Source organism: Vidua macroura, chromosome 2, assembly GCF_024509145.1.
Source record: "Vidua macroura isolate BioBank_ID:100142 chromosome 2, ASM2450914v1, whole genome shotgun sequence".
Lineage (NCBI taxonomy): Eukaryota > Metazoa > Chordata > Aves > Passeriformes > Viduidae > Vidua > Vidua macroura.
The window spans coordinates 24,221,758-24,293,846 of record NC_071572.1 but is presented as its reverse complement, the minus strand read 5'-3'; the positions used below and the strand labels follow the sequence as shown (position 1 = coordinate 24,293,846).

At 40.8% G+C, this 72,089-nt stretch overlaps 1 protein-coding gene across 3 annotated transcripts; it reads left to right on the top strand.

Moving 5' to 3' along the window:
• The first annotated feature begins 21,555 nt into the window (after positions 1-21,555).
• IRS2 (insulin receptor substrate 2) lies at positions 21,556-50,213 on the top strand. Of its 3 annotated transcripts, none has more exons than XM_053970650.1 (2): positions 21,556-25,185; positions 47,804-50,213. In XM_053970650.1, the coding sequence occupies exons 1-2, from the start codon at positions 21,681-21,683 to the stop codon at positions 47,806-47,808; spliced, it is 3,510 nt and encodes a 1,169-aa protein (XP_053826625.1). In that variant the 5' UTR covers positions 21,556-21,680; the 3' UTR covers positions 47,809-50,213. The 3 variants fall into 3 exon arrangements, with proteins under 3 accessions (XP_053826625.1, XP_053826623.1, XP_053826624.1); XM_053970648.1 differs by lacking the exon at positions 47,804-50,213 and adding an exon at positions 27,125-27,900; XM_053970649.1 differs by lacking the exon at positions 47,804-50,213 and adding an exon at positions 26,397-27,099.
• The last annotated feature ends 21,876 nt before the right edge of the window (positions 50,214-72,089 follow it).

Here is a 72,089-nt window from a genome sequence, read left to right as displayed (position 1 = left end):
CTCTTTCCCCCTCTTTTAATCTTTCTTGGGTAAAATTGGCTCAGTTACGATAACACAACAACGATGGTCGTGTTAGCCATCTACTGATAGTAGTAATTTTGGATACCATGGGCAACCCTTGAAGAAGATGAATGTCCACAAGCTAATGTCTTAAAATGGTCACTTAAATGTGACCAACATTTAAGAGCATTTCCCAGGTGCAGTTCTCCACCCCCACCTTTACTGCAAGGTGACTAAGTCATGAATGACGCTGCTAATGGCAATGAATTAAAGAAGCACATATCAGTGCTAGTTTATTTTGACAAGCCTAAAATCTTTGGGTTTATGGCTGCTTCCCAAAGAACCTAGCCCATCTTTCAGTAGAGCAAGTAAACTCAAAAAGAGGGAAGAAAGCTAGACCAAAATAGATTACTATGAGCAGGAAATATTACAGCCACACAAGCATAAGCCATTCTAGCTCCTGAGTCAGAGTCCGGTGTGAGCATGAGTCAAGTTCCTTAATTGTATCAGCACAACCACAAGAAATTTCTAGCTATGGCACCATGCTTTAGTGAGGAAAAGTATCACAAAACATTTGTTTAAAACCAGTCAGTTTCCTGTATGCAACCTTTTTTCACTTTCCCATACTTCGTGCTGCTGGAAAGTTCCTAAAGTTCCTGCTTGTCCCTCAGTAATAGTACTAATTTCAGACATACACAGTGCACACAGTGAATTGCATACATCAAATCTACTCAGTACTCAAACTAATATGATGAGCAGAAAACAAAAAAAAAATGGTGGGGAAAAAAAAAAGGGATGGAAGAATTGTAGAAAATTTAGTAGGCATACACTGACTGTATTTTCTGTAAAATATCAGGGACAAACACCCAGGGTTTTTTTTTTTTTGTGGCTGTGGGTCACCCAAACCTGATTGAGTTTTACATATTCTTGTGATTGTCTTTTCCATATGCAAACCCAACAGTTCTTAAAACATATGTAAATAAGTGTTATTTACAAAGGCACTCTGGCCACAGATGTAAAGAATCCAAATAGATTTCCCCTTAACTCGGTTCAGTGTTATTTTCCAAGCTCCTCTCTTCACACATGCAAGAGTCTTGCATTTAGAACAGGCTGCCTGAGGTCACAGACAGGATTTAACAAGTGCAAGCCTGCTTAAGGAGGCCGATTTGAACTGAGTGGATACGGAGCCTTATTTATGACACAATCATAATCTGAATGAAATTGGTTTATGTATTGCTCGTGTTTAAGAGTATGTGCTACCCTTATGCAATATTTGCATTGGAAAATAAGAGATTTGCATGGGAGTGAATAACTAACATTATTCACAAGGCATTATAGGATTTTACAGTGGATCTGTAAGAAGGAAATCAGGATGATACAGTGGCATTGATTTAAAAATAAAATCTGGATGCTATGTGTGAAATTCTGTTGATTTCTTTTAGTAAAAAAGACTGTCTCACCATCACTCCAAATTTAAAATGCAAAATTTCTTACCTTTTAAATGATACCTTTTGCTCCACAACACTTGCAACCTATCTATCTGCATCATGGTGTTAGTGCAGGCATGTTAAACATGGAGAAGTGACTGAGTCAGAATGAGAAAGCCCTGTTTAGAGCACATAAGGTCATCTCTTGAATAGGAGGATTTTCTGCTAGCAGCTGCCACTGCTGAATCTGACCAGCGACGGGAAGGCATCATACCAGAAGCTAGGACATAAAAAGATCTTCAGGCTGGGAAGCACAAAATTGAAATGGAGAGGAGCTGATCAGCTCTTTTTTTCTAGTTTTAAAGATAAGTCAGGAAGGTGAGTGAGGCAATGACTGATGGAGTTGGCACCTGTGCGTTTGTCTATGGGGGAAAGATACACTACAGTAAATTTAATTAGCTTTGAAGCCAGCATAGTTACTGCAGTACCTGTCCCTGATATGCAACTTCTTGGTATAGGAGGGCATTTTTCATTTTCAAATGAAAAATGTCATTAATGGATTCAAAGTAAATAGGAAAAATCATGCTTACTCTGTCATAAGAATGTACACATGGAAGTTTGCTGTGATAAAAAAAGTAGAGACAAATCTATGTCAGGAAAGATTTGTCAGAATAGCCTTCCCAGAAAGCTCTCTTAAGACAGGGGCATCCTGTAGGGGCAACAAAAGGCTTTACCTGTGTAACATGCACAAAAACAGGTGCAAAAGGTCCAAATCAGCTGTACCACTTCTGTGCAACAATAAGTGGGTTTCACCTTGGGGTGTTACCAGTATAAAAAGGATGCAAGACAAAGCACCTCGCTGGCCATTTGTATGGCCACCAAGGTTACTTGTTATATCAACCTCTTTGTCTGTTTAAACTCACATCTATCGTATTTTATACAACATTTTATATCATTTTTAAGACTAGTCTGGTGATGCATAAAGACACCAGCAGACAGACTATTGTTCTATCCTTACCATGGTTGCTAATCAAGTTCTAATGCAATAGTGAGCACATTGAAGAACATGTTTAACACCTGATAACATATAACACCCAGGTAACACATTGGTTTTGCAGAGACACACATTGAAGATGACTCTATTGATTTGGACTTTACTGCTGCTAATTTTTTTTTTTAACCTTAGAGAAACCAACATGTGTCAGCTCTCCTGTCATAAGAACACAGTCAAGATAAGGTGTTTTAATTTTGGACTGAGGGGAATTTTCCAAGGTCAGACCCAGCCTAAGAAGACAGGGCAGATCTTGCTACAGTAACCTTATGGTAAAGTATCCAGCACTCGGCTGTGTTTCCAGTTTGGCATATCATATATATCCAAGTGATTTTAGTGGAAAAACATTGGGGTTTTTTTAGCAGCAAATAACTACTCTTTATAATCTGTTGTCATGTTACTTCAAAAGCCTTTTAGCAGTTCTCTCCACATAGCACAAAGCTTATAAAAGAGACCTAAATTCTATATGCAACTGAAAGTTGCTGTGGACACCTATGTGTCTATGAGAAGTCTCTGAAACAGGGAGCACTATGTTCAGCGTGTTTCATTGTCCTTGGTGATGCAATTTGTTTTTGGAATAATCATGTCTACACACATGGAATTGCTATGCCTACACAGTTGTTACAACATTGCTGCTTTGCATTCTTGGGAGATTCCATGGTTTATTGCCTTACCCTTCTGTTTTTTTTCATGCTTGCTCACTGTGAATACTCCAGTACAGAAAGTAGTGGAGTATTTTCTACAATTTTTCTCATTTCATCACAACTTTGGAAATAAGCTCTGTTTTTAAAGGACTATTGATCATCAGACAAGAAGCACTGAAGACAATTGAGAGGTTCCTGGGGCTACTTGCATACCTTTAGGGACAGGTGCACAGTTGAAGCTGAGAAGGGAACTGACTAAGAACTAATTCATGAAATGGTGAGGTTCAGTAGTGATGACATTTCTAAAGCTTTAGGAATATTAACCTTCAAGAGACTTCAATGGAGAAATTGCCCCACAACTGTAAGAAAGGAACATTTCATAAGGGTTTATCTTGGCTTATCATCCATTTTCATCTGTAGAGTCCCCATTCTCATTTGGTAAGCATTTCTGCAGACAGAAATCCACAGAAAAAATGGTCAGGTTTATTGTGAATGGGTTGTATGCAGGAACTAAAATCCTGGTTGGCATATATGAGTTGGCAACAGACAAGAATTTCTTGATGAGACTAAATATTTGAAATTAGTTAATTTTGTTTAGGTCATTAGGTACTTCTATGATTCTACCATTAATGTGACAGATAAGGTTATTCTCACTTCAGGTTGTATCTCACAGAAGGTGGCATTTTCCTATGATATAGCAGATGATCAGTATGGGAAACTTACTAATACTAGAATGACATGATGAGTAAGTCCAAGAAAGTTACATTTTTAGAAATACTAGACTATTTAATGCTAATTTTTTTCATTAAGGGCAAATATAGAAACCAATAATGCTATGATTGTTTTTGTCTGTTCAAAAGACTGAGCATAACCACATATCAATGCTTCCCCTGTTTTTGGAAACTTTCAAAGGATGCTTTATTCTCAACCAAGTGGGGTGATTTTAGATTGTGCATTAATAATACTCAAAAACTGTATGCTTGATTGGAGAAATCTGTCTCATGAAAATTACTTTATCTGCAGAAAGAAATGCTGTAGATTCTTTCACAGCAAAATTTCACACAGAAAATTTAAGAATAAAATACTGATAGTAAGCTCCTCCATCTGATCAAAAAGACTAGAGTCAGTGATGCCCCACAATAAAGTTGTGAAATGAGTGCACATTTGTGAACAAAATGCCTGCCCTCTTGGGGCAGAAGTAGGGAAATTTTTATATATGAAGTTTTTTTAATATATCACACAACAGGGATTTTATTGAATTCTGTAAAGCTTTTAATATAATCAAGCAAGGTTAGGAAAATAATTTCAGAAAGTATAAGTTAGTTAGGGCAAGAGAGCAGCAGAAAATATTCTTTGGAACTTCAGAAACGCACTACCCCTTTGGGCAGATGAATAAGTTATGGGGTCCCACACAATCACATTTTATTTGTTACTTTGCAATGTGGAATGTAGAAGAACAAACCTGTACCTGCAAACTGCTACCTCAGTAGACACACTATTAGTGAACAAGTTTTATCTCTGAAAAAATAACATATTTAGATTTATCTGCTGTCTGTCTCCTGCAAAAGCTGTTTTTAAAGGATCACAACCATTCTCCTCTACTCTCTCTCCTCTTAATCATGCTAAATTTAACTTTTTTTCCATTTCTCCATAATTTTATCATTTTGTTGTGTACAGAGAGTCAGTAAATATGCTACACCTTGATTTCCTTTCCTTTTTGTGTAGATTGGACAGGTGTTCATTCAGTGTAGGCACCTGTGGCTGTGGTTGCTGCAATGTAGCATGGATGAGAAAGATAGAAAGGAACACGTAGTCATTACCAAAGAAATGGCCTCTGTGCCAAAAATAATAAAATATAGCTCTTTCCTTAATTGCACAATATCCTTGCCAACATAGGGAACAATGTTTGCCTAAAGATTTCTTTTTTAATACCTGTGGGTCAGTATAAAGTAATCTGTTAAATTACTATGATTCTGTTGTCACTAAACATATACAACACTGAGAATCTCTGTAGTTATTAAAATATTTTTGTAGTCAGAGTTGGGTGATTTGTAGCAACTCAGTCCAAAGCTGAAGGTATAATAAAAATAAGTCAGAATATTTATTCTATCCTTTTCAGTTTTTTCTGTTGTTATCCTTTTATTTCTGCTCTTACAATTAACATACCTTCTACTTGTTAGGCCACACAATGTTGCCCTGTTACATATGCATGTCTCTGATGGAAATGGTAGAATGGGAGAGAAGAGTAACCAGGATGAAAGGCTGTTCAGCAGACTTAATCTAAAAGTTGTTTTACATAAGTGGGACTGAGGTCTTGTACCCTGAGGCACTTCAGTGTTCAACTCCAAAGCTGGTATAGAAAATTAATGGTTTAAAATAATTTTTGTATCTTGGAGATCCTGAGGCTCAGTTGCTTCTTTTCCTCATGATTATATAGCAAACTTTTTTTTTTTTAATTTTTTTTTTTTTTATCTCAGTGAGAAAAGAAAAAATGCTGTGTGGATGTCCAGATGTAGAAGTCTGCTCTGTAAAAAGAACTGAATCAGGACTAACTACCACTGGCTCCTTTTATTGTCTGTGGGGGGAAAAATGGAGAAAGAAAAAACACTTTAAGGCATGATTCATACCATCCTAGTGTAGGCATCTGAAATAGGTCAGGTTCATTGAGCTCTAAAATGTCTGTTTTTCTCTGTGGACAGTGGCATGGTCACCCTGGGGAATCACTAGCTTAGATGTGGATATCTGTGTTATCAAGTAAGGTGAGATGATTTCTACCCCATGTTAACTTTTGTGACCAAGAATAAATATCTATAAAGAAAGAAACATTGCCTCTATAAAAAAGGGCTTCTAATAGAATGATATGTGCTAAAGCTCTTGTTCCACATTCCCTACAATGACCTAGATCCTATAAAACTTAAAGACTGAAATCTCATCCCAGAGAAAAGCACGTTATAATACTGCATTATCCTTCATTCTGACTTGTGAAAGTGATTTCTCACTCAACTTAAAACACATGGCAAGAAGTACACAGAAATGATCTAATTAAAGATGTGCACACAGAATTCAGAGCTGATTATTATGTGTACTATAATTACTGCATACAGCAGTACATCAATACATTAGAGTATATACACACATATGTGTGAATATACATGCTAATAGACAATTATAGATAATGGTTGTAATTTCATACATTAATAAATGCACTACGTTGGTATACAAACTAAATAGATCTATGAAAATGTAGGGATAAAGACAACAAGAATATGCCCTTATTTTATTCTGAAGTTCTGAAAGACTATTTAGCACAATAGAAATCTTAGTGCTGACATAGTTCCATCACTAATTGGGGAAAAGAAAAGCATTCATTGAATATTTCTGTTTTGCATTTAGAAAGAAAAGCAATTTCTGCATTGCCAAACTATCATCTCTTCTGACATTTTCCAAAGCAGATGGGAAAGAACATCTATTAATTTTTTGAAATTGGCAGGTCCACATAACTTGATTGAAAGATTTTAAAACAATTTGTACTGCTCTGCATTGGCAAAAAGCTTTGGCATACTGGAGAAGTCCAAGAGGCCTGGAAAAATCTAATGCCGTGTTGATATTTCAACAACGTAAACAGGATGACCACAGTAACTCTAGATGAGTTAACGTGACCTTGGTTCCGTGTGAAAGAATGGAACAGCTGATATGGGACTCTGTCCATCAGGAAATAGAAAATGGTAACATAATTACTGCCAGTCAACAGGACTTTATGCAAAACAGTTTAAGTTAAACAAACTGCATAGTACTTTTATGAGATAAGAATTTTGATTATTTGATTTGTTTAAGAAAGGTAACTATGTTGACAAAACAATGCCTTTCAGACTTCTGTTAAGCATTGATACCACGTGACGCTCTGATTAAATGTTACACCAGAACAAAACCAAGACAACATATAATAAATGAAACTAAACCATAGAAATCAGAATTTTAATGGGGAACTGTTAACTAAAATTTACCAAGTATCACCAGTGTGCTGCTACAAAGATTCTTCCATGCCTTAGACAGTTATCCAATCCATTTACCTATGGGGTGACAAAAAAAAAAGGGCACAAATGGTAATAATATCTCCAAATTCTGCAAATGGCAAGAGGAGAGAAATTATGAGGACAGATTACAAACAGGAAGTGATTTAGACAACTGTAACTAAGTAGAAATTATATGGGTATAAATATTACCAATTAAAAGCTGCTTTGGGAGGAGAACATAGAGATTGCACTTGCAGGACTGAGTATAGTGGGTCTAAAAAAATTGGTAGGCGATGGTTGATGGTTAATTTTTTAATGCAAAACAGCACTGAGTTGGTTAATGTGATCCATGGTTTTATACTGGAAGGAGTGAGAAATGGTCTTATGGCTGTTGTAGTCAGACCAAATTAAGCTCTCCATAGAGAAAGACAGAAGCAATGAAAGCTACCACCCTGCAGAGACATATTACTCTATTTTAGACTATACAAACCAAGCAGTTTCCCTGGGATATATTGCAAACACAGCAGATGAAGAAATAGTTAGCAGGGGTTATGTACATCTGCATAAATAAGGCACAAGAAGAACAGCAGGGAGTTTTTCCTTGTTGTGTTTGGGGAAACTAGACTTTGGCTACATTATTTGTAAATAAAGTTGCACAACTTTGCTAGCCCTTGTTGTGTTTGTGTTTTTGTTTTGGGTTTTTTTGGTTTCAGTGAGTACAAAACAAGTCTCAGAGTGAATCAAGAAGCTTGAGGCTGTGATGAAATTTTCAAGATTTTTACTGGGAAACCTATCCTGACTGTGTCCTGCTTATTTCCCTGTATTCTGGTCCCCAGGGATTTGCTGTGCAAGAGTTGGAATTCTTTGCTGGTTCCTCCCTGGGCAGTCATCACTGGCATGGAGGGACAGAGCTGTCTGTGGCACACACATACACACACACCATCCACAGCTCTTCTGCTTCCTCCAGTCTCTTCCAGGAACACCAGAGAAAGACACTAATTTTCCACTCTTTGTTTTCCTTCCTGGCATGTTTTTAAAGGGAAAGATGATAAAGACAGACTCTGCAGGTCTCACCTCACTCTTGCAGTTTGGAAAGGAGAGAGCATGTATAAAAGAAGTTTGATGGGGATTTGAGAAGCTATATGAGATTGCATGCAGCCAGCCGAGGGACCCTGATCTCTTAGTCCTCTCCAGTCTCCAGGGCCAGGGTTTTGGATGGAAACCATGGAGCAGGAAAAGGGGACATTCAATATTTATGTTCCAACTTCTGTATGGAGTCAAACCTGAAGTTTGAAGAAACTGCTTGGGATTCGGTAACCTGGTAGAGCTCAGTAGGCTGCTGAAGGGAAGCAGAGGTGAAGCTGCAGAGAAAAAAAGTGGGGAGAGGTGAAGCTGAGGAGAAAAAAAATTGGGGAGATGCATATCTCTTGGTATTAGTCAGTGTCTGTGGATAAGACAGAAATAATGGCTGATAATGTGATGGGGAATCAGACTGGTGCATCAGGCCATGTGAGGGAGCAGCCCTCACGCTGCCCTGAAGCACAGGCATATATCCCACATGCCCCAGGGTGCAAAGTACCTCTGGTGACTCACTACCTTACAGTCCTGCAGCCTTTTCTCTCTGACCTGACACATAACCCTCTAATACATCAGTTCATGGAATAGAAGAGCCTGCAGCAAAAATAAGTACAAAGTGGGACAAATGGAGAGAAGTCAGGCAGGAGCAAGTGTACAAATGTCATTGTTAATGCATGAGATTCAACAGATTGGGAACTGAGAGGCAAATGGGGGGGCAGGATATTTGTGCTGGGAGAGTGCAGGAGTCAAAAAAATCACCTAACCTAATCTAATCATTGCTGATATTCATATGGAATGTGAAGATCAATAAGGATGAAAAGGGATAAAATGGATAGGTTATAAATAAAGCACTGATGAACAACACCCCTGCCCCTAAGCATCTTCACCATCAATGATATTGTGGGCTTCTGTCTTTAATCCCTCTTCTAAATAGCCTGTAATTCTACCCTTTCTAAAACAATGACCCAACAGCTGGTGTCTTCCTTCTTTCTCTACCATCATCAACAAACCATCTGTGAGAAGAGAGAGGGAAAAAAATGAAATGTCTATATTTTGCTCTCACCGGCTTTCCTTGCTGGCTAAGCATCTGTCCCACAGCTGCCACACAGCACTTGGAGAGCAATGAGTAACCTTAAAGTCCAAATGTCTTCCCATTTCCTGGTTTTCAGGAAAATCATCTGTGTTGTGCTCCATAATGCCTAAAATGTTTCCTGAAAATTTCCAATAAATTTCCAAAGTGGTCACATTGTATCCAGGCAGGCAAGCAATCAAATATATTCATTTTGGCCTTGTAAAAGAGAGGGGGCAAGTGTTAGCTAGTTCTCTAGAGTCCCTTTGCAGCAAATGGAGGAAAGTTATTCTGTAAAGGAAATGTCACACCTTTTTTAATGCATTGTTTTGTGACTTCTGACACCAAAACTGTATACAACCAAATATACGAATCTTTCAAATTAAGCTGAATGCTTTTGTTAAGTGAGCACAGCACATAATGTTGAGTCCATCAGGGTTTTATGCTACAGAAGCTCTAAAAATGCCCAAACTGGCAAGAAGATGAATGTGGCATGGTGAGAGGGGAATGATATCTGTCTGCACATAAACTCCCTGGTACAAAGTTAATGCCTTAATTCTTTGTAAAAAAATTGAATTAGTAGTTGCAATTGTAGGAATCTACATAATGTGGCTACACATTATCTCCTCCATTATTAAAATACACATTAACCAGATTGACTATGCTTAATGCTAAACTTCAGAACTAGAATCCTTTCAGAAGAAAGGATTAATAACCCTCCCTTCATTACTTTGAAGGAACTCTAGAGGCTAAAATGCATTAGTCATCGAACTCTTAGATAGCTGTGGGTAGCTGAGATGAAACCACCTCACCAAACATGCAGGGACAGCCAATCCAGCCAAATTTACAGCATGTCTTCACTTACCCCATCACTTATGGATATAACCTAATGGCCCCTCAAGGCCTGTACAGGAAGACTTAAATATCATAATCGAGTGTGATCACAAGTTGTTTGTGTTGCAGAGGACATGAGATCTGAAACCTCAATAGCTGGCTTTAAAATTCATGCTGCTATAATAAATACAACTTAAATTGTGAATACGTATTCTTAAGTGACTTGTTAAACCCCCACAAAAAAGTATAAAATTTATCCAAGAAAAACAATAAAGGAGAATGAGGTTGTTGAGAGAAAATACATCTTGTGGATTGTGATGGTTTTCTTCAGATATAACATCTATTCTGGAAATGCAGAATGCAGCTGCTGCATTTCTGTAACATACCCCGGTCTACTGTGGTGGTTTAAAACCAGGTGGGACTTAAACCCCAAATAATCTGCTCCCCTTCCCTCTGCCTCTGCTCCAATGAGAGAGGAACAAAGGAAGAGACTATGTGTTGAGATAATAATTTATCAAAACCAAACAGCCATGGAATAAGAAATGCACAATAATAACAGTGGCATTAACAACAAAAGTGTACAAAGGAGAAGGTGCTTTACACACAGAGGTGTTCACCACCTCAACTCAGTTCTGCATGGCTGACGAGACAAAGACAAGCACTCTCCACAGTTGGCATTCCCTGTCCTGGAGCCCAGGACAAGGAAAACCAGTGATGGACAAACACCCAAAGAGCTGGACGGTCTGCACTGTGCCACCCACTTCCCGGGCTGCTGGCCCGGTTGCAGTCAGCAGTCTTCAGCTCAGCTGCTCTGCACTTGTCTTGGGACCGGATGGGAGCTCAAGCCCAGCCCAGGCTCAGCTCAGGCATAGCTCAGGCTCAGCTCAGGCATAGCTCAGGCTCAGCTCACCTCTGCTGCTCCGTTCCTGCAGCTGATTCCCACAGCAGCACCACAGCCTGTGCGCTCTGCTGGGCTCAGCTCTGTTTGCCACCTGGAGTTGCATTCTTCCCGAGGGATGGGAAGGGATGGGCAGCAACGAGAGAGGGACAAAGTCTGCAGGGCTGGTCCTGGCAACTTCCCCAGGAAGAAACCAAACAAAATGGCCCCACTTCCAAGGTGTGTTCCTCTTTTCTTCCCCCTCAAACCACTCTCCTCAGAGAGGATGTGCATGGTATAGAATAGCAGCCTAGCTCCACCCCTTTATCAGCACATGCAAGAAAAACTAGGACGTCTATTCAGCAGCTAAAGTTTACAATGAGGGACAGGAATTAATTTACTGAAACTAATGAACTTGAGACAAAATATTGTCAGTTCTGTGAGGTCATTTTCAAATAGAAGGGAGCCTTGTCAACTGATGTGCACTCCTCAGTTTCGCTGAAACAATTCAGAGGGAACTGAAACACAATTATCCTGAAGCATAGGAAGTTCCACATGAAGACAGGCAAGAACTTCTTTACTGTGCAGGTGACAAAGTACTGGAACGGGCTGCCCAGAGAGATTGTGGAGTCTCCTTTCCAGCAGATATTCTTGAGACATCTGGACACAATCTTGAGCAGCATTCTCTAGGGTACCCTATTTGTATGGGGAGATTGGTCTAGATAACCTCAAGTGATCCCTTCCAACCTTACTCACATTGTGATTCTGTGAGTCAGTGACTGGTTTATAAGATTTTTGGGTTTTTCTGAATATTAAAATCCAAGTGGAGGAAATGTTTAAAGTAGTGTATCAATTTGATTTGTGTGTGCAGTGTGGTTACAAAGTTGAACCTGCACTTAGAAAAAGAAAATAAAAATTAATTAATTACAGAGAGCCTTCAAAAGTGAGAAACATGAAAACTTGCTATTTTTTTTCAATCTGAAAGTAAAAAAAAAACCACAAAAACAACAAAATAATACATTCGTTAGTCTTTAAATGGTGTAGTAAAATTATTTCAGTATTACCTGACTAAAGGATTGGTAATGTAAGGATGTCTCCAAGTGTGAATGTTTTGGGGACTGTGATTTTTACCTTGTAAGTATTTCTTTAAATATAGAAAACAAATGCTGTTTTTAAACCTGATTATCCTGCAAGAAAAACAAGATCACTTCCCCATAGACATTTTTCAGCAAATGTTCAATTAACAACTTTACAGCCCACTACTGACTTTAGGACTATTTGATTTTTCCACTATCTATAAATTGTATCATCTGTTTAACTTATAACAGTGTGATAACTACATTTTTAGAATGCTGGTTGTGTTTATCCATTACTAAACAAAGCAAAAAAACCACCATTTTATTACAAAGAAGGACACCTCAGGAAATAGTTGCAGAGGAGACTTCTGTAAATAAATGCTGGCAAGGGTAACCCAAAGGCCAAAGTGCAGCACAGCCCAGGGATCTCTCACTAGATTCAGTTTAGTTGGGATAGAGGTCTTTGTTAGCAAACAATCTCAGAACACCTTGTACCAGAAATGCAAGGTCCTCTCACCTCACTGGAGGGTATAAGAAAAAGAGACCCCGAGGAGGCTTCATTTCTAAGACATCTTTCAGGTCCTTACACAACACCTTACTACAAGCTGAAGAAAGGGTTTACTTTGGTTTGGTCACTGCAAGGTAGTGAACTGAATCTCAGCTCACTGATCCACTTCCTTACCAGCTGCATTCAAGAGGCGACAGCAGCTCTTGCAATGTCTGCATTTGGAGTTATTCATCTTTAAAAAATCTACTTCTGTAACCTTGGAAGTTTTTACAAGTCAGTAAAGAGTCTCTCAAAAAAGAAGTGTGTAGGAATGAAGCGAGGCACCCAGAAGCATTCCCTTATTGTTTGATTAAATGCAACAGATGAAATTAAAAACATGTTCATGTACCACGATTACCTCATTCTCTTCTGTTACATATGCTGTTCCTTTGCTTAATCAGCAGTTTAACTGAAAGCACACTCTTCACTTGTATTTCATTTTGTGGTCTCACACTTTAGTAATGAACATGTCACGTTCACATGAATATTTAAAAAAACATTAAGTGACCATTTCATTTTGCGTCCATGAGCAGTTGGCAGAACAGGCAAAAATCTTTTTCTTTTTTGTGGAATTTACTTGACAGCAACTTTTAAATCAAGTTATTATTATTAGACATGCAGATTGCCTCCAACCATGGTAGTACTTGATACAACAAGTATCTTGGACATGCCGCCTCCTCCTTCTTATGCCCCACAATCCCAGCATGCGTGGGGTGTTTGAGCCCTTATGCCCAAGAACTGGGAGGAGGTTTTATTCAACCTCACTCACAGGCACATGAAACTGTATGCATTTCTGGTGCCAAGAGTTTTGTACTCTTCTTGTTGTGATGCTTAACATTCCTGAAATTAATAGATGCACTTAATCTGCATACCTGAAAAAACATGTTTCCAAAAATATATTTTAAAAAGATCCTCCACCTCTTCCCTCAGGACATGTGTTGCCTTTGTGCTTCACCCATGCATATAAGCCCATCAAAATATGGAAGGCTGACACTTTTTAGTTCTTTACATGCTGAGCGTGTCTGCAGTGTCCATTAGTTAGGAAATGGGTGAGCTGAAGCTGCTGCTTGTCAGCCACAGCATTCATGGGCTGCAGAGTTGCTTTTGCCTCCCCACATTGGCAATATTCCTCAAGTCATTGCATATGTACAATATATACATTAAACAAAACAGAAGGAGGCCCACCATTAATTACTCATCTACACAGTGTCTAACACAATGGAAGCCTGAGGCTCCAGTGAGTTTCCCAGACACTGCTTAAATAATGCAGATAGATGCTAATTTTCCTTGAAAGCAGTCAGCCGACTTTGAGGGTAAGCCTTCCTCACCTTATTCACATAAAACTTCCACTGAAGGGGTACACTGAGAAAAGCAGGCAAGATTTTCCTCTGCAGTGTGTCTATTTCTCCAAATGTCTCTCCACATTCCCTGTGCTCTTGTGCATGCACAAATGAAATCAGCAAATGTCCTGCATGAGTAAGAATTACACCAAAAGTGTATCCCAAACACTAAGAGTAAGCAATGATTCATAATCATAGTTTTACACTCTTTATTTTGCACAGTCAAATTAGCAGACAGAAAAAGAAAAGAAAAAAAATAATAGAGAAAGTGAAGATTGTTCTTTTCTCTTTCAACAGCAATAATCCTGAAGCTATTTATAGATATATGTATATATGACAGAAATCCAACAAAATAGGACTGGAAGTAAACATGAGATCATCTAGACTATCACACTGCCCTGAGTCAGGACAACTATGCTTGTGTCATTCCCGAGCAATATTTGCGCAGCTTAAAATGCTCTAGTGACAGGGACTCTACAAAAATCCCTTGACAGTTTACTCCAGAATTGCATTACCCCAGCTGTTAGCAAAATTATCCTGATGTCAAGATAAAAGATGGAGGAAGTTAGGCTACCTTCTCACTTTGGTTGTTTTTTATTTAAGGCTAGAGGGGAAAAAAGCCACTACCTAAAGCAGACGCAAAGCCCACGTGAAACAAAGGCAAATAGCCAAATGAATAGTAAGGCAGAGAGGAAAGCTGAATGACTGGAATGATTTTGCTGGGGAATGGCCTTCAAAAGCATTCAGAAAAGAAGAGAAAAAGTGGCTAGAGTAACCTGCCTAGGGAAAAAAATGTAAACAAACATATTTTCAAATAGAATGCTACCTAGTAAGAAACAGAATTGAAAAAGCAGAAAATAGACAAACAAGCCCTCTTCTGTTCAAGTCCTATGGTGTTTGGGCAAATGAGGCTTTGCAAATTTTCTGTAAATATTGCATCAAAGAAATATTGAATTCTATCATCCATTCTCTTCTTGGAGAGAAAAATAGCCTAAAGGACCGTAGATCTTGGCTATCCATACAGGTCATAAAAGTACATTACAAAACCTCTTTAAAAACAAAGCAAAAAGGGCTGCATGTTCTCAAAGGCAAGAGGGGTATTGACTTAAATTATTGCTTGAAAATATTTGTCTTTGTTGCTTCACAAACACTATTTTTTCCCCCTAGGGCAGAACTGTTTATATTCGATCAGTTTTTTTTTCTTTAAATAACAATATTTTTTAAATCAGTGATCAATACAGTAGGAATGAAAGACAGCATTTTCCCCCGGGGGAAAAAAATAAAAAAATAATCCAAACGAACAGAAACCAACAAACCAACAACAACAACAGAACGCGTTTGGGAGCCCGTGCGTTGCCGCTGCAGAAACGCGCCCGCGGTGCCCCCGCGGTGCCGCCAGGGGGGGCAGCCCCAGCGCGGCGGGGGCGGCGCGGGCGCGTCCCGAGGCTGCTCCGCGGCCCTGCGGCTCCGCCATCGCCGCCCGCCACGCACGTACATAAAAAAAAAGAAAGAAAAAAAAAAAAAAAAAACCACAAAAAAAACCGCAAACCAAACCCGAACCAAAATAAAATCCGCAAGCAACAAAAATAGATGTTCCAGGAAGAAAATCCTGGTGACTGCGAAGCGCTGACGCATATCAGCCCCCAGCGCGTAATTTTCGCACCGGCAGCGGAGGGGCGGGAGCGGGGCAGGAGCTGATCCACACCCCCCGCACGCCCCCAGCCCTTCCGCGGGCTCGCCCCGGGAGATTTACCAAAAGCGGCGATTTCCGCGGGAGGCGCCGGACGCGCGCAGCCCCGCAGCGGGCGGCGGTACCGGTGGAGCCCCGCGGCGGGAGGGGCCGGGGGCTGGCCCCAGGAGCCCCCGCCGGGCCCAGGCTGGCTGCTCGAGCACCGCCCGGCCCGGGGACATGCTGCTGCAGCAAGAACTGGTCCCGAACCGGCCTTTTGGGGGTTCACCTGTCACAGGAAGATTAACTGTTCAGACCCCAGGAACTTGCGCAGGGCTTTCCCCAAACACCACCAGCGTATATCGGCTGGCCTGGGGACTCCGGGGTTCTGAATCTGCCGCTTGAGATACAAATTTTGAGGAAGAAATGATCCAAATGCAGAAAAATATCCAAGTCTTAGTAAAAAAAAGTAAATAAGGCGTGCTCCAGATTTTCCTCAGCTTAATCCCCCCTCCTATGAAGGAATGTACAAAGTAGTGACATCAACATTATTTCTGTATATATTTCAAATAATTAATAAAAGTATTATTTGCTTCAAGAATTACTGAATATGCACAAAGTTGCATAACTGTAACCCCCATTTATTTAACCTGGAATTCTCTGGAAAACTGGGTGCAATATTCACTGAAGCAAGTAACCTTTACTTAAGAAAGAAGTATTTTTAGAGTCTGTGATTTCTGAGTATCTTTCCCTCTTGTACAAAGCCACCCATAGCTGTTTACACAGGACCAGGAGGGAAGAAATTGACAGCCCCTATTTAAGGGTGAGGGCAACTGTATCATTTAGCATTAGTCTTGCTATAAAGGAATAAAACCTGCTGTTAGCAGTTACTAAATGAGTAGTATCAACAAAGTCTTTTGTAAAACTATCTGGAAAGATGACCTGTCCTTCCTCCCAAATAACACAGGCTTCTCAACTGGATAGTAGCACAGTCATGGTACATTAGCGCTCAAAGGAGTTGAGAAAGGTTAGAGAGAAAGAAGTTCATTGGAGTTCATGTCCTCTTACACTCAGGTTATGAAATGTATAACCAGAATGACACTGTATCAGGAATATGCAAATAAATGTACCAGGGAATAAACTGACTTCACCTGTTTATGTAGAAGTTCAAGGACATCAAAACATAAATCACTCTGTTTTGTTGGAACAGATAGCTGTACTCTTGATAGTATAAGAAAATGTTGCTGACGCACATAATCTTTCTCTGCACCTTTTTCCCATGGCTTCACCACCATCAGCTCTGTGAACCTGGCAACAGGTAGGAGGCAACAGCCAAACCAAACATCAGACACATCCCTTTCAACTGTTACTCCTTATCCTGATAGTGAAAGATATTTCAAAATTATGTTTAGAATAGGAACAAAGGAAAAACTTATTTTTAAAGGATGTCACAAATTTTAAAATTCAAGCTACTCATGCATCCAGTCTTTCAGAAAGTGTCTTTTGAGTAACTGGCTGTGACTTTGGGCAGTATTTAAATATAGCTATATATTCATAGGGTCTCATGCTTCAATCCCCCTAATGGAGGTGGAGGGCAGAGGGACTAGGAACAAACAAAAAACCCCAACCGGACCCTGAATGTGCTGGGCTTGTAGAATCAAGTTTCCAGATGTAACTAAAACCAGTTGCATGTCCCTAGAAGTAATAAATTCAATCACTTAACTATTATTCATACAAACAGCCTTCCCAAGCAAAATGCATTGATGGCTTGAGAAGTTCATTGCTTGTAAAACAGTGCTGTGTTTAGCATCCATCCATATAGCTCAGTAATGAAAATATGAAGTTTAAATAAACTTATACATAAATGAAATTATCACAACTTTTTTTTTTTTTTTTTTTTTTTTTTTTTTTTAATACAGCTAAGGAACCCCTACTACTTGAAGCATGGAAATGTGCAATCAGTAAGGCTCTGTGCCGACAAAACTGTATTTGCTATATCTAAACTTCATTGCCAAAAGCAAGGTCTATAATTTTCTAGGCATGCCTCTGTCATTTTAGGATGGACAGAGGTAACATTTTATGACTGACATAACTGATGGCAAATGCCCCTCACATAGATAGTATATTTTGATAAATCTGACCATTACCCAACACAGTTTATTTTTCTTGGAGGAAAAAGGAGATGGCTGAAGCCTGGTATGCTGGCAGAAGCATAGTTTAGCAGGCAGGAAAGATGCTAATATTAGAACTATTTGGTCCGTGTACTTAAATATTAGCAAAGCATTCCCAGTCAAGATCTCAAACTGGAAGGTGATGTGGCGAAATAGAGTTGGGGTAGGGTAATATGATAGAAGAAAAGGAATAGGAGAGTAAAACAGGATAATTTTTTTCTTTCAGAATGATGAATTTCTTGTATAGAGATGACTTAAGCAAACATCCTCTGACAAATCTGTTGCATTACTAAAGATTCTTTCACCGCTATGTTGTGCCTCAATTCTTTGGTGGAAAAAGGGTGCATGTGTTGTGCTTAACCATCCCAATTCACAGCCCTCTGTATCTCTGAAACCCCACTTATTTCAGAAATTAGCTCAAACATTGCTATACAATGCACAGGAATAGCTAAATCATAAGACATGTCAGCCTGTAGGAACAGTGAATTTCAGCTGAAAGGCGGGGTGGACGAGTGGTATTAGTGCATTTATTGTAACTACATGTCCCGTAATTACATGGAAATGGCTGTGAAAATTTTTCAGAAGAGACACAGTGTTGAACAACAATTCAGAGGAGTTTAGAGAAAACTTTGAATAAGACAGATCATCTATGTAAACTAGGATCATTCATTCCAGAGTGTCGGTCATGAAATAATTTACTTTTTAACCTGAATTTTACACATGCCTGAGTCCCACTTCTTGTGTTCAGTACCCCAGTTATGCATTAAAAACAAAACCCCAAACATAACTATGAAAAATAATGTTTGTTATGAATCAACCACTGCTAAAAATGAGCTGCTAAATATGTATCAATGCCAATATAGAAATAAAAACTTTAAACTGCAAACTTGGATTCTAGTCTATCCTAATATCTTTGTCACAGAAATTGCTTGCAAACAAAGCTGTGCTGCTATAGCCAGTATATTGAATCTGTATTACCCACATGGTCAAAAATAACATATATGACAATGTTGAGTAGATGGAATATTATTTATTTACCTTTTTGACATTTCAGACCTAAGAATGCTTGCTCAAGGTCACCAATATATTTCATCTAAGGAAAATATTTTCAAATTCCTAAGGGGTTTGCAGAAAAAAGTTTGTGTTTATAGGCCCAAAACACCCAGTGGCAAGAAACTTTTAGTTAGATAACTAACTCCCTTATGTCTTTGGTAGTGTGGATATAGGAGATATTTTGGCCCGCTACAGTCATAGCTAGAAAATCAACTGCTCCTGAGTTTTCATATGAAGCTGTCCTCACTGAGATTTCTTATGCAATCATTACATATAATCTAAGTTTACAATTACCAATTCTATGCATTTTTCCAGATACAGAGATCAAACCACATTGCCAGGACAGTAGAGATTATCAGCATCATTTTCTGTGAAGAATCACACGGGTACAGAGAAGTCCCAGGTACCTTGCCTAAGGTTACACTCTTTTCTTGCTTCTGCAGAGAGGTTGGTGCCTATGATCTCAAATTACTTCTCTAACTCCGTTGACCCCCCCTTAAATTTAATAAACCCCCGTAAGTACTCCCTAATGTTAATGCTATTATTTTTCCCATAACATGATGGGAGAGGTCTTCTTTCATAAGATGCTTTACTGCAGCATACCGGTATTTACAGTGAAATCGTCTTTTCCAATCACACTCCTCTCCCCCCTGTTACAGCTGTTAATTTCTAAATGAGTTATTATGACCCAAACCGCGGAGAATTTCGTCCAGGAGGGAGCTGACCTGCAAGAGCAGTATATGCGGGCTGCGGGCGGCCCGCCGCCTTCCCCGTCGGGAACACGGGGAGAGCTCGGCCACGGCCCCACACGGCGGCAGCTGGAAGCGCCGCATCACTTTCGTGGTTTTTTTTTTTTTTTTTTTTTTTTTTTTTTTTTTTTTTTTTTTTCCCTTGCTTGTTTGTTTGTGGTGTTGTTTTTGTGTTTTTTTCACCCTCGTCTTTACTATTCTTTACCGTTTCAGCTTCGGCGCAGGCCGACAAATGAAAGCGTGTCCGAAGGCACTCCAGGGAGAGACGGGAAAACACGGATGGATGTTTGCGTGACCCCAGCCTCACTTTTCTTCCCGGGCATGTGCAAAGGGAGGCTTCCCCAGCCGCTCCCGAGGCGGGCGGAGATGCGGCTGCGGTTAGGAACAGGCTGGACGGTGTCAGTACAGCCTCTTCCCTTCATCCCTTGACTTTTACTATCGCTGTCCTCCCCGCACCACTGCGCGCTTGGTGACGCGCCGCGACCTCCCTCATCGCGGGGCGAGAGCCCGGCATCCGCGCCCCGCAGCCCCCGCCTGGGCCCCTGCACTCCCCTTTCCTTTCCCCCGCTCCCGCCTCACACAGGAAAATGCGGGCCGGACAGACCCCCTCCCCTCCTGCCGCCCACCCCGCCCGGGGCCCCTCCGCCCCCCCTCGCCGTTCACCTCCCTCCGGTGGAGGGGAGAGAAAGGCGCTCATTGATGCCGGGCGCGGCCCGCCTGGTGACGAGCGTGCGGGTCCCCTGTAAACAAGAGCGACACCTGGCACGCCCCCCGCCCCCGCCGTTTCCCGCCCCGCGGAGCCCCCGTGAGGGAACGGGAGCGGCGGGGAGCCCTGGGGAGGCGGGGGGTCCTGGGGCTGCTTTGCCCCCGCCGCCACTTGTTCCGTAATCACCGCGCCGCGATCCCCCAGCGGAGCCGGGATTGTTTCCAGAGGAAAAGCGGACGCTGCCCTTATTCTCCACTAAAGCGAAGCGCTCGGATAAATGAGTGCTGTTTAATGAATGCGGACTAACAGCGGCCGCCCCTGCCCCCCGGCCCTGCCTGGGTGGCGTTTCCCCGCCGCGCGGGGCGGGAGCAGCGCGGCCCCGCGGGGAGCGGGCGCTGCGGGCGGGGGCGCGGGGGCGGCCGCGCGCGGCGTGGGCGCTGTGACACACCGGGCGGAGGAGCGCGCGGAGCCGCCGCGCGTGTGCGGGCAGGGCTGACGCAGACGCGCGTGTGTGCGGGGGCGTGCGGGGGGCGCCCGGCGCTCACGCACGGCCGGAAACTCCGCCCGGCGGGTCCGCAGCACCTGATATGGCCTCGGCGAGCTCCGCCGGCGCCCCGCCGCGTCCCGAGAGATGGCGAGGGCCGGCACCGGGGCTCGCCGGATGTGCCGGATCTCCTCGCCGTGCCCGCGCCCCCAACACGTCCCGCGCTGTGTGCGGGGAGGGCAGCGGCGACAGCGACGGGTTGCGCTGCGCCCGAGGGGGGCCGGCGGCGGTGGGCGGGAACGCGGAGGGGCGGGAAGGGGGCGGGGGGGCGAGGTTCCCGCCGTCCAACGGCGTCGCGCCGCCTCGCTGCCGAGAGCCCGCCCCGCCGCCCCATTGAGGGCCGCAGCCGTCCTTCGCGCTGCCCGGCGGCCAATGCGGGGCGGTGCCGGCGGCGGCGGCGCTCCGCCCCGTCTCGGTGTGTGAGCGCCTCGGTGAGGCGGCGGTCACGTGTTGTTTTGCTCTTTAGTTGGGGCACTCGGTGCGCGATGTGTTACTTACGGCGAAACTCCCGCCGGCAGCACCAGCGGCAGCAGCAGCGGTCGGGGAGCCTTAGCGGCGTCGCCGGTACTCGAGCCGGGGAGGACGCCGGGCGGCCGTCAGCAGCACCCGCTGCCTAGAGTGACAGCGGAGGATCCCGCTGCTGCTCCGAGCACTGCGCTCTTCTACGAAGGAATAACTTTATTTTACCTGCTTCCCTCTGTCTTTCCCTTTTTCTTACTTTTTTTTTTTTTTTTTTTTTTTTTTTTCCGCCGCGGTGCTCGGGCTCCGGATCCGCTCCGCGTCGGCGACAGCAGCGAGAGGAGCCGGGCGGCGCTCCCGCCGCGGGGCTGGGGATGGCGAGCCCTGCTGTGCTGGGGCTGCTGCCCCCCGTGAGCTCCCCGCCCGGCCCCAACCTGAACAACAACAACAACAACAACCAGGGCGTCAGGAAGTGCGGGTACCTGCGCAAGCAGAAGCACGGCCACAAGCGCTTCTTCGTGCTGCGCGGCCCGGGCGGCGGCGGGGAGGAGGCGGGGGGCGCCCGGCTGGAGTACTACGAAAGCGAAAAGAAATGGAGGAACAAGTCTGGGGCGCCCAAGCGGGTGATCGCCCTGGACTCCTGCCTCAACATCAACAAGCGGGCGGACGCCAAGCACAAGTACCTCATCGCCCTCTACACCAAGGACGAGTACTTCGCTGTCGCGGCCGAGAACGAGCAGGAGCAGGAGGGCTGGTACAGGGCTCTCACCGACCTGCTCAACGAGGGCAAGGCGGCCTGCCAGGGGTCCCCCTACCGCCACCTCGCCTCCCCCTTCTCCGCCTCTTGCGGCGCGGCCGCCGCCTCTCTGGCCGCGGCCGGCGAAGACCTTAACTACGGGCTGATCGCGCCGGCCACCGCTGCCTACCGAGAGGTCTGGCAAGTGACGCTGAAGCCCAAGGGTTTGGGTCAGAGTAAAAACCTCACCGGCGTCCACCGGCTCTGCCTCTCGGCCCGCACCATTGGGTTCGTGCGCCTCAATTGCGAGCTGCCCTCGGTCACGCTGCAGCTGATGAACATCCGCCGCTGCGGCCACTCCGACAGCTTCTTTTTCATCGAGGTGGGGCGCTCGGCCGCCACCGGCCCCGGCGAGCTCTGGATGCAAGCGGACGACTCGGTGGTGGCCCAGAACATCCACGAGACCATCCTGGAGGCCATGAAGGCGCTGAAGGAGCTGTCCGAGTTCCGGCCCCGCAGCAAGAGCCAGTCCTCCTCCTCCTCTTCCTCCGGGGGGGCCGGCGGGCCCGGCGGCAGCGGCGCCTCCGCCACCCATCCCATCACCGTGCCCGGTCGGCGGCACCACCACCTGGTCAACCTGCCTCCCAGCCAGACCGGCCTCCTCCGCCGTTCCCGCACCGACAGCCTCGCCGCCGGCGCCAGCACCAAGTGCACGCCGTGCCGGGTGAGAACGGCCAGCGAGGGCGACGGCTGCCGGGTGGGCTCTGCGGCCGGCAGCCCTATGAGCCCGGGCCCTGTGCGGACGCCCCTGAGCCGCTCGCACACGCTCAGCGGTGGCGGAGGGCGGCAGGCAGGGAAGCTGCTCCCGGTGCTGGCCGGCGGCGGCGGGCTGCAGAGCAGCCGTTCCATGTCCATGCCCGCCTCCCACTCGCCCCCCTCCGCCACCAGCCCCATCAGCCTCTCCTCCAGTAGCGGCCTCGGCTCCGAGCCTGCCCACCCGCATCACCCGCAGCGCCCGTCCAGCGGCAGCGCCTCCGTGTCCGGCTCCCCCAGCGACGCCGGCTTTATGTCCTTCGACGAGTACGGCTCCAGCCCAGGGGGCGACCTCCGGCCCTTCTCCTCCTCCTCTACTGCCAGCAACCGCAGCAACACCCCCGAGTCGGTGGCGGAGACCCCCCCAGTGCGGGACCCGGGGGGCGGCACCGACCTCTACGGCTACATGGCCATGGAGCGGCCCCCGAGTGGCCGCTTCTGCTACCGGCCCTGCCCCGACGCTGTCAGCGACAGGTGCCATCGGAAGCGGACCTACTCCCTGACCACGCCGTGCCGGCAGCGACCCGCCGCGCCGCAGGTTTCCTCCGCCTCCCTCGACGAGTACACGCTGATGCGCGCCACCTTCGCCGGCAGCGCCGGCCGCCTCTTCTCCTCCTGCCAAGCCGGGGCTTCCCCCAAAGTGACCTACACCCCCTATCCGGAGGACTACGGGGACATCGAGATCGGTTCTCACCGCAGCTCCGGCAGCAGCAGCACCAATCTGGGCCCGCCGGCAGTGGGGGGAGGAGGGGGAGATGATGACGGCTACATGCCCATGACCCCCGGTGTGGCCGCAGCCTTAGGGCAGGGAAGCCGGGGCAGCGATGATTACATGCCCATGAGCCCCACTAGCGTGTCTGCCCCCAAGCAGATCCTGCAGCCCCGGGCAGGGGTTGGTAGCGGGTCCCCGGGGAACGGGAGCAGCTACAAGACCAGCTCGCCTGGGGAGAGCTCCCCTGACGATAGCGGGTACATGCGGATGTGGTGCGGCTCCAAGTTGTCCGTGGAGAGCTCAGATGGAAGGCTGAGTAACGGTGACTATATCAATATGTCCCCTCGGGACCCCCAGAATGGGCCCCAAGCTCCCTCCCTCACCCCCCCAGACTTCTTTTTTGCCCCTTCAGGGCATGGGTCCAGTGAGCCCCCAAAGCCCAGCTGCTATTCATACAGCTCCTTACCCCGCTCCTACAAGAGCCAGGGCTTGGCAAAGGACAGCGACCAGTATGTCTTCATGAACTCCCCGGGAAGGATGATCCCGGAGGAGGCGGTGTGTGGAGCAAGCCAGTTGCCTGCAGGCACCTTCTCCCCCTCCAGCCACACGGTGCCTTCGCCCCTGCGGCACAGCCGGACCGAGAGCTTCCTTAGCCAGCGGTGCCAGCGGGTGGCCCGGCCCAGCCGCCTCTCTTTGGAGACCTTGCGGACGATGCTGCCCAGCATGAATGAACACCCTCTGCCGCCTGAGCCCAAGAGCCCTGGTGAATACATCAACATTGACTTTGGGGATGCTGCTGTCTATTCTCCCCCCTCACTGCCTGCTGACAGCCCAGCCTCCTCCCTGGGCTCAGGCACGGGGCAGAGGCGCTCCCCTCTCTCTGACTACATGAACATTGACTTCGGGTCACAGTCACCCTCCCAGTCGGGCACGGTCTCAGTGGGCTCCTTGGAAGCTCTCTCTCCAGGTTCTTCCTCCAGCACCAGCCAGCCCAATGGGCACTACCTGAAGGCGGCTGTGGGGATGGCTTGTTCGTCCAGCCCATCGGATGGTGGTGATTACACAGAGATGACCTTTGGAATGGCCACTACCCCACCTCAACCCATTGTTCAGAAACCAGAAAGTGCCCGGGTCACCAGCCCCACCTCTGGTGTGAAGAGGCTCACCCTCTCTGGGGTGGAGGCTTTCATTCTCTCCAGCCCTCCCCCAGACCCAAATCGGGGGGCCAAAGTAATCCGGGCAGATCCCCAGGGGCGGAGGAGGCACAGTTCAGAAACTTTCTCCTCCACCACCACTGTGACCCCAGTGTCCCCCTCCTTCGCACACAACCCCAAACGACACAACTCAGCCTCGGTGGAGAACGTGTCCCTCAGGAAAAGCGAAGGCCTGGAGGAGGAGCAGGGTAGCAGTCCCATGTGCCGGGAGACCTCAGCTGGCTTCCAGAATGGCCTCAACTACATCGCCATTGATGTGGTGGATGGGTCCTTGGCAAACTGTGACAAATCCCGATTGAAAGCTAGGCACCTCCTGAATGGGGGCATCAATGGAGTAGAGATGAGCACCTATGCCAGCATAGACTTTCTGTCTCACAACCTGAAAGAAGCCAGTGCTGTGAAAGGTGAGTAGCTACATCTGACAGTGCCTGCTGTGCATGTTCGTGCTTTGTGTTTACCATCACAAGGTTGTGTGTCATTGGGTAAAGCACTATCCCTCTTAGCTTCCTTAGAAATCACTTTTATCCCTTTGTACATGTCCTGAAATAAGCAGTCTTGGAGGAACTTGGTGGCTCTTTGTATGAAGAAAGAGATTTAATTTTGGAATATTTATTAATGTTTCAATACTACTGTGCAGCTATTATGTGTTTATACTTCTGGGTACCCCATGAGAAGCTGCTGTTTACAGTTTCTATGTTCGGGCTGCATTCAGAGTTTCCTTAAGTAAGATTTTTGGAAAGTGTTTGGAAAATGTGACCTAAATAGTTTATATTAATGCAACTTCTAAATACTATTTAAAAATGTAAAATGATTGAGTTAAAACCAGCATTGTTTGACTGAGGACATCAGATTACAGAAACAATCCTTGGCTCTCTAGCCGAGAAGGTCTGGAATAGCAAATTCAGAAGGATAAATTTAATATCATGGTTTTGAAATACCTTATCTCTTGCAAAAGTTTAACAGTAAATCATAGTGAGCATGGAATGTGAATTTTAAAAATGGTAGTTCTTTCCAGAAGTCACTATATACTTGAGCTGTTGTATGCTGTATTGCATATTTCACTTAAGGGCCCAGCCTGTGATGGTGTGTAACAGTGTTCCAGTTGATGGCTCATGGATTGCAAATGTTGAGTGTCAAACTGATGAAATATGAAACTTAGGGTGCAAGAGAATTTCGATTTTCAGTATGTAGCTATTTCTTTAATTAGGTGCTGGTTATACTGAGGAAAAAAAGGAAAGAAACAAATACCTTCCTTTTCCCCCAAAATAGTACTCCACCTTCTCTCAGTGAGTGAGGGTTTGTACAGAACTGGGGGGCTGGTTGAGGATGGCACAGAACAGCCAGTTTGTTGAGAAGGAAAAGTTAATAATGAGACACTTTTAAGGATTCTCTTGGCTCTTCGATTTATGCAAGACATGGTAGCCAAACCCTTATGCATAGATAGCTGTAATGTGTGTTTATGGGTATAGCTGAGTGAAATGACAAGCCATGTAGTAGTTGCTTGGAGGAGAGTAGGTATTGCAAAAGCTTGTAAGAGCCACTTGCAGTTTTTTTTCCTTCTGTTTCCTTAGTAGCTAGTTGATTTTGAAGAAGAAAATATTTTCTCTTTTGATAGGAAGTACAGGAAGATGGAAAAGATGAGAGATCCCACCGTTTGCAGAGCAAGCTTTGAACCTAATTAAGACGAGAGGATTGTTGAATGCAGGGTCAGAGTTTGAAAAGATGAAGGCTTATTCTGAATGACTGGAAGGGATGAGGGCCGAGCCTTGTATATCTCTTGCGTTTAGTTTTGCTGGGGTCGCTTTCAGGATCCTGGCGGCTTGCCCGAGCCCGGTGCGGATGCTGCAGCCCCCGCTCTCCTTGCCCGGCCTTGGGATGGCGGTCCCGGGCGCCAGCAGACGATCACGCCCCTTTGCTTTGCAAACGGATTATTCGCAGAAACGAGGAGCTTGTCTTGAGCCACATACAGCCCCGATTGCAAATGAAGTCCGGTGTTGGGAAAGAGCTATTTCCACAGCATTCCCCAAACTGCTGACCCTAAGGGGGGTGGGGGGCGGGCACCGGTTACCGGGAAAACCCGGCGCGGGAGCGTGCCGCTGCCGGCGGCACGCGGGAATGGGAGCGGCGGGCGGTCAGATAAGGAGAGGGAAACGACCGCTGTCCTTCCCATCCTGTAAACAAAAGGATAATGCAGAGAACGCAACCGTGTTAGTGTGGTACGCGGCTTACAGCGGAGAGGGCTCAGTGCTGCTGCTGCGTGTATTTGTCCAAGGACGGTTATAGGCTTGTCTTTATTTTAATATTTAATCTGCATGTGTGTTTGTTTTTCCTCTTTCCTGTAAGCTTCTAAACGCAGATCACATGGAGGAGTGGTGCGGGGAGGCTCGTTGGGATTGACCCTATCTGTAGGAGGTGGGCTGTCTTCTCCAGCACCTCGCTTCCCTGAGAAGGGTGCCAGCCTGTAGGGTGCACTCAGAGGTACGGGATGCAGGGATGGATGGATGGAACCAGAGTCAGGCCAAGGTAGTAAGGAAGAACCTCAGACCACCAGCATCCTCAGCCAGCAGTGGGTTGGGTACCAAAAACGGGGCATCAGGTTAATTGCACTTGCGGCAGCCAATCTGGGAAAGTCACAGCATGGGGAAGGAGAAGTACGTCATAAAGGACTTAATTGGTATAAGTTTAATCAAATAATAAACTTTTGCAAATTTCCTAGTTTTTCCTTTTGGTTTTCATTGGGATTTCATACTAAAGTTTGTTTATGGAAGGTCTTCTGCCAGTGCTTAAAAAGGTTACCCAGAATTTTGCTAATGTATTTGAGTTTCAAACATTGTGATTTGGGAGACTAGTAAGAATCTTATGTTTTACTGAGAAACATATTCTGTTTAAAGAAAACTGTATTTTGCGCATACAAAAGATTATTTCAACAGTAGTAATTCAACAGTAGGTTTGAGAAAATATAATTCTGTAAACATTACTGATTTGCAGAAGAGAGAGCTTATATAATCAGCATTGTTTGTTTAGTTTGCACTTTTTTCAAACTTTGCTTTCAACTACATTAAAAAAGTGAGAAGTTTTAAAGAGTGGTTTGCAGTAGTTTTGAAATTATGGAGAATCCACTTCTGAGATACAGAGTATACAAACAAGCTCCTTGCAATTACCTTCTCAGAAAATTAGTATTTTGATTTGTGCAAAATACATGTTAAAAATCAGTTTGACTTTTTCCTCAAGGTCTGTAGCAGTAGTTATACTTCTATGTGGATAAATGCTTTAAGGAAAATTATTTGTATAATTAAAAGGTAGCTGGCTTCCATGTGTAGTGTATTTCTCTGCTGTCAGTAACTTGCCTCTGCTGTAGGGAGTGCTTTGCTTTTGGAAATCTTTGTCCATATTATCCTGTCATGGCAAGAGCAAGAAGTGCATCCGCAGCTGCCGTCAAAACAGAACAGTTAAAATGTTGCTTGAAATTACCGCTTCATTTAGTTCTACTGTGTTCTAAAAATGTGCAAATATTTAGGAGTTGGACAAACAATTGCCTTCATCTGATATGTAAATAAAAGAATACTGTTATTGGTGGGTTAAAACTTGTTACTTGCTAATAACTAGCCTTTGTTCTTCAACTATGACTAGTTTTTTGCTTAGAAACGGACTGTGTATGGATTTCATTATTTATGGAGATGTTTACACTCATTTTTCTTATGAAGTGTGAATTATTTATTTCACTATATTTATGACAGATTACAATCAACAATGATGTGACTTTTTACGGTGGATCTTAGTTCTGAAGTCAAAGTTGAAGTCAGATAGGAGTTTTGTTTCTGTCTCAGTGGGGTTAAGGTTTTATTCTTTGTGTTAATACTGGAATTCTTAATTAAGATTACCATTACATTTAGTGGGTGTATAATAGGGATTTTTCCATAACCCACTCTGGTGATTTAGATTATCTTTAATTTTGTTTTCTTTCCATACACAGAGTGCTCTGTAGTTTCAACTCGTAGGTGTTTCTAGTAGTTGGCCTAGTTTTCTAAAATTGAACAGGTACTATATGTAATAATACAAAAAACCTTGAGGGTTCTTTCCCTCCTCTGTCAGTTTCTTTTGCCTTGATTTGTTTGAAGAAGTCATCATCTGTAATGCATCTGCTTAAAATTGTAATAAGGTGATTTTTGATAATAATGATCCTCCCCTTGCCTTGTCAATTAGCTTTTAGTTTTGTGAGGGTTTTATGGTTGCACCTAAACAATAAAAAAGCCTATCTTAAGAAATGTCTCTCTCTGTCTTTCTAATGGCGTTTTAGATTGTGGAAAACATAAACTTTGTTTCCTTTTTCTTTGGGATTACTTTACACAATTAATTGTATTATTCAGTTGTTTTTTTGACCTCCTCTTCATATGTCAACTGCCAAAAAGTTTTGGTTCTCAGAGCAACATGAGAATGTTTGTCTCTTTAACAAAATCAATGCTCATTTTAAAATGACTTCTTAAAAGTCTTAAAAGAACTATGTGCTGTTTTAGAAATCTATATGTCTTTTAAAGTCTTTTTTTAATAAATCCATTGTAGTAGTTTCTCTTACTGCTAAGTTCTGTAAGAACATCAAACTAACTAACTAAAAAACTGAGCAACTTTTAATAACTTATATAGCTTGAGTTTTTAACTCACACTTAGAATTAAAAATTTGAGGTTTTCTTTTAAACATCTTGAAATTCACTTACTGTCTTTCAGATGACCCTTTGCGGGTGACCAAATCAAAATGGTTAGATCTGAACCTAGCAGTGCCACTCATGAAACATAAAATGTAAACTGAAATTATCTAGTATTAAATGAAGCTTTTCATATTTTAAATTATGTTGATTATATGCGTGTCAGCTTGTTACAAGCAGATAGAATAGCATGACATCTATTAGACTTTTTTTTTGCTTTATACTTTAATTTATGTTTAGCTGTACTGCTCAGAGGAAGAATGTCATGGTTACTTTCAGTCATTTAAGATAAATTGTTATAGACCAAATTGAATGGTGGGTTTGTTCTAAAGTGAACCAGTACAGTCATTGCTCAAGGCAGAGGAAATGCTTAGGTTGATGATTGCTTCTGATTACTTGATTTCTTTCAAGATAGCTACAGAGACTAACGTTCATTTGTAAGTAAGAAGAATAAAGGAGTGTTTGAGTAGAAAGAGTATTAGGGCATGTATTATATGGTGGGGTTGGTTTGTTTTGTTTTTTTTTTGTTTTGTTTTTTTTTTTTTTGTTTTTTTTTTTTTGGTGGTTTTTTTTTTGTTTTTTTTTTTTTTTTTTTGTTGTTTTTTTTGGTTTTTTGTTTTCTGTTTTTTTTTTTTAAAGAGAGATTAACATGGGTTTCTTTACACTAGATTTACTCTTGCTTTGTATAGTGTTAATTACACTGGAATGCTGAAGTGGTTCATAAGCTGAAACATAGCAAGCATCCACTGAAAAATGTAGCCAGTTACTGTATGTAATCTAATTTCCCTCCCTATTCAGCAGTTAAATGGCAGCATAATTACATCTAGGTATTTTCTATTTACAAGTTTTTCTCTAAAAGCACCATTAATATGTTTCTTTTTAAAGTAATAAACATCTAAAAGTGGTTATATATGTGGCTTTTTTCTTCTGAATTTATTGAAATATGCTATACTTTTTATACTAGTTGTCCATATATTTTTTGTGTGTCTGTGTTCATTGTGTTAGTCATGATACAGCAAATTTTGTGGAAGTTTTAACATTAAGTTGATACACAATGTGTAATAGCAATTTTAAGTGTATATGTTGACTGATTTGGTAAATTAGGATGTGTAATTATGAAAGTTTCACAACTCTCTGGGTTTTTTTGTAGTTTCTTACAATGTTTGCTTAGAAGTGATCTGTCTATTTATGGAAATCAGTATTATCCCTGGAGTTTTCAGAAGATGGTGTAGTGACCTCCAAAGTTCAGATATGTTTTCTTTGTGTCTGTTGTCTGGCATGTAGTTATTTTTAAAGTTTTGTGTGTATGTATGTAGGGGGTCAGGAGAGGCAACTTTGAAAAGCCAAGTTCAGCTCAATAGTCCCGTTGTAGCTGGTTGTTGAAAACGCTGTCTCTCCTGCAGCAGAGTTTTCAAAGGAAAACTTGTTTGTTTGTTTGTTTTGTTGTTGTTTTAGGTTTTTTTTTTACACTTGTGTTTGTGTCAGCTGCCTTTAGCTATCTAACAAGTTGGCTTCTTGGATTAGTCAGTCTGCTCTGGAGAGGCAGCAGCAGTAAACAGAACCAGCAAAGGTGACTCCCATTGTCTTTTAAATGCAAGTTAAAAAGTAGCATGCATTTTCCCCTTCATCTCTGTCAGCTTTGGAGGAAGCCAGGATTACTGGTTTAGATTGTATTTACAGTTTCCACACTAATACATGTAGAATGAATCCCTTAGTTGTAGGGTTGTGTTTGTAGTTAACAGGAGCTTTTAAAACTTAGATATTACAAGGCTGATGCAAACCACAGAAAAATCAATGCAAAGATTGCTTACATCTTTACAGAGCATCACTTGAAAGTATTTCTTGGTGTGTTAAAGTGCTAACACATCTAATAACATTTGAGGCTGGCTCAAAGACAGCAGTAGGTTGTAATCTCTGTGTAGCCAGTTAAGCAGTAATGAGTAACTTTTCTGAAGAATAGGTGAGTGCCTGCATATTTCCATGGAGTTATGCTATTGTTTGGTAGCTCAGATGACAAATGGGATACTAAACTGTGACTGTTTAGGAAAGATTTTCAATCTGATTATGAGAAATCCCTTTAGAAATTAATTTAAAAGACCAAGGACAATACTTGGAGTTCTGTTACAATTTTTGCTTAAAAAAAATACTCCAAAACATTCTCAATTATTTTTATCAGTGATGATCACCCCAAATTGTGTATAGCTGCATCAAAAACAGTAATTAAAAAAAAAAAAAATCAAGTTGTTGCTCACACTGCAGGCAAATACTGTCTGGAAAGAGGCTTGTTAAAAGTGAACAGTGGAGACATAATTTCCAAAATAAACATATTTGATGCTAGGGTTATTTTTTTAATTTTTTTTTTATTTTCAGATCCAGAATTGCCCATCTCAGTTAAAATAACTTTTATTTCAGAGTGTATTTTTTATCTCAGTAAATCAATTCCAAAAATAATTAGGAAAAACCCATGCAAGCCACAAACCTAAGCCCCCACCTCTGAATGGTGACATCTACACTGCAGAAGAGTAATGTAATAGCTTTATTGCATAGATTAGGAATGATTCAGTGTTTTGTTTACATTATTTGTCAATCTTTTCAGCATCCTAGAGGAGAACACTTCCTTCCTGGCAGATGGCAGCCCCAGGGCCATGCACCTGCCATTACAAGCACTACACAGTAGTAATCTACCCCGGCATCGCTGTTGACAAGAGGCTAATGGTTGGAGACCGTCTGCCTGACAGCCTAAACAAAATAGGAACATATTTGTCCTTCAGTGATGGTCTGAGAGAGCTTAGGTAGGACAGTCAGGACAGTACAGTGAAGGATTATAATGGGACTTAGTTTAGATATCTTTGGTAGCGTTTGTAGCATGAGCCATTTGTAAGATAATGATGCTTCAAAAAGCAAATGGTGTCCCAAGGAAGGGGTTTTCTGTTTCCCTGGCAGAGCGGTGTGACGTGTGTTAATGGCCGTGGATGGGAGGAAGGCTGGCGTGATTGCGCAGGCTGGGCGCTGTGCTCGGCGGCGCTGTCTGCCCTTGCTGTGAGCAGGGAGCTGGATACACTTGGCTGGTACATGGGGCAATGAGTGCTCTTAGAAAGTCAGAATGTCTCTTTGAGTGGTGTGTTTGGTGCTTGCATAATGCATTCCTGTTTCAATAATTTAATTTGTAATTTTATGTGTCTTCATTATGACATTAGACCACAGTCTCTTCTTTTATTTTTTGCTCATTTCTCTTATGCCTGTGTGTGCATTTGCTTTTCTTCTTTGGAACTAGTGTGGGCGATGTTTCTAGGGGACACTACCCAAGGCAAGGGTATCTTTGAACTAGGCCAGGATGTTCTTTGCTAAATTTAAAAACTACCCAAATATTACCCAGAGTTTGTAGGGTATTAAGCAGGATTACATGACGCACGGATTAGACATTGTTGAGCAGCTTGTTTTTGTTTGAAGGGGTCAGAAATGGAGGCACTGGGGCTCTAGTCTGATGCCAAAATAGCAAACTTGCTGATAATCACAAACAGCAGAAGTTTCTTAGAAATTGTAGAGCACTTTGCAGAATTTTCCAAGCTTTCTCCAAGTGATGCTTTAGTAAAATTTCTTTGATATGTACTGTGATATAAAACTCACTGTTCCGTTGAGTTTCGGTTTCCAAATCTGTTTCACAGGTACTTTCAAGTAGACTAAGAACACCATTGTAAGTGCAACTCGAGGCAGAGGACTTTGATTCTTTTCAATCAAAAACAAATCAATAAATCATTCCAGTAACAGTGGGAAAATCATGTCAATGAAATAAGATCTAAGCTGGCTTTGATTAGTCTCTTACATAGTGCCCACTGAGACAGTATATTATTTTAAAAAGTGTTTGTGACAGTCATGTCTACCTCATTAAATTGAGTGGCATTGTCAAGTTAAGGTGGGGAATTGGAATTATGAAGACTTTTCTATGTTGGCTTGGTTTGTTGGAGTTTGTTTTTTTTTTGGGTTTTTTTTTGTTTGCTTGTTTGTGATTATTTTTCTTTGTTTGGTTTGGTTTTGCTTTGAATCCAGACTTTTTCTCACCAGAAGTCATGATATTGATTGAACAAGACATAGCCTTTTGGGGCCAGGTTAGGCTTAACTCTTATGTAGAAGTCAGTGGTGTTGAATAGTTGCTCAAGAACATGAAAACAATGTTTTTTGTTTAGTCTGCCTTCACTGACAGAGATCATTTAGGCTATAGAAACTTACTGGCAATAACCGGTAATGTTACATTTTAGCATTATTTAAAAGAATAAGAGTAGAATTGAAAATGGATGCAAACCTCACCGGTTTTCTAGTTAATGCAAAACTTTTACATCACCAAATTGATGGCTTCAAATACTGTGGTCTCTCCCAAGCTTGAATTATTGAGAAGTTAGGAAGTGAATTTCTTATGTAGTGTTTTTGCTAGTTCCTCTGGCAGTGATTTTTTCAAAAACTCCAGTGAGTTATTTTTAGTTTACTTGAAAAGGCAAACCAAAGTCAGGTGATGTGTCTAACCAAAATTTTCACTTATACCTAAAAAAGACTTCTTGTGATGGAATGATGAGGTTTGGAAGTGGAAGGTGGAAGTAGAGTTCTCCTGAAAGTCAGTTGCACTCCGTTGTGTTGTAACATCATTCATTTTTACACCATAAACATTTGGTAAAGTTTATAGGAGGCTGGACTTACATCTTCTACAACAGCTTTCATTCCTGAGCAATTAGTTCAGCCAAAATTAATGAAATAGAACTATAATAATCTCCTATATGTCTTTTTAACATAACAAAAAGAAAAATTACACTTTCAGTGTAACAATCCTGTACATAAATGATAAATATTTGTCTTGGTGATGGCTGTGAAAGTTGTTTGTGAACTATGGAAAGTCACTTCGTATTAAATTATTTACAACTAATTAGTTTTAATCTAGCATAAAACTTCAAACATTTATGTTTGGATTTAAAGTCAGTCTTGTATAACAATACAAAGTTAAATAATTTTCTGAATGCTGAAGTTACAGAATTAGTGCTCATGACTTTAACAATAGAAAATTAACTATGTGGATGAGCATTAGGAATAAATATATATGTATATATGACCCTGATGCACAGAATACTTCAAAAATTGACCATAAACTTACAACTGTTAGTACTTACTGTTTTACAATCCCAATAGTCTAGCAGTTTGTTTCACAAATACCAGAGAGACTCTTAACGTGCTCTAATGAGTGCTAGGATAATATTGCTTTCTTACAGATATCTACAGAAAGGTGACTTATTATATGGTTCTGTTTTAATTGTCAAATGATAAAAGCTCATTCTTACTGAATTAACTTTAACCTTGAATGATGTATTTTCATATAAATGGTAGATTGTGTGGGCTGTAAATAAATAAATAAGTTGATGATAATTGGATGTTGAATGTTAGCCAATAGGATGATTTCCAGCTACAAATGCAGTGATGTATTTCAGCACTGTAAGTGATTTCTAGTTTAGGTCCTCTCTTCCCTCATACTACTCCTTCCCCACCGTTACTGTGAATGTTCAAGGGTCAGTAAATGGAAAGGTTTGTAAGATGGGGTAACATGAGATAGTGTATCTGTTATTAAAAAAAAAAAAAAAAATCAGAACTTGATAGTAGTGAAATATTATTGATTTTTAGTGGAAGTCAGATTCAGCCCTCAGGAAGTAAATTGATGGACATTTATTTTAGTACATGTACACTTGACTCTGTGAGGAAGTCGAAACAACAGCTTAGACCTTGCAGCTTGAGTGAGCACAGTGGAGCTGGTGTGCCTGAATGCAGAGAGAGCAGGACTGTGCTGTGAATGAGCTGTGTAGGATGTTTGGATGCCAGGCTGCTATTTGATGGAGTCATTGTGAGGGGTCATTTAGAGAGTCTTCCGAGTCTGAAATTACTCCTTAAGTCTTGAGTCTGCTTCATCAGTCATGAACATGGCAAGCTTTAACTTGCCATACCAGCCAGGTGGATGCTATGTTGTCATGTTAAGAGAAAATGCTGCAATATTTTCTATTCCTCTCACTCCTCAGTAGATGTTTTCAATTTTCTGTGTTCTCAGAGATTGGCTGTTGTCACTTTTACAGGGTGACAACATTTTAGCCTTACTGTTTTAAAAACACATACTAGGAGTTATTTCCATGATATTTTGTGTCAAGTAGATTTGGGCTGGTATTCCACTTACTTTGCTAAAGTATTCTACTCTACTTTGCTGAAAAATCGTACTGATTTAGTGCAGCTTATGCTGTATCCTTTATAAGGTATAGGAGAAACAGAATGAAGAGTTTATAACAATAAAAAACGAAAAGGTGCTGGGACTTTATAACATGTTCATAGGAAATAGTGAGTTATATTGAGAAGTGATGCATAGGAGACAACTTTAAACTCCCTACCCCTACTGGGATGAAGTTTGTGCATCCTGTCTTCAGTTGGGTGTCTTAACCCCTCTATCAGGCATTCATTTTTTGCCTGTCTTCTTGAGAGATTTTCCAATTTGTTTTCTATGGGTTACCTGAGTAGCTGATACTTCATTCTACTCTGAAGACAGTGTTTTATTAAGCTCTGCTGAAGGTGTCAAAACAATGGACAAAAAAGTCTTTTATTGAATCTCTGTTCTTTGTATTGAATCTCTATTTTTGCAATCTTAATATAATTTTTTTACCATGTAAACCCATTGTTTTATTGGGCTGTGAAGTGGCTTTACCTTATTCATTAGTATAGCTGTGTTGTATGTGTGTGTGTGTACCTGAGTAAGATCTTAGTTTTGATTCTGTAGTCAAACATTTTAGTATGTCTCAAAATACATTAACTCATTATTTGCATGAGATAGACATTATTTTCTTACTCCAGGTAAGAATTAGCCTTGTTTGTGCTCGATACGTAAAAACCTGTTGTCTCATTTTTGGTAATTGCAAAGTAATTCAGGAGCAAGAGGAACTTGTGTAAATTCTGTGATTTAGTTTAGGAAAAATGGTGAAAATAAGTGTTACAGAATATAGGATACAGTGGCTATGACTGTAATGGTTGAAATGAATAACCTTACCATCTGCCTTTTTAGTTTGAAATTCTGTTTCTTCATTGAATCATGTGCTACTGGAGGTTTTTTTCCGAGTAGGTGTGTTTTTCTTGGTACATATGGTGACAACATTCTTTAATTTTCCTGTTTCTGGAATGTGGTAACTTTTAATTTGACAGAGATTTCCAAGACTTTTTGTAGCAGTGATGAGATATTAATAGGGAAGCTCAGAACCATTTCTCCTCTTTGTCTTAGGTAATTTTTTGGCCATTTGTAACCACATAATATCTTTCTGGAATAGTAATAATTAATTGCTTCAATTAATTTTTCAAGGTATTTTAGTTAAAAATAGCTACTGGAAATAAAGACCTCTAACACAGTCGACAGAGTATTTTGTACTGTAATTTGAAAAGCTTTGATATAGAGAAACCAGACATTTACAGGCTGTTCGTGCTGGGTTTGTTTCATATATCATTTAGGGACAACATGGTTATATGATTTTGTCCAAGACTTATTCCTGCTCTATAGAAAAGTGTATCTCTGGTCTCTTGTCTCAAATGTAGATTGAATCTGAATTTTCTTTTTTATGATGATTGTTGGAGAGGCTGAGACATCAAAGTGAAAGATACTCAAAATTGCTGTATATTTTATTAGTGCCTTAGGTTGCTTGGTTGCTTGATTTTTTTTCCCCATTGTAAACAAGCAGCTTATGTTTGTTGTAGAAATGTTTTGGTAGGATTGTTTAGCCCAGACAGCATGGGATTATTTGCAAGCTGAGGGAGGATATTCCAGAGGAGGCAATTTATCTGTGTTTTTCTTAATAGGTTTTGTGAAATTCAGCTGTGCTGGGATCCTGTTTTGGTCTGATGGACAGGACTCTAATTAAAAGGAAGAGGCTATAGGTTAACCACAGGACATGAGAATCATGTATGTGTCATAAGTGAAGCTGCTTAATGTCTTCTGTGTTGCAGATTGCAACTGACATGTCTCCAGTATGTCCTAAGGGTCCATGTTCCTGGTTTATATTTCCAGATATATGGTGGTTCTTTTTCATCTAGCCTAAGCTGTCGTACTTTATGCAGAACTGTAGTAATAACTGTGTAATGCCTACATGGTACCTTAGGAGCCTACCAAATTACTCTTCTTCAGAGAAGGATCTCTCTTCTGTAAGTAGTCATTAAAAGGATACAGGTGCCTTTTCAGTATTGAAGAGGCTGGTCAAAGTTTCTCAGGATTGGAGATGGGCACAAAACCACCTCCCTTGACCACAGAGGGAACCTATATGCTTGGCATAAATGGAACATCTAACTTCCAGAGATCTGCAGCTTGTGAGATCAACCTTGCTGTGCAGTGTCTTATTTTAAGCAGAAGGACTTGAAATAAGACTGGTATTTGTATGTGGATCAGCTGGCATAGTTATGTATTCTTGCTTGACCTGGGCTGTACTTTAGTTAGTTGAGGATATATTGTACTTGTTCTGTAAATGTGAAATTAAAAGGGATTTGTGTTCTCTCTAGCTGTGCAGCTTCTGCACTGTTGACTGAACACTTTTCAGTATATTTCCTGGTCAATCACAATATGTGACTTAGGCAACAGTATCAGGGCCTTGGCACTTGCCAACAAACTTGGGCTTTAAAGGTGGAGATGCCTTGGGGAAAGTACTGGTGTTCTGCAAAGCATTTCTTCATGGCACTGCCTGCAATCTTTCTGTTCTTCTAGAACAGCATCACAGCTTTATAAAGTCTCAGCTACTGCATTGTATCCTACAGGAAGTCATAGTTCCTTACTATGATATCCTGGGGTATTCATCACACCTATTAGAGATGTCCTAAGCAGCTTTAAAGAGCTGGGATGTTGGCTGTAGGAGAAAATGCATGCAGGTCTTGATGTGCTGGAAAGCCTCCCTGAAATTTAGGGGAATTCTCTGCTAAGCATTGTGGGACTAGAGCCAATCTCTAAAGTATTCCATCTTAAGTGACAAAGATGGATTTTAATCTGTTTTATAGAAACAGTCCTGGCAGCATAATACAATTTCAGAAAGATGCGAGTGTCAGTTGTATAGTTGTGTGGTCAGACATATTGCTGTAAGTAAAATGTATTTTTAAAAAATATGGTACTGGTGAGCCTTTCTTAGAAAATTGACTGTAATTGGTTGCTTATAAATATAAGCAAATATGGGGAGCCATAAAACAAAGACACCTGTGTAAGAGCACTTGGGAGAGGAGGAAAAAACTGGTGAAACAGTAGAGTACACCTCTGTTTCTGTAGATACTGAGAGCTCTTATAATTACAGAAGAAAGTGTATCTTGCACTAGAGCTAGTAATGTTGCAGTTAATTTACACTAATTTTTTGGATATTTTAAAAGAAATCCCTTTGAAGCATTGAGAAAAATGCTGTGAAAGCACACTGTGCTCTGAGAGCATTGTATTTTCTGTACTTTTAACAGGTTGGGGTTTTTTTGGGTTTTTTTGCTTTTTTTTTTTTTTTTTTGAGGGAGGTAATATTTTCTACTGCAGTCTTATGGCTGAAAAAAACAATGAAATAAGTGCTATTTTCTAAACTGAGATTGATTGCATGTCTCACATAGTCTTATTCCTGAGGGTGGGTAAACTTGGTGCTTTGCATTCACATTACCTTTCTTAAAAATGCAGAGCTTTAGTAACTGCTTGGTCTGGCAGAGCAAATAATTCTGGGCTTGCTTCACTTTCTCTGCTATAAACTATTAGATGGGAAGGATTCAAGGTGCATCCAGTGAAGCTGGCAACAATTGCATTCATTCAGTATAATCTGTGTTTCTTGCTTGAGAAAAGAAAGTAAAATATGGGTAAGAAAGAGGACATAATTATATGCTTTCTGCTCTCACAAATTTTCTGACCAGCGTCCAGTTTCAAAACTGGTGTTCTCAGAAGATTTAACCACCTAAATTACTTTTCTAAACAGCTCACTAAGCTTTTTGTCTCTGCTTTCCAACAGAGTATTAGTTAGCCTCTGGGAGTGATATATAGTTGATATTTATCATGTCCATGTGACAAAAATACATATTTTCATTTAATATCTTAATATAATACCAACTTATTTATGCAAGAAAGTCCATATCAACTGCAGAAAGAAACAGTAATTCATCTCTAGATTAAAGTCAGAGTAAGAAGTTACAGATGCCCATGTTTGTTTTAAAAATGCAACATAAAAATATTTTAAATTTTTTTCTAGCATTTCTTAGCAAAGTATTAAATGCAAAGGAGAATAGAAGAAAATTTGTAAATAACAAATCCAAGTATCATTCTTTGAGACATAATTTTGGTTTGATTACTTGGACTGTTTGTTGAAGGAGTAGTGGAAAATGTCTGCTAGGGGGTTGTGTTCGAGTGGCTGTTTTTAAGAAGACTTAGTGGGCTTCTGTAGTGATAAGTATTAAGGCTGAAAAATGGGAAGGTGTTGAAATCAACAGGGTTGGAGCACCCTGCTAAATTTGTGATTCTGGCTTTCAGAAAGTATGCCCTGTACCAAGGGCTGCTAGTCTACAGTACCAAGGAAGTTAAGAAGAGCTTGGCTCATGGTCTTTAACAAGCTGGCTTGTCGTTATAGGCAAGTCATTAGAAAGTAAAGAGAACTTTGAGTAGTGTCTCCATTTGCAAAATCCGTATCTTGGATTTTGTATGCAGCTGCTTTTGACCCGCTGTCAGATAGAGAGGAAACTGGATCAGGGGAGAGTATAGCCTGCTTCAGTGCAGCACTTTTGTGTTGTATTGCTCACTTCACTAAATGGTTTCAGGGAGTGGTGATGTATTTTCATCATGGGACATGATGAAACTTCTTGCCTAGCTTCATCTTTTCCTCACTTCTCTGTTACTGACAGATTCATGTTGACAAGGGTGAGGCCATAAAAGATCTCTAGAAAAGTATCGATAAAATTGGAAAACAATCCTTTAAAATGTTTATCCTACTTCAGGTTGCTCAAGAGTTTTAAGTGGGGATGTGGCAAGAAGAGAAAGCTGTAGGGAAATGGTTGCCTTCCTGTGCATGCCAGGTTGTTCCTCTTATGCTTTCCCTGCTTTCTTTTTCTCTCACTTCTCTCCCTTTGTATCTCTTCTGCTAGAAGATGCATTTCTCTGGACATCTCCTAACCTGAAAGTCCAAAAGCTGCAGTAGCCAGCTGACATTTAGTGTGTGACCATCCAGTGTGTTTAGGTGGCAGGTGAGATGCCTAAGTGACTGTATGTCCTTTTCAGGGGTGTTTGTCTCCTTGGTAAGCCAGTTTACAAAACAGGAAGATGGTTGACTGTGAAAGTCAAGAGAGCCCTGTGTTTTAAAACATGCTGCTCTCTGGAAGATAAATGTCTTCCTCTAGGATTCTCTTGTAAATCTGAAGCTTCTTTTGATACTAGGTGCCTAAGCCCATTTGGCAGTGACAGAGGCAGGGATTAATCTTTGAAAGAGTGCCTGGATGTAGTATTTCTGTTCCCCTCTCCACAGTATTTATGAGGCAAGAGCACATACCTGGGACTGACCAGTGTCCAGTACCTTTCTGGCTGAAAAAAGATCTCAGTTATCTTTTCCCCCTCACCACCTTACGGCATGTTTTAACCATATATTGTTCGGTAGAGTGCTCTTGTTCTTTCTTACTGCAGCTGTTTTCATGGAATAATTAGATGCCTACTGTAATGGAAAGGGAGACTGAACACAACTTCCCACAACTTACATGAGTCCTTATCCCAATTCCTATGAATATTTAAATTTTTAATGTGAATATTTCTTCAATTTAACCAGTGGAAAAGATTACTTTTCATCCCAAGTGGGAGAGGGAAAAAGCATACTTTTAAGCTCTTTGAGAACACTCTAATGTTGTGTTTTCAGGCATGTGTTTTCAGCCTAGTGGCTCAGGAGCAGTTCTTGAACTTTGGTATTTGTCTAGTGCTACCTAGAATGGCAGTCAAGCTCACTTGTGGATCTGAACCAGAAATCTGATTGTACTGTTTTGGTTTTTTTTTTCCACCTCTGTTACCTGCTGGAAATAGGACAGCTAAGTTTGATGGCATTTCAGTTGGCAGTTGTGTGAGAATATCAAGCTCTGCTTCACAAGAGCTCTTCTTCCTTGTCAAAACTTGTCGACCTTGTTAATGACTACTGATACAAATTAGAAGAGGCGCAAATATGCCTTTGACATCCCAGCTGAGCAAACTTCCCAGCAATTGTAAAGGTGTGTAAAAGGGTATCATCTCTGTTACTAAAAGGTATACCAAGTTGTATACCTCACAGAGTTTGAGACCTTTCAGAACTCTTATTCGTCAGAGCCCAATATAAAATAGGGCAGAAAAATTGTTGCTTCCCTTGACTCTAAGGAGTTGGAATGGCTGGCTCCTCATAGGGTGAGTAGAGTTTGGTAGAATTTAGCTGAGTATAGCCTAGTATATGCTTTTGGAGCAGGCATGCTGATTCAGTTGCTGTTGTGTCTCCAGAGATAGGGTTGGTAGGTAGTTCAGTGTGTCAGTCACTGATCCCTTCCAGCCTTTCTCTTCATCACTTGGAAGGTGGGCATGTTGTTTTGCAAAAATTCTGTCTCTTAAGAAACTTCCAGACTCACTTTGTGTGCAAAGTGGCATTTCCAGAGTTCCCACATTGCTGGCAGGCTGCAACTGGGAAAAGCTGTGCTTTCTTCTTGGTGTGGTGAATGGAGCTGTAAATTCAAGACAACAGCCCCACTGAGGTCATGTTTGTGGTGTTGGGTGTTAAATCTGCACTGATACGAGAATAGTGTGATGGTCTTAAGGTGGGAGGCAATTTCACATGTATGATAATGGTCGTCAACCAAGAGCGTGACTTCTTGTTCCACGATGGTTAATGCTGTGTATGTACTGTGTTCTTTGACCGGCTGCCACAGACAAATCTCTCCAGTGGCAAATTTTCTGTGTATCTTCCACATCTGCTGCTGCTGCGTGTGTTTCTGTCCTATTTACAAGCTCCCAGTGGAATGGCAGAAGGACTAAACATTTTTATTTTCTAGCATTTTGTTTACTCAGAGAAAGGGGCTTGATTTTGTTTCTTTTCATGTAATGCTTTTGAATGGTTGTCTACGCAGCTTGCAAGGAAGAGGATAATTGAACATATTTCAGATAGTACTATGTTGAGGGGTTTCTGTCTAATTTATTTTATCCCTAAGCATGGGATTAAATCCCATCTATACAAACTTGTTTAAAAGTAGACATTGGCTGCGGCTCTGAAATGAAGAGATATAATTGCAGCTGTATTAAGTTAATCCTGGGAAAAATGAGCATGTCGATTTTCTTAATTTTAAATTAGAAATGCCTATATTTGTTATAATTTTTATGGAAAATGTATTTCTGGACCAGCACTGGAAATTCATCATAATTACATTTGTAAGTTTAATCCTTTTATTTTCCACATTATTGCATTTTAATGTTTAGTTATTAGTACTACAAAATCTATAAGAAACTTGACAAAATTATATGAAACAGAAATTATATCAAATTCTGAAGTCAACTAAGCATAGCCCACATTCTTATCTGTACTTCTACTGTAGACTCAACTGCTTAAACTTCAATGCAAGATCATAGGTAAAGTAAGTATTTATCATGTAAATATATGGAATCAAATACAAATAATTCTGGTTTTTAGTACCTTTGATTAAAAGTTGATGCTCATTAGAAATTCTGGGGGATTTGTCCATGACAGCAGATGAACATTTTAACCTCTAGACAGTATGCTTGGGTATACAAACCCAAAAGGTATTTGCAGGTACTGACATGCAACATCTTTTTCCAGATAATCTAGCAGTTTGTTTCCCACTTTAAAAGTTAATCTTTCCCCATGGTTATATTAATGCAGTTCAAAGTGATACTATTCTAACCGTTTGACACAAGAGTTAAAAATACTGTCAAGCTCTTTTTAATATAGGTTACTGTGGATGCAGAATCTCTGCTTAACTACTCTAAAGAAACTTCATGATTTTTTTTTTTAATTTGTCATGAAGAATCTATGTTGACCAGATGCTCGCTTTTTTAAATTCATAAAACAAGAGACATATCTGAACAACATAATGTGCAGTTTCTTAGTGGAATAACATATCAAAAGAGCCTGGGTACTTGGTGCAGCATGTTTCCAATTATAATCAACCATGACTTGTTTAAAAAACAAAAATAACGTGGCTTTTTCATTTCATGGTTTAAATTGTTTTTCTCATCAAATGTGGAAACGTTTTATTTTGGATGGATATTATTTGTGAGCTTTGTAAACTTTTAGAGCATACTACTTCATGTTTTCCTGCAAAGTGTTGGTAAAGTGACTGTTTAAGCTCTGATTGAAGCCTGTTCCTCTGAAAGTGTCAGTGCTCAGGTTTATTTGGTAAGAGTAGTCCTGCTAAGTGGAGCATAGAATCTCTGGAATTACTTCTGGAGAGCCATAGCTCAGCACAAGTTGTACTGTTATCTTTAGCAGGGTTACCTATGACGTTAAGTACAGTATTCGTTGCATTGCTTAATGAGAGTTGGAGCCAGATCAGGATTTTGTTCCCACTGTGCACTTCCCAGTAATATCCTGAGTAGCAGTCAGGCTGCATCTGCATTTGGGTGCTTGGCCAAGTTTGTGACCTTATGAAGTGCGTGCCTCCTGTGATGCCTCGGTAAGGAAGCCCTTGGAGGCTGCGGTTCAGACCACCTCTGGTTGCTGCCAGTGCCTGGTCAGCAGGGGTTTGTTACCATCAGGCCTGTGCTGCTCCTTCCACCCTCAGCCCCCTCTCTGCTCCACTCGCCTGCAGACACTGGCTGCTGTGGGTGTGGGGACGGTGCTGCCGAGGCTCGAGGCTCCAACCTGTGTGTGTGACTTTGACCCATCTCTTGGGAGCCCAGCCACACAGTGCCTGGTGCTGGAGAAAGCTCGAGCACTGGGAGGGCAGTGTAACCCGCTGATGGAGGCTACACTGGCCCTTTCTGGGTGGCCAGCAGCTTTGCCCAGGGCCCTACATCTCCTCTAGGGTGTCCGGTGTATCAAAGAGACCTCTCTGTGAGTGGGATTCAGTTCCTTTGGTTGTGCTGTCTAATGGCCTGGCCTGATGCCTGCAGATGTATGTGTTGTTAACCTCCAGTTTGGTTGTATCAATAGGATTGCACTTACAGGAAAAGTTAGTTAGCAGAGTCACAGCCTTAATCGATTTGGCAGACGACATGGGGAGGAGAAACAAAGGGATAAAGCCACTGAGTGATTTGCCCAGAGTCAGGGCAGAAGCCGCAGCAGAGCTGGGGGTTCTGTGTCCAATGCCTGATGTGCTCTGGCAGTCACACTGCCAGTGGAATAAATTTACTGATTATGAATAACCAGCAACGTGTTTTGCCACAAGCCACATGAATAACTGTTTCTGCCTGTGTGCTTGTTAGCAGATGAGAATTATTTTTAGAAATTAAAAAAAAATTACATTTGCTGCTTACTGACTTTGAAAATTAATAAGCAGAGTAGATCTTCTTTAATTGACTAACCATTGTATTTTCTTCACAGTGTATTTAGCAAGTCTATGAGTATTTGGTAGCTTCATAGCAGTTTGTGTGTGTGTTTACTCTCTGATTTATTCTCCAAGAAACACTGGTAGAATCAAATAGCTTAAGTAGTTTTGGAAACCTGGCAGTGATCATAGATGCTTTTCTTAATAAAGCTCAAAACCAAGAGGAAACCTCAGTATTGACACAGTGCTGGACTTCGTATTTTGATTAGTGCATGCCCATGGGGAATGAAGCTACCAAAGAATATGTTCTTCCACTGTAGGAATTTTGAGTTCCTGTATAAAGATGGTGTGTACTGCTGTGATTTGCTGTGTGAGTGGAAGGTTGACCTGAGGCTTGAAATAAATAAGATACTAATCACTGAGGTAAAAATAAAAATGATATTGATTTTTTTGTTTGGTTAGTTTTTTTTTTTTTACTTTGGCATGGAACTTGCAATTTTTTTCCAAGTAGGCTTCCTTTGAAGTTGACATTGTTATTACATTGGTCAAGTGGTAACAGTAGTTGTTTTTCCTTTATTGATTCAGAGCTTATTCAAAACGTGATTCAAAGCTTATTGAAGTCAGAGGAAATAGTTTTATTATTGAAGACTATGTTTGGGGTGGTTTTTTTTTGAGTTATAGCTCATCATTATGGACTCATTGGATGATGTGCTTACTGCATCATAAGGTCTTAGGCTTGTGCCCACAGTCCTATCATCCGCCTACAAAACCATGCCAACTAAGTATGGAAGTGCTTTGAAGCATCAGCCACTTCACCTCCTCCAGTTTAATTCTGACTGGACAGTACCTGCTATACTGTAAGAACAACATCAGATACACTAATACTCTTCCCTCATGTCTGCCCTAGGCTGGCATACTTCTTGACCCATACTTCTTTGTGTCCTTTGTATTTCCCAGTAATTTCTCTATCTGAAGATGGGGATTTAAAATTTTTTTTAAATACTTTATTTGGCTTTCACTCTCATTCTCACTGTGGGGAATGTAAATTTAGTTGCTGTGTTGGTTTCCGTTTGAAGGAGGAAAGCAATAGCACAGAGTTAGCAGGTACCTTTGAACACTCACTTGTTTGTCTACATGATGCATCTACGGTACTTCCCTGAACAAAAATGGGAACAAAGTGGTTTGTTAAGTGTTTCTTCCTCAAATGAGGAATTGCTGCTCCCATCTGAGAGCTGTCCATCCTTGCCCCATGTTCACCCACGCAGCCCTTCGAGATGGTGTTGGCAGTTTTGGAGCTCCCCCCCAGATGCTTCATAAGCCAGTTCTTAAAACACCTGTCAAGAGCAATGAAAACTCGTTTACTGGATAGATTTGACTTAGTTTCTGATCAGAAAAGTGGCAGCAAATAGAAGGCAGTAGGTGGGAGTGATGAGGCACTTTCCTTTGGGTCTTGGCAAGCTCTTAATTCATCTTAAGATATGGCAGGAAATAAAATCCCAAGTAATATCCTAAGTATTTGATCATATAGTGGCTCCAGTTGACTCCAGCAGGACTAATGCCTTGAGTAAACCTTAGCTGTCAGAGATTCAAAGCAATTTAGCAAGTCTTACATGTATGCCAATATACATCAGCCTTTGTTTTTGTGTAAATTTGAGGGAAAAGGCTTTGTATTGGTTTATCAGATACTTATATGGATTGAAACTTGCACTGATAAGTGCTGGGCTTACTTTGATATCCATGTTTTGTATCTAATTTATTTTAATTTTGTGGTCCCAAAGGAATTAAAATATATAGGAATACAGACTTCCTGTATCAATACAGTCAAAACCATAGACTTTTCTAAGTAAAAGTGTTTGTTCCTAAAGTGTTCCAAATAACTTGTTTTTAGAAAAACTCATGTAATACATCATCTAACTAAAATTTTCATTTAACTTGTAAACTTAGGGACAACATACAACAAAGAAAATTGCTATAACTATTAAATTTTGATTTTTAATGGCCATGTTATCAAATAATTTTAATGCTGTGAGTTAATAAATAATAATGTTCCTTTGTGGGGTAGGCACATGCTATCCAGTAATTCTTTGCAGTGAAGAAACACTACAAGAGCCAACTGCATTCTTTAAAATAGAATGGGTCTCATTGTAATCAGTTTCTGTTTTACTGCATAATTCACCTTGGCTGTTTAAAGCAGCTTTGTAGTCAAATTGGGAGAATTTGTAGTTCAATTGGGAGAAGCCTCTTGTTTTTTTCATACTTAATTCATTTTTTTTTACTTTTGGAATAATAGTTGTTTAGTAATTCAAATAACTAAATTAAAAGAAGGTTCTTTCTATACTTTGCTTTTGTTTCTAGTGGACTTCTTTCCTAAAGACAAGGTAACTTGTTTTTTCTCAAACTTGTTTTTAATGTCTGGAAATGGAAAGCTTTTTGTAATATCCAACTGACAAAAAAGAAAGATAAGCTTGTACCTATTTTCTCTGACCCCTTTTCCTTTGCACTGATAAAAAAAACTGTGATGGTCACAACTTCAGTGGGGAGATTTTGTGTCAGGCTTTCCAACCCATTCTGTGTCCTGCTGTTTGCTGATCTGAAGAGCCTTAGCTGAAAGGTTCTGAAAAAAAAAGGGAGTGGTGTTGGATTGGAGAATACTCCCTTTATTGCCTTTGCAATACCTTATGGTGTGTACAAATATGAAAGCAATTATTGAACAGCTGCTTTTTTTTTCAGCATGAAAACCCATTCTGAATCTTCTCTCTATGGTATTTTTTGTGTTGTCTGTATCATCTATATTAAGACATTCTTGCAGCTTTGATTGACTTTCTTTCATTTTTCTTTTCAGAGTGAAGGAATTAGTTTTCTCATCATGACCTCAGACAACAGAGTACAACATTCAAAGAAGCTGCTCAGCATACACCTTTTTGTTTATTTGGGTTTTTTTGGTTTTTGTTTTTGGGAACTGAAGCTGCTTAATGTTTACTTTTTATTGTTGTTAGTGTTGGTCCCAACAGTTGCTTAACTGATGTGGGCTAAACCGTACAACAAATCTCGGAGGAAGGGAAGGCAACTTGCCTAACTCATTACCTGTCCATGGCATCTATGTTATCATTTTGCTGCTGTTTCGACAGAAGTTGAAGATGCTCTTTAAATCATAGGGACTTTTCTGCTGGCCTCTTTAACTAATGGCCAATGCCTTCATTTTCTTTTTCATCAAAGACAACCTGTATTTATTCTCTGGCATATTAGGGGATTCTGTAACACCTGCTGAAGCAGCAAGATCTGGTATTTACTGGCATAATTTCAAGCCTACGACAGTACTACCTCAGTTCAAAGTAAAGCCGGATTTGCAGTGTTGGTGTACGACAGGAGCTCCTTTATCTCTGTGCTGAATTTCTCAAGAACGGTCGCCAGCCTTACTGAACTTGCAACTTGTACAGCTGCTGCTGCTGCTGGGTTTTGAATCACTAGCCGCAGGGTTTACTTCTCAGACAAAGCCTAACCAGAGCACTGAGAAGTCTAAAATTGGATGAAACTCTGTGAATCAGACTGGGACAGAGGATTCAGAGTAGTTAAAAAGTATAAAATGTGTAACTGAAACAACATAAGTTAAAAACATCAACCTGTATTAGGGGTATCTCTGTACCTTTGACACACTTGTTTAATCCTCTCTACATAGGTGTTTATGTAGGTACTTCAGATTGCAAAAGCCTTTTCTTCTATCTACAAGCTCACTTTTGTCAGCTAACTGTTCTTAGCTGCATTTCTTGTAACCAAAAATCCACATAAGCATGCTAGGAATGCAGGGATGATAATGGGTATCAGGCAGATTCAAGAGCTAATGTTAACACAGTATTATCTTGCCATCTATAGAGTCCTGATATTTGCCTTTTACCAAGAAAGCACCATTGTAGCTGCAGGCACTACTACAGGGAAGAAGAACCATTGCAGTCACTTATCCTGAGTTCTTTTCAAGGCTAACTGTGCATCACATTTCCAGTGGCCTGAAAATCTGAGTGGTGTGGCAGCAACTGTCACAAAAGTCGCATACAACTGTTGCACCAGACTAGCAGAATGTCATGCCACCTTGTTTCTCCTTTGCTTCAAGTGTTTGTGTACATTTTAAGGGTACCCCACCAGTGCCTGCTCTGATAGACATGTAAGTATTACTAAGTTATGAGTTATGTGAGGCTCTTTCATTTTTTTAACTTTAATCATTGTGCTTGGTGGAACCTGTACTTCACTATTGACAATGCATTATCTTTTTTTTGGATTTTTTTTTTTTTCTGAGGAAGACAAGAGTCAGTGTCTTACAAATACAATGAATGGCAATGCAGTCTTCCTGCTTACATGCTGAATTTTTAGAACTGAGGATTGTATTACAAGACAAAGATGAATGTAAACTAATTCCTTCCCTACTCCATGTCACACTTTATTTTTCAGTGTAATTTTTGGGGTCTTAAATCACAGGAGTACATAGGTTAATACAATATTAGATCTAAAATCAATTTAAATATCTGATCTGATTGAATTTTTCTCTAATAGTAATGCTATAAATGGTTCTAAGACATCCTAAAATGCTGCTTGTTCAAGTCTGGAACTAAAAAATCTTGCATACCTTTGACATTTTCTGTTTGACCCCTCTCCGCCCCCCACCAGCACTAAGTGTGGTACCTACTGAATTCAGTGTTTTCAATGCCTCTATTTTCAAATATCTCTCTGTATCAATTAAGAAATCATGCCACTAAAGCAAATGGCTAAACTGCATACAGAAACTTTAAAAAAAAACAACTTGACAAAATAATAAAATATTCTCTATCCTGTATATTTCACAAAGGCATATGCAATACTTACATTCTTAATTTAGTTTACAGAATGGAACCAAAATGTATAAATGTTATGTTTGCTAAAACTTCACAATGTATATTGGGTCTTTGTACATTTTGCCTGACTTACCTTAAATTTAAAATATTTTTTGCTATATAACCTTAACAGTTATTAAGCAGTGTTTTCTTTTTGGGTACGTATTGTTTCTGGATATCAAGATGTTAAATATATTTCTTGCTATTGTGATATGACAAGAGACTTAACTTATCTTGCTGTGTCTTCCAATGTACACGCTGTATATAGGGATAAATGTGATGCTGCTGGAGACCAGAATAAATGGAACTAGAGTAGTGTATTGTATTTAGTCTGTATTGTTCATGGATGCTCTCCTTAATAGCCATATGCAATAAAATACATTATTTATGAAAGGAGTAAACTATTTGTGTGCCTATTTTCTCTAGAGGTGAAGTGGATTTTTCTGGTTGTTTACATAAAATCAGTTTTTTCCCTCTTTTGAATGGAAACATGCTTTCTGTGAATAAATCTTACTGCACTGCACATACTTGCTTTGCTTTAATTCCTGAAACATCATGAAATAATTTTAAATCTTGTTTAAGGATAAAACAATTGGTTTTATAAAAGTGAAGTTTGTGTATTTGAGGAAATAACTAGGAGCAGAAATAATCTTAATTCCATTTTTAAAAGTGAATGGAAGATTGTGGGAGTCCTTCTGGCAGCCTATTTAGTGAGAACAGGCTTGCCCTGTAGAAGCTGTGTAGTCACTAATGTTGGTTCAAGGAGAGTGGGACCAAATGCTGTTTGTAGTTATCTCCTGCTGCTGGTTTGTATGCCGGGAATCTGGGCTGCAGTCTGAGACATCACGGGGTCACTGTAGCCTGATTTGGTCAGTAGGGATGTCTCTCACACCTGATAGTAGACCCTTTTTCAGTATTCCTTGCACCCAGGAAAGTGATGGGTGTGGGTCAGGCCCCTGACAGGGAGTGTGGCCATGAGGGGCAGGGGACAACAACAGTAGCTTCACAAAAAGCTTGATGTCTGTTTTGCAGCAGTTTTGGTGAGAACTCCTTTGCTTAAGCTCAAGAGTGTCTGAGTGACATATCTTTAATCAGATACAAGGCCTGCTGGTGCAAGGAGGAGACATGATCTCACTGTCTTTTGTGTTTAAACTCATTTGAGGGGAAGGCCTGCCTTGGGATATGTATCCAATATTATGTTATGTATGTATGTTATATTCTTCTGCCCACACCTACCACTAAGTGGCTGGTACTTTCATGGTTGCCTGATGGTTCAAGGACCATACTTGTACACCTTGGCCTTTAAAGGGCAAAACCTGGCTCACTGTGGTGAATTCCTTCCTCTGAAAATGGCTTGAATGGAAAAGAGCAGTTCTCTTTCTTGCAGCAGTAGGATCATCCTGTGGTTGCTGGAGTGTCCATATAAGCCACAAAGTGCAGAAATAAATGTAAATGCCCCCCAAGAGAGAATGTTCAGTTCCTTCTCTCCTGTGTCCTGACCTTCTTGTCTGTAGGCTTTTCTAGGGGAGAGAAAATGGGACACTGAATTTTGTAGTGCCTACATCCCTGGCAAGAAAAAGCAGTTGTTTCAGTCTTAGAAATTCCTCTGGAGAAATACAGCTATCCAAAAGAACTTCCTCATTTTTCTGCTGTCAATAGGGCATGAGAGTGGTACCTTACAATACTATAGAAGAACAATGTCTTTGATAAGATATCTGGGCATGCACTATCAGATTCTCTGGAAGGTACAATTTCTGATAAGCAGAAAATAAAAGAAACCTTTGGACATTTGCTTCTCTCAGCTGTTTAATGTGATGTAGGATGCTTTGAAACAGAGCAACATTTGCACTGACTTGGAAGTGGTGCTCTTCAGTCATTTTCTAGTGACTGTGCTTCTCAAGGATAAGGGGTCCATGGCTTCAGCCTCCTTGAGAACCTGCATTTACTCTTCGAGGTACATGGTTCAGAGAAAGGTTGATACATGTCCAGGTTTCAACCCAGCTTGCTTTCCATTCTCAAACACCATGGGAATACAATAGGATTTAGGTCCTTGCTGTGCTCATTCTAAAGTAATCTGTGACTGTTCTGGGGTTTGCTTTTGGGGGAGCCATTGATGAATAGCATTAAGGGAACAAATTTGGCTGGAAGGTGCAAACCTTAATGCTCTGTGGGAGGCAAATCACTGACCAAATCTTTTAGTATATTACTACAGCTTCAGTCTTTTCCAGATGGCTTTTCCACCTTGAGAAACTTCTGCTTCAGCTAGCTCTTGCAGAGATCACAAAAGTAATAGGGATAGAAAATGTTATCATTCATTTTTGAAAAGATAGATCCCACTTGGGCTTTTTTTTTCAACTTTTTTTTTTTTTTTTTTAGTTTATCATTGTGATTGTGTCCTATCTATATATCAGACTAAATGTATGTTTTATAATGTTTAGTGTAGGCATGGGGAAACCATGGCCTGTGGGATGGATATGGCATATAACATTGCTTCACATGAGTTATGGCCTCTTTTTTTTCATTTTATTAGGCAACACAGTGTCATGTGTTGAATGCATGGCTGCCAAAGGTTTTTGAAAAGTGCACTTGATCTTCAATATTTCTTTACACAAGGGCCTCCTTGTGTTATTTCTCTTTTCATGTTCTCTTTTCCCCTTTGCTAAAAGTGAGTAATAAATACAAATGTAAAAATGCATCAGTAAGTAATTCTACTGAATGTAAAACTGAATGTAGAAGGTACATCTAGAAGGTGAGGAGCACTACTGCTAAAATATGAGCTCTTACATAAGAAGAGGATGTAAACATCAGGCTGTGTTTACGTGTCTCAAATGGAGGAGGCAGAAGGTGGAATTGGACACACCTTGAAACATCCCCTAATATGAATACGATGAGGGACTAGATAAAGCAACAGGATTCCCTTAGCTGGAAACATGCTTTCTGCAGATGGACCAGTTCAATTTAACTCCCACATTTGACAGCAGTTAAGCATTAATATATTATTCTGCCTCAACCTTTAAAACTTCTGCTACTGCTCATTAAAGTAGTTTTCCTTCTCATTAAATAAGGAGCCTGTCTGAAAACGTGGGTGTACTGAACAATTCATTCATTGGTGTGAATAAGCTATGTTGCAGAGCTGAACATCCAGGCCTACCATTCTACCTCAGACAAACGTAAACATGGAAATTTTGCTCAAGCAAAAGGGTCCAGGCCTAGTAATATGACTTAGATTTCTCCCCCAAAAAGTGAACTGAAGTGTGTGTGTAATTCAAAATACGAGATCAGTTGATGAAACTTATAAGGGATGAATTAACTACATCTCCACTAGAATATTATTGTGTAAAATCTGACCTTAAAAGTGTAGAATTAATACATGCTCTTATGCTCCTAATTACTTTTAAAAAGATTCCTTTCACCAAGGAATAATGGCTTTTTGAACAAGCACACTAAATGACTGTGAAAAAGTGTTCTGGTACCCCCTATAAGGTCTTCAAAGCATAGTCTAATTATCTGATACTACAATATATTGCAACTGTATTTGACAGAGCAGTTATTCCTGGGGGAAAAAATAATTTCTGTATCATTGGCCCTTTACTGGCAATTTAGCTGATTTAGATTCAGATGTTGAAGAGAGAGGACCGTATTGCAAAAGGACAAGAAAGCGCAGGGACAGGGAGTGTATTGTGCCTTTACTTGAGCTGTGTGATAAACATAGGTGAAGGTGCCGTGGTTCCTGTACATGAGTATACACTTAAACAAGCTAGATAAAGGAGAAATAAGGATAAAGGAGATAAAGGAGAAATAAGGAATACAAGGCAACAATGTTGCCATATCTATTATTTTACTTAATCCAGTCCAGAGGTAACTATGAGGTATTTACCCCTTCCCTATGGAGCAGTGATTGCCTTAAATTATCTCGCACTTGGTAATGTGATGACACAGACATTGGTGAATAAGTTCACACTGGTCAGCTACAACATGACCACCAGTTGCCCTTTTACTGCTGCCAATTTGTAGTTTAAATATCACAAGCTGTTGCACAAAGATAAACTCTGGAGCCCTGGTCCCAGTGGCCACAGATTAGAAATATGCCACCATTGCATTCATGGTGATTTACTGCAGCTGCAGCTCTGATTCAGAGTCATTTGGGAGGTTGTTTATGTATTTCTGATGCATTTTTTTTTTTTAAACCTTATGTCCTCTAAAGGCTGTTCTGCATTGTGGTATAAGATTGCCTTTGAGCAGTACTTCAGGAAATGTAATTATAGTCAGTTATTTATCACGTCTATCAAGCTGTTCCATATAAATATCTTGGTTCTTAAGTGGGATACATGAAAGATATTTTCTTTCCTAGAAGGCCAAACCTCACAATGACTGCCCATTTTCTCAAGGCTAAACTGCTTTTAAGTGACTTTTTTTTTTTTAATTCTAGTTCAATGTGTCAATGGAAGCAGAGTGGAATTTTCACAACTAGTCTATGTCTTTAGCCAGTGAATCAATAAAACAATCCAGTATTTATTTCAGGTGCAGGTAAATGAATGTTTCTCTAAAGGTTTCATAAGAGTAAAGGTTAAATTTTAATCTTATTTATCTAAGAACAAATATTAAAGTGTTTCTACTTTGAGTAGAGTCTTTTCTTAGTAACAGACTTGACAGAAGAGGAATAATGTTTTCCTTCTTTACCTGTGATGCATCATGTTTAATATCCCAGTGCTGTATTCTATATTATTTTAATCAAATAATGCTTTTACTATTTCACAGGAAAGACTTTCACTGTATAAACATTTCATTTTTTTACTGACTATGCTTGTATTTCTCAGATGGTAACAGACCCCAGGATTTTTCTGTTCTAAGGGAATAAAAACCAAAGGAAGTTTATAATTTGGCAGCTGTAGTCCATTGCCTTCAAAACCAGAGAAGAGGCACCACAAAAAAAAAAAATCAAGGCAGCATAATTTTCATTTTGCAAACTTGCTCTTTTGTTTTGGACAATCACACTTACATGATGTACCTTGGAATACACCATTGCCAGGTTATTTCCATGATCCTTGCTCTTCATTTACAGGCATGCAGATTAGGGGAAACATCCAGGGGCCATGGACAGAAGACCCTCATTTATGCTTGGACTTACCTTTATGCTTGGCAGCCATTGAACTCCCTGTCCTGTGATGAATTATACGTTCCAGAAATTCTGTTGTTCTACACTGTGATTGTCCTCGGTTTGATATATAAAGCAGTGATATACTATCTCAGTTTGAGGTGCATCGTCACTCTGTGTTAAGTTCTCCCACACTGTTCAGAAAAATGCTCTGGTTCTCCTCTTATGCAGCAGCACAAGGATATCAATGGATACCCTTGACAAAGGCCTAATTATACTTGTTACTACTCAAGAAATCTCATGCTTTGTGTGTGTTCAAATATAGTTTGTCAGATGTCAGTGTATTTGGAGGATGTTGGTTGTTTGTTTGTCCTGTTTTGCTAATGAGTGGGTAACTGTTTTACTTATCCTCAAGCACAGAAGATCTACAAGGTGGTATCTCTGAATGTTCCCTGAATGATAATTCAAATGACCCTGCAACTTTTGTCAGCCACCAGACTTCATCTTCCTGCCTCAGAGCCTGAAACATGGGCTGTGCCCCTCTCTTAGTGTGTCTGTAAATCATCACATTGATCTGTGGGACCGAGATGTAGTGAAGGCAAATGTCGTTTTGAACCCCTGTTTCACTACATTAATCTGCAAGGAGGCTTTGGAAGGTGTCTGACTTGAGCAAAAGAAAAGTAGGACTTTTTGTATCTCCTTTAGCATTTCAGGTTTTTCAGGAACCTTACAAGAGAAGAAATAACCCCTTCAGCTAAGTACAGAGCTGTGTGCATCATTAATCAGGAAACCTTTTATGGTGGTGGGTATGGAAGCAGTGTAACACCGAATGCGACGTCCCCGGCTGAACTAATGGGCTGGATGCATCATCTGCCCGCTCCGCTCGGGCTGCTCCCGTCCAGCCAGCCACACGCTTGGGAATGCCACCAGACAGCAAACTCAGCCGCGGCCGATGTCCTGTTGTCCCCAGTGAGAGGGCAGGAGTGGGACCGTCCAGGTATTTTAGCACCTTCCTCAGAGGGGGGTGGCCCTGGGCAGCCTCCGTGGCTGGCTGCCCTCACAGCTTCCCGGCCGCCCCTCCGCCGTGCGTGTGGCACGGCCATCTCTCACTTTGTGTCCGCCTCACCGACAGCGCTGCAGAGCCTTTGGCAGCTGCTTTGCTGCGCTTTCAGGGATCCCCTGCCTGATTCCCATGCGTGCCTCCTTGGAGAGAAGCCAGCATTTTGTTTACCTCTTGAAAGAAGATTCATTAATGTGTTTTTCCGGTTCAAATTTATTTGTGTGTCGTTTACCCTGCATAGGCAATTTTGCTTTTCTAGTACTGCTTATTTTTTCTGTTAGCTGGGGAATATGGGAGGTTTGTTTCTATCATTAATATATTGGTGAGCTAAGTAATTGTTTGCAACATGAAACACATACCATTTGTGGTTAAAGGGGTTTTTTAATTTTGATTGGTTTTTTTTGTTTGTTTTTTTTTTTTAATTTTTTAAGTTTCTGAACCAAGTTTGGCTATCAGTTATTTTTATGCATCCCCACTGAAGTCAATACAATTCCTTATAACTGAATATCATACTCAGTCTGCTGTAGTTTTCTCTCAAGCCTTGTATAAAGGATGTATTTATGTGACATATCCAAGATTACCAGCACCAGTGGCCCTGCAAAAGAACTAGATGCAATCTGAATGTTAGCAAATGAAGCCCCATGGTTCTAAACTGCCAGGATAAGATAACCTGACAAATTTAAAGAGGCAATGCTCAAGATATTGATCTGCATTAATATTACACTATTGCCAAAAGTGGTGGTGCTATTTTAGCAGGGAAATCAGATTCAGGTTTTTTGATGGTGTAGACAAGTGCATCAAACAAAGTGCTGTGAAAGTAGTAATTTCACAACTTTCACAGCTTTTTGTTTTTATTATTATTTTTAAATTATGAGACAACATTGAAGTTAGCAGAGTCCCTTTCCTTCTTGTTATATGTGTCAAATGATTTTTTCAAGGTTTCTGTGGTCATTTTGTGTATTTTTGGGGCTGTGAAATGAGAAGATGCTAAAGAGTGATTCTGCTCACAGTGCGCTCTGCTCCCTTCACTATGCTTTTAGGGAAGGGAATGGTGCCTGGGGCAGTGAGACAGGTAGGGAGCAGTATTCTGTGGCTGCTGGAGCTCTGAGAGCCCCCCAGGTAGAGGGGAACCAGGGAGGCCAGGAGTCCAACATATTGCAGGGGTTTACAATGTCCTCATGTGATTATTTAAGTGTAAGATTTCATACAAAGCAAGAATCATAGCACAAGCTTTTCCATTCCTCAGTCCTGAAGCTAAATTAAGTTTGTCCTACAAACTGTAATATTGGGATGAAATTATTTTAATCATTTAATCAAATGAATTCAAGGTCAGATTGAGAGAAGGAACTAATGAATACATTCTGAAAGAAAGACACTTTCTGTTCAGTGCCACTCTGTCAGGGAATAGCTGAGATCAATTTCCTCTTCCTATAAAGCCATAGCACTGAGGCTTAAAAGATTTATGTTAAAAAAAATAAATCTCCTTTCAGGATGGAAAAAATGTGATTGATTGGCTCCCTCAAAGAAAGGAAGTCCTTGTCTAATTAACACCCCCATTTGCTTTCTTTTAAGGTAAAGCATTAGGCGATGATGTGTAATGATCTTTTGTTCCATATACTGTTTCCAATTCTGCTTGACTAGTGAGTCGGGGTCAGCAATGCAACATTTTCCACTGGCCTCATGACCACAGTGAGGAGGATTTTGAAAGCCAGCTTCCACATTCATTCCTCAAAAGAGAGACATGTTCCAAAAAAGTGTAAGATCTCTGTCATCATGAATACCTATGTTTCAAGTTTAAAAACCTGTTTCCTTGGTAACTAGACTTGTTAGGCTGGTCTACTCATACCATGCATGCAGAGGCCACCGCATACCATACAAAGCTTATTGAGCCATTTAGCAAAAACATGTAATGCATTAGAATTTTGTACTAATTTTAAAGAATTCCTGAGAGATAAAAGAAAAACTTTGCTGCTTGCCTTGTGCTGTATAGAGTCTTCTCCTATGATGCCAAAAGGTATCATGACAGAGGATGGCAACAGTGACTTTGTGAAAGCCGTTCCCCTCTGGACTCGCCTCTCCGTCACAATTCCTTCCTGGATTCCTCCCAAGCATGGTCAGCTGTGACACCCATTTATTGTATTTTTTCTGTCTATAAATGCTGCTGTTACAGAAGACATTTTAAAGTTGGCTATTTGGGGCATATAGCTGTGCTGTCGTCACATAGCTGTGTGATGGGCATTAACTTGGATATCCCTGACTGGCAATTTGACTCCTCACACCCAGACAATGTACATTCATAGTATCTTGGTTGCCTGCCATTTAGCCCATCTGTTGGATTGACTCTTTGCCCATTTAAAAGTCAGTCAGACAGGGGTGTAGGTGCCAAGAAATGTGAATTGAGAAGGGGAGTCTGCATAATGCTGCTGGCAGAGCATCTTCAGTAAGAGCCTCCTCCTTTGTGGCAGCCATCACTGCCAGATGCCTCCCTACAGTGGGTTACAACTGCTGACATTTGCGTACCAAGAAAAGGATACACGAAGCAGAGATAAGGAGGGAAGAGTTTCCAGGTTAGCCTTGGCAACTTGCAAGGCAAGCTGTGCTCTTGCAGGTACTCAGTTCACAGCACAAGTAAGAGACACATGGAGATTACAGGGTATTAAAAAGTTACTCAGTAGGAAGGAGAGCGCATTGTTAGTGTGCTAAGGTGAACCTGAGGTAGCACATTACACTTAAGGGGAGAGCCAATGACCCAGCAGAGGTAGCTGCAGGAACCCAGTAAAGGTATTTCTTCTCCTCTTCTGTGTAGGAGACCTATATGAGAGTGTTAGCCCTGCCTGGGGAGTGTTTCTGAATGTGGAATAGATCCAACCATGCCTTAAGGTCATCTCTCTCTTAGCCACAATTGGGTTGTGTAGTGAATTAACTCATTTGTGACTAAAATTTATAATCCAGATCTGGAGTGTCAGACACACACATGTTTGCAATCATATCCATAAATGAGTGTTTCACTTAAAGATTGGCTCACCATAATTACTTTATCTCTGAGACTAACTTGTTTATCTGTCTTTGCCTGGACAGCCCTTCATTCCTGCTGAATAGCTGTTAATGCTTCTGCCCTTTATACCAGAAGCACGGGTAGCCTCTTTTCATCATCATTATTATACTTGAATATAGCAGAGAAATATCTCCAGTGGCTATGGTTCAACAGTGCATTCCAACCTAACTAGTATTTAATAGATAATTTTATTTTCTGATCAAGCTTGAAACATAAATAGATGTGTGAAGCCAGTCTGAACTTCAGATTATTTTAGATAATTCTTTATATTGATGAAAAGAATCATCCCAAGCCAGGTGAACAGCTCTGTTTGATTTCAGTTATTTTATTATATTTCCAGACTTTTTTTCAGTTTGTTGTTTGAATTTTTTGCTTCTTTTTGTATCAAACAAAGATGTGGCTTTCCCTACAGTATGGTACAAGGAGCCCATAATTAGTGTAGAGATGGTGTCTGTCTTCTCATGAATGTGAGGAAGGAGTTTGTAGAAGGCACTGAAAGCAAAGAATTGCCCAGTTTTTCTATTTGAGGGCCTGCATTTTCATTTGAGGGAGCTTTCAGGCACGAGACAAGAATATTTTTGTGATAATCCAACTCCTTTGCCATCTTTTGTTATTTTCTCTTCCTGATGTCTTTTGGCCAATGTCTAATCCCAAGCAGAGAACCCCAATTTCTGCAAGCCTGAGCTAATGTGCTGGAGAAGTAGAACACCAAAAGTGGTGTCTGATGCTGTGCTCCACTTTCCCTGATGTTAGCAAGTAACTCTGAGGAATCTAATGTTCAGCATGTCGTCTCTGAGCCAAGAATTAGGGACCACTGCCTGAGGGGACAAGAAGCAGATGTAGTGTTCCTAGTTGTCAGTTAATAGCCTTATGTTGTACAGTAAGGACTCTACTTGCTCACTACAAGGGAAGGTAACAACCAGTTAGAATACAGGAAAGATTCCAAGCAAGAGTAACAATTCTCCCCCCATGCCCTATTTACACCACTGTTAGGCAGCTTGCTGCAATTCTAAACACACATGGTATCAAGTAGTACCAAAATTATAAGGTGCTGATGCGTGTGTAGCTTTTGCAACACCAGTCTGCTGTTCTATGGTGTGCTAGCCATGTGACCCACCTTCTATGCCTCTTTCCCCACCCTTATCCCCTCTGATCTTACACTCTTGATCTGTAAGATGTAGCCTGCAGAGTCCTCTGCATGCAGGGTGTAGATACATGATGGGGGAAGTGAGCGGTCTTGCTTGTCCCCAGCCATGTCACTGATCCATATTCCAGGAGACTGTTGTGGGGGGATGAGTCTGGAAAAGGACCAGGGCTTTAGGGATACAGGGAGTGGTAGGGATAAGGTAAGCCATGCTTCCAGAAAAAGGAGAAAAGCAGAAAGCCAGGTTGGAAGGGAGGAGTTCAGTAAGCCAGGGGTTGAGAGAAAAAAAGAGAATTCTAGGCATAAAAGAGGAGGAAACAGGAAGAAGAGAAGGCACTGGAGGTGCAGGTCTCATGGTGCTGCTTTGCTTGTGTCTACTCCAGAGGTCTGCTGGGAATGTCCCATTGTCTGGAAAACAGAGGTGTTAAATATTTATTGCACGGTGCTGCACCTGGGTTTGGACACTCACAGACATGAGCACAGACTGGGAGAAGTCATTGAAAACAGTCTTGTGCAAAAATAACTTGGGGGTTCACATAGGTGAAAAGCTGGAAATAAACCAAAAATGTGCTCTCAGAGCCCAGAAAGCCAATTGTGTCCTGGGATGCACCCAAAGCAGCGTGGCCATTGGGTTGAGAAGGTGATTCAAATGGCAATGTGTGAATCCAAGCAGTCCAATCCAGGTAGTTGCTTGTCAAATAGATCAATCCATCCTGGGGAAAGAAAGAAGCACAGAAGAACGATCAGCATCACATAGGAAATACTTAATATTCAGTCTGACTGGTACTAGGAAATATGAAAGTTGTAAAAATTGAAAAAAAAAGTAAAATATCCTTCTGGTGTTAAAGCACTGCAGCCCAATAATAGTTCTAGTCAATGAAAGCAGCCTTTTAAAATAGCACAGCCTAATTCCTCACTCTTCCATGTACACTACAGGCAGTCTTGCCAGCAGACTGCTGCTTTTCGGTCCCAGAAAAATATTGGGTTTTTTTTTTCCCTTATTAAAAACTATTCAAAACTCAGCTGAGAAAAACACATATTATTTATTTACACTGTTTGTTAAAATCAGATAAATTGTTTTGGCATTTATTTTTACCTAGGTCTTTTTCAGCCAGAGATTGTGAGTGTCCTAACCTAGGCCCCTTTCCTATTTTGGATCATGTGCTGTTATCCAGTGTTTGTAAAATGCATCCTTTTAAGTTCTAGTGGATATCTAATAGATATTCAGCATTCACATAGTTAAAACCATTTATAAACCAGAGTAATATATGTATGCTGCATGTTCTGTATATTTTCTTTGTGTAAGCTTTATGCTGTCACTTTTATAAATATCCTGTGTAAGTAACAACCTGTTAACACTTTTACAGCACATTGCTGTGGAGGATGTACTTCCAAAACAGGTCAGTGAATTTGGAGGCTGCAGCAAGAAGGAACGGCTCTGGTGCCACAGTCATTCCCAGCCAAGTTAAACTAGCAGACAGCACTGCCACTGGAATAGGCAGGCCTACATTCTCTTTGCCCCTGTGCATATTTAGAATCACTGAATGGTCTGGATTGGAAAGAACATTAAAGATCCTCTTGTTCCAACACCCTGCCATGGGTTTCCCCCTCGAAGTTATGCAATCCCTGGTGCCACCTGAGGTTTCATGCAGCTGCACAGCATGCCAGCCAGGGAAACCCACCCAGGAGAAAGCTGTGTCAGGAAAAGGGGCTTGGATAGCTCAAATGTGGGTCTGGTCCCCACTCTGGTCCACTGCAGCAACATGCACCTTTTGAATGCCAGTATAAGGGAGAGAGCAATGTTGAATCAGAAAAAAACGTGGGATTACTTCTTTTGGCCTCAATGTTCGGCCAAAGTGTTTGTTAAATTAAAGTGAGCGGTTACACCATGAATAAAATTTTATTCTTGCTGAGAATTTTCTCTGATCAATGGTAAGCAGCATCCATTCCATCAGGCTCCTGGAATACATCTAGGCAATAAATCTATTTATTTTTTACTGGGTTTTTTGTGTAACTTTGTATATTAATGCTTGATTGCAGCAAGTCTTTTCCAGTCTGAGTTAGGTTGTTCTCCCCTTGCTTGCACTCCAAACAGATATTAGGGACTGACACATTTTTGCACTTTTGGGGGGACCTTCATTGTCTCTATGACAACAGTGCCCTTCAGCAGTCACTGATGGGGTCTTGAGTACTTCCAGGTATGAAGCCTACACTGTGGTGTTCTTGCATGTGTGTAGTTAGCAGGAGACAACCAGAGAGCAGTAGGAATGACAACAATGAAAGCCCTTCAGAAAGGCAATCTGGCTGCTGCTTCCTCCCGCAGTCTTCCAATCCAAGAGGCAGACGAGGTTAATGTAACAGTCTGCAATAAAAGACACTTTTTCAGGTACTTGTGTGGGGGTGTCTGAGGCACTCACTGCCTTTACCAGTGGCATTTATGTGTGCAAGCACAGCTTTTGCCCCACACTTAGACTACAGCTGTTTGCACAATGAGTCTGAGTGAGGTAACCATGTATGAAGCAAGGTCCAGCATGACCAGCAGTCCTCAGTGAAAATATGTGCAGTTCAGTACAAAAACTGAAGTCTTCCAAACATTGCACAATCTCTCACTCAGAAATCCCGATTTTAAGAAAATGAATCCATATACCCTAGATTTAGGGAGGGACTATGCATTTTATGGGCTGTGTAAGGGCTTCAGAAAGAAGTAAAGGGGGTCTTCATTCACAAGAGTGCCAAGGGCAGACAGCTCCCAACAAAAACAGACTGAGTGATGGGTAAAAGGTGCAGCTCAGCTGAAGCACAGGCATCTCAGGTGTTTGGAGGGGATATGTTAGAAGGCTAATGATCTTGGGATTCTGTAGTAAGCTCTAGGTGGACTGTATAGCAATGGGAGACTGCTTTTGTCCTCTATCCTTGTTAAATAAGACCAACATATGGATATTGGAGGTTGGAGGTAAACAATTCTATTGATATGCAAAAATAGTGGCATAGCAGGATAAAAATACAAGTTCTTTTATCAAACACACTGGTCAATATTGTGGTTGTGAAATGCTGAAAATATATAAGTACCAGTGAAACATCAGGAAATAAAAGTGCTTTCCTATCTTTACAGCCTTTCCCACCCCTTTATAAACCTCTTTCTATTTGTTTTCTTTTATGGGGTAATGCATTTCTTCCTTCCTTCCGGCTTCACCTCTGCTCCCCCAACCTTTTGTTTTACTGTATTTGCGTTGGGAAACATTTCCTTTATTGTCAGTATTGCTTTCATTTCTAGTTCTACTTTGTTTTGCAAAATAATTCAGGAATTCTTAATCCAAAGGCATTTGTTTGAAAACATTTCAGTAAAGTCTGTAAGGAGAAAGACATCTATTCTTCTGCTGTTCATTTTCTCTATAATTTTTCTTGTCTCCTTGCCTTTGCTATTGACCACTAATTTGTCCACTTAGAATCCAAGGAAAAAGACACTTTTACATTTTCCAAAAAAGCCAGTGTTATTTTCTGTCCTTTGCAAGATGCCACATGTGCAATTTCCTTCCTGCCTGGAGGTCTGAAATCACCACAACAATGCCTTATGCATCTAGGGCTCAGAGGCTCCTCTGCAGCAAAACACTTGAATGAACCCTTAAAGTTAAGCCTCTTCATAGCCTCTTTGGAGGAGGTGAAAAAGTATGAATGTACCTTGAAATGCACTGAGTTCTTGTAGAAACATTTGGACGATTTGCATTCAAAAGTGAAGGATGATATTTTTACACCAGAAGTTGCTTTTTACTTGAAATGTCATTTCCATTGATAGCAAAATCATTTGAGTTTTCACAAAAAGAAAAACAACAAACTCCTCAAGGCCAAGCCTTCAACAGGAATAATTATTGTTTTTTAAAATTCTCACAAAACATGAAAAATTATAGAAATTTTAGCTGATCTCTCTTTTTTTTTTTTTTTTTTTTTTTTAATCTCAGGAAGGAAAAAAAGCTAAGACCATTGACCCTAGGTCTGAATTTAAAAGATGACATGAAAATGAAGAGGAAAAAAAATGTGGAATTTTGTCTGTTTGTTTCTCCTGCTTTGTGGTATATAAACCAACCTGAAAGTTGTGAAGATTAGATATGGTCCTGAGTCAGAGTCCACTTCCCCATGTTCAGCATGATTGAATTTGACATTCAGGTTTGTTCAGACTGTTCTCATCTTTGGAAGGGGAGTTGGCGATCCCTGCTCTCTGGGGCTGTAAATGACTGTGTAAACTGTAAAGTACTGGAAAGCTCATCTGAAATATCTATTCCTTTTTACTTAGCACAGTCAGGTGTGTGTCAGGGATTGCTGTCCATCCCTAGAGATGCTTCCAACATCACCATGTGGATTAGGGTATCTTGAAATCTGATAAAATGTCCAAGGAATGGACCTGCCTAATAAAGATCTGTAATTACTTGCATCAGGCAAGTGCACTTGAAAATAGATGAATAATCTGTTTCTGATGCAGGGAAAAAATCAGGAAGTCTTCACACAAAGAGTCTGAAAGATCAGGCCCCATGTCATTTGGATTAAGATGTCGCTATGTTGTTGTCTGGGATGAAGTGTAGAATTTATATAAACATCATCTTCCCCTTGCTGAGGATCAGCCAATTCAAGCAACCTGTATAAGTGGTTTCCATGTTAAAGAGGACTATGTTTACATCTTAAGCAGCTGTTGCTGTGGTTTGGTCCTGTACAAACCCAAACCAAACTCTCTTTAATTTCACATTTGTTACTGTGTTTCCAGTCTTGGACATATTGATGATCTGTCAGCATAAGGCAATTTGGCCAGGGAAGGAATACTTCTGCCTAGTGGGACCCCAGGTTTTGGGAAGTGCTGTTGTGCTTCCTCTGCCACCTTCCAGTGTTGAGATAAAAGGGAGAGAGAAGGGGAAGTGATTTGTTTTCCGTCTGTCTTTGTATGTGTGAGCTGTGCAGAGACATCATCTACTGACATCCAACTTAGCCACTGCCACTCATTTTCTGCCTCTTTTGGTGACACAAGGGAAGGGGTGATATGGGGCAGCCTCAAATAGCAGGGCTCTGGATTGACAATCACTCTTTTGATATTAAATGCTGAGTGGTTGTCACAGCTTCATTAGGCACCTCCAATGGGATGACTTGGAGAGTGTCATTGAGATCAGGGACCTGGGATTAGGGACTCATGATCAGTAACTTCAAATCAGTTTCTGATGACCCTAATCAACTATACCAAGTTTCCTGAGAGTACATCAGGGTCCTTATTTCTCCCTGAAGAATGAAATGTTACATTTTGTTCTTCAGTGGTTTTTTTCCTTCCTTATACAAATCCCTCCTTGGGTAACTCTAAAAGCTTTAGTACTTTAAACAAATACAAACATAAGAAAGAACACAATTCTTTATAGCTTACTCATTTTGAAATTCATATGGCACTCACAAGAATTTTTTTGCTTTAAAATTTGGAACCTGCATGTTAATGCACTTTCTCTTGCCTAGCTGGTTCAAACCAGGTCTGATGAAAGCCACCTTTGAGTTGATTTTTTGTTTGCATTAAATGCCTATTTGAACTTTGCTGTGGGTGGCTGACCTTTAGAATCAAAAGCTATACTGGTGCAATGCAGCTAGAAGCACTAAAACAAGTGTCCTGACACTTAAATAAAAAGTGACTGGCTGGGCTGAGGTACACTGGTCATGTTAATGCTGCCAGGACAACTCGGTGCTCACATGATGTTTTGTTGTTATTTTTCTTTATCCCCTATAAATCTCAGTTACATAAATTTGCTAGGAGGATTTACATCTGCAACTCTGGCTTCAGAGGCACCTCGCATGATATTTAAAGCAACTCTAGTTCCTTTTGTCTGGAATGCAGGATCAGGAGAGGGCTTACACATTAAGAATAAAAAACTAAATCAAACAGCAGTATTTTATTCTTTAAAGTAAACAGAGCAAGGGCTATCAGTGTCAGACACAGCAGCAGTCAGGTGTGTGCTGACAAAAGAGACTGAAGAAATTTTTCCTAACAGAGAAAATTATTGGGGTTTATTTTTTTTTTCCAGGGAGAAAAAGATCATTTTTAGAGGATACAAGATACTACTACTAATAATAATAAGTCAGAAGGCAAACTTGTTTGCAGCAAAACCCTTGAAGCTCTCCAGCTTTTGGCCCTTTTTGAAAAACTACTGATCACTCTAAGTTCAAAGAGGTCAGTAGAAAATCAGGTAATGTTCTCAGAATCCAGCCCAGTGGCCCGATGAGACACTGCTTTGGGGAATGACTCCCTGATTTATCATTAATAAGCTGTAGGTGAGGAACTCTGGACTCATGCACAATTTTGCCAATAGGTAAATATTTTTTGCATAGTCATGTTAAAGCAATTTCCTGGCACTGCTGCTGTTTACCTTGCTTCTTCATGAAAATAGAACTCAGATTTTTTTCTGAGGCTGCCTGGATTCTGTCATCTATTTTGGATTTCCTAATGCCAGGCTAAATTACTGTGTACTTGATTACTCTTTGCTCCATCAAGCATTAACTCCAATGCAATGGAGTACAAAAACTGAGCATGCCATTGAAAACCAAAGTCCCAGAAAACCAAAAAATCAGAAACAACTGTATTTTCAAGTATGCAACAGACAGAGATTTCAGTTACTAATCAATGATAATATTTTGTCACTGGAGTCACTGATATCAGGCTTCTCAGTACTTGTTCCTTTGTGAGTCTATAACTCTTGAAAAGAAACTGGTCTATCCTTATTTTAACTTGTGTAAGTATTGCAAAGAAGACAAAACCTGCTTCAATAGCAACACTGCAGTGACTTTTGGCAATGATATCTTGCTATTTTTTCTTGCTTTCGAGCCATGTGCAACAAGTAGTGCTGGGTTAAATACTCTTAGGAGGAGTTGAAGGAAGCACACATTATGTGCTGGAGGTTCTGGAAGGAAGAGGAGTCCCTGAAAGTCTCTCTCAGACAGTTTTAAAAATTATATCAGACAATGGACATGTTTACACCTTCATTGCACTTCCTGCTCTGAAGTCCAACTTGGCAAGCTTGGGGTGCAGCCCCTTGTCCACACCTGCTGAAGTGCCAGTAAAACAGACACACATCTGTGACAATAACATCACACAGAGGAGTTTTGATTACTAATGATGATCCACTTCTGTTGTATATACAAGAAACCTGCAAGAGAATAACTATTATTGGTTGCAATGGTTATCTTATTAGTGCTGTTTTTTTTTTTTTTTTTTTTTTTAAGAACAGTAGCAAATTTTCCTGACATAGCTGAGCCAAACTGATAACTGCTACACTTAAAGGAACAAATTCCATCCTTGTCCTTCTCCACTTTTCATGCCCTGATTCTTCAACACATCTCATTTATTTTCCCACTTACAAGCATAATTCCATTCCCTACCTCTTTAAGCTAGCTCTGTCATTTGAGGAAGAAAACCCCAAACCCACCCACCCACCCACATTTCTGCTTCCACTGAATATTTGTATCATTTTGATGAATGGAATTCACTAAACTTCTTGGTTGTCCCTCTGTGCTGCCAGACAACCAGCACAGATGGCACAAGGTGACAGACATACATGTCCAGTGCACCATGACAAAGGTGTGTAGGCTTTCTCTTTTCCTGTAGCAAAACAGATATTTGGCTCATCCTGCAGACCAAAGACATACTCCAAAAACTTCATCCCAGTGACATGCTCCAGAAATATTTTTCCTATTATCAAAATCAGTTTAAGAGGTTCTGATTTTCCAATTCCTCTGTCTGTTCCCTCTCTCTGCAATGTTTCTCCTGCTCATTTCTTAGCTGGGCTGATACAACTATTTGTAGAGGTGTGTTGCAGGCTGGATTACTGGAATTATCAAAATCCCTTTCAGAAATAGTTTTGTTTTAAAAAAAGAAACTTCATCTCTGATCCTTCTGGTGATTGTGATCAGAGTGCAGCCCAAAGAGCCCAAGGCAGCCCTGCAGCCCTTTCAGTCAGCAGAGCTGGGAGGGCACTGAGCTGCAGCTGTGAACCAGGTGGATTTGCAAAGAAGGGAACCAAATGTCCAGGAACAGGGAAGCAAGAAACTATTTTACAGTGCTTTGCTAATAGAGAAAGAAAATGTCTAAGTTATGTGGATTTAGGTTTTGTTTCCAGTAAAGGCTGCAGGGAACATGACCAGGTAATGTTCAGCAGCAGATGAAGCAGAACTTCTAACCACTGATGTAAGTATAAATTTTTACAGTGAAAACAAAAGGCTAAGGACATCAAGGTGACAGCTGTGTTTTCAGCTTTGATCATACAAATTGAGAACTGGTGCCAGCTGGGAATAGTTCTGCCTTTCCTGGGACCCAGCTTTAACAAATAAGCAATTTTGCTGTGGGAACTTGTAGGCCTTATTTGTCACACCTGACTGACCCATGCTTAAAAATATATATAATAAAGAACATTTTCTAGGTTTGAAATGAAAGAAATGCTCATCATCATCATGGCTGTGGTTGCTTGGAATAGGAGAATGTGAAGTACAGTATAGTATTCTGCAGACTTCAGGTTAAGGAAACCTACTCTTTCCTACTAAATCTTTGTCTAGTGTTAGACAATTGAGGTTTCTCAATTAACAATACGTAATGAGCATCTCATGCTGTAATTTATAGGATTGTATAAAATACCATTGTCATCTTATGTGTTTATATGGGATACAGATTTCTGGTTTTAAAGCATATATAGGCTGAGAGCTGAGTTCTTTGAATACCAGGTGTGAGAAAACATTGTCTCCCCAGGGTGTCAATGACTTGTTTCTATTAAGTACATAGTCCCAAGCAAGTTTCTGTTTATGGGGAGAGGACTTCACCTGAAAGAGACCTTATTAACTCCCAAGTTAAAAGGGGAGAGCAAATAACTCCTCAGTGTCACAATTATCAGTCTGATTAAATTATAGATCACAGGTGTCTGTGATAGGTTAAAGGTTTGAGCTTGAATGAGAGCTTAAATAGTAGCCAACGTTCAACAATATTTTCTTCTGAGAGCAAAAGACAATAATTTCATCCTAAATGCACGGGAGCATTTTAGCAGTATTTGAAAGAAAGAAGTAAAATGTCTTTGAGTGGATCTAAAGTACACACATATATAATCTTTATTCCCTATTTTATTTCTTGAAATTTGAATTTAAACCAAGTAATAAGGGTGCCTCTATCCATATCTTTCTGTATTTATTTCTGTACCTATTTTTTTAAGTCTGTCTTGGGATGAAGTTGATTTGAAGGTAATTAAAACACCAAAGAATTTTTTCTTATGGATATGATAATCCTTAAATCCCGGATTATTTGTTTCTTTTCTGTGAACATATTTTGAAAAACTGAAAAGTTAGTGTTCCTTCCCTGATTTATAAAATTATTTGAAATCTAGAACACCACCGTAAATAAAATCTCTTTCAATAAGTAGTGTTAACCAGCATTTCAAAGTCTTTCATTGATACAAGAGAGTGTTCGTGCTGAACTTCGGATGTAACTAGAACAAAAGATATTTCAAAGAACAGAACCATAGATGAAGCACATTCTTATAGTAGGAGAATAAATAATTAAAAAAAAAATCTCAAATGCATTAAATAAGCAAATAAAGAGCAATGCAACACAGGCCAGCTCTTATTAGCATATATTAAATGATTTGGAACATATCAGATCTGTAATTGTGTGAATAAGAAACAAAAAAGGATAGTCATTGTAGAAATTGCTGCAGGTGCAAGATACTGAGGATGCATTCTACCTAACTTAACCTCAGTTCAGCCGCAGAGTTTCAAGGTTTTAGGGCCTGTGCAGATGGGATTCTAATCAAGAATGCAGGTTCAGTGCCAGAGGGGATAGAAGTTTCCTTTGTTTACAATCAGAGCTGCTTTCTGACCTTCAGCCATTGAAAGCTCTCATTCAGCTTTAAAAATATGAACATTCTCACTACTGATGTTTTCCAGGCTTCTTTTTTCTTGTTACCATGACTAAAGCTAAGCTAGGCACACGCTGTTTACAATTGCTGATGTTTTGCTAAGCTGGTACCAATGTTGTTCTCTCAGACTCGTTCTAAGGCTCTGATTCTGTGATTTTATCTTACACTATTCAATATACTAAGATCTATTATAAGCATCAAGATTAAATTTTTGACCTGAACCTCAGAAAAATCCTTTTGGAAAGCTTCTGTGGAATTTAGAATTCAGTTTCTTTCTGTTTGAACAGGTCTGTCTAGCTCTTTCTTGTAGAAAACAAGAGCTTCCAAGGAGTCATAATAAGGTTTGTGTTTTTTATGAATGATAGAAACACAGAAGTGGTATTATGTAGGCTAAAATAGATGAAAGATGCATACTCTAATGCTTTAGGGTCAATGTTACATAGGTAGAATTCAGAAAAAAAACAGTGTCTGTGTGGCTATTTCATCTGTTTCAGATGTTTTTGGAAGAATTTCTTTGTCTATTTCCAAATATTTGTATGGTCTGCCACTTTGAACAGTTGTAGGCGTTCTGGGGCTTGAAGATTTATTTTTCAAGCCTCAAAAAACGTGCAAGTCATCACCAAAAGCTAACAAAAGTATAAAGTATGTGCTATCAAAACTTCAAAGTAAGGAGGAAAAAAAATGCAGGTGCAACTGCAGTGTTCACAAGAGGCTCATTTTCCTAATGCTTCTGTTTTGACAAGGAGAGGCATAAAACACTAAGGCTGTAGCCACTGATGGAGAGGTCTCTGCTACAGAATTACCAGGTCACATTCGCCAGCCCTGTGCAGAAATGCAATAGAAATGTAGTAGAATTAACATTTTTGTGTAAGGCAAGTGCCATACTAACCATGTGGATACACTGCTAGTTACTCTGGGTGATGCCTAATTTACTACAAGATTTTAGCAAGGTGTGTAACTGGAGGTAATTTTGCAGAAGAGGCAGTGCTAGAATGCTGTTGGTGGCTGGGAGATATGTTTTTCTGTTGACTGGTCAAAACAGGTTCTTCTACAGCTTTGTGGTTTGTTCTAGCTGACATCTTCCTGTTTTTATAAATATTCCATGTTAGACACCTTGTTAAGGTGAAAGCTTTTGAGTTTGTCAGTATAAATCCCCAGATGAGATAGGGATAAGAAGATTTAGCAAATGGAGACAAGACTGAACATTCAGAAATAAGACCAGATATAGATGGGAGAGTAGGAATGCAGAAAAATTGTAGTCCATTTAGATATCTTCTTGAAGAAGTTTTTCAGGAGAGAGTTAGCAGGAAATTATAATATTACAAATTTATTTTTTAACTAGTCAAAAAAAAATGGAATTTGAAATTGGCCTCTATGTGAAATTTAAACTAATATCTATAGAATCCTTCTGTCTTAATGGAGGGAGATAAACAATGAATGAAATTGATCCATCATATTTCCTCTTTAAACAAAAAGCATGATTTCTTAGTTTGCATACTATCAGGTTTTTTCACTCCCAAGGTCTAAAGAGCATGTTTGAAACAGTTTTCTGTCTGTTACTAGTACTTTGTCCTTTTTCCCTTTCCCATAACTCACAATTGACCCTGAATCAGGTTCCAAGAACAATTTGTACTGTTGGATGAAATCAATAGGAAAGTTTTATTGCTTGTTTTCCTTTCTGCTTTATTTCCTTGTTCCTTACTGAGCTGCTGTCCTGTGATTTTAATTTTTACTTAGTTTTTAATTGGGAGGCCAATAACCAACTTGTAAATTGTCTTATTGGTTCCTTTTCTACTTAGTCAAAGGAAAATTCAATGGAAAATTCAAAATATAGCTTCTTAGGAAAATGTCTTTGTGGAGGTAACAAAAACGACTTCTTTCATTACTCCTGGGTAGGAGGAGGATGGTTGGAAGAAATGAGTGCAGGGGATTTTCTTTCTTTGAAGCTTTGTTCCACTCTCTGCATCCCTGAACAATACTCTGGTATGGAAGACAGGCTTTACTGCT

What these genes read in the sequence shown, in the direction of transcription:
- IRS2 (XM_053970648.1), top strand. Translation starts at nt 21,681, where the DNA reads ATGGCGAGCCCTGCTGTGCTGGGGCTGCTGCCCCCCGTGAGCTCCCCG. An exon ending in AGAAGCCAGTGCTGTGAAAG is followed by an intron (nt 25,186 to 27,124) that starts GTGAGTAGCTAC and finishes CTTTCCTGTAAG; the next exon opens with CTTCTAAACGCAGATCACAT.